At 35.3% G+C, this 72,089-nt stretch overlaps 1 long non-coding RNA gene across 1 annotated transcript, besides 2 other annotated features; it reads right to left on the bottom strand.

Annotated features, from left to right (window-relative positions):
* Nucleotides 1–47,153: 47,153 nt before the first annotated feature.
* On the bottom strand, nt 47,154–47,786 carry LOC124908050 (uncharacterized). The gene is made up of 2 exons (XR_007088650.1): nt 47,615–47,786; nt 47,154–47,273 (listed from the first exon to the last, which is right to left on the bottom strand). It is a non-coding gene; the product is annotated as an uncharacterized LOC124908050 (long non-coding RNA).
* Nucleotides 59,040–60,239: an enhancer, noted in NCBI's record as "P300/CBP strongly-dependent group 1 enhancer chr2:83330702-83331901 (GRCh37/hg19 assembly coordinates)". NCBI's record gives its function as "activates an origin of replication core promoter dependent on BRD2, BRD4, P300/CBP, MED14 and CDK7 cofactors, with strong dependence on P300/CBP, by STARR-seq in HCT116 cells {active_cell/tissue: HCT116}" and the evidence as "EXISTENCE:reporter gene assay evidence [ECO:0000049][PMID:35650434]".
* Nucleotides 67,855–68,055: a silencer, noted in NCBI's record as "peak3771 fragment used in MPRA reporter construct". NCBI's record gives its function as "represses an SCP1 promoter by STARR-seq MPRAs in K562 erythroleukemia cells {active_cell/tissue: K562}" and the evidence as "EXISTENCE:reporter gene assay evidence [ECO:0000049][PMID:32103011]".

Here is a 72,089-nt window from a genome sequence, read left to right as displayed (position 1 = left end):
ATCTAAAACTATACTAAAAAATAAAGTCTAGGCCGGGCGCGGTGGTTCATGCCTGTAATCCCAGCACTTTGAGAGGCCGAGGCGGGCAGATCACGAGGTCAGGAGATCAAGACCATCCTGGCTAACATGGTGAAACCCCGTCTCTACAAAAAATTAGCCGGATGTGGTGGCAGGTGCCTGTAGTCCCAGGTACTCAGGAGGCTGAGGCAGGAGAATGGCATGAGCCCCGGAAGCGGAGCTGGCAGTGAGCCGAGATCACGCCACTGCACTCCAGCCTGGGCGACAGAGCGAGACTCCGTCTCAGAAACAAAACAAAACCAGAAGTCTAACGGTTATGTTTTAAAAAGAGAAAAAAGAAAAATAAATCCACTTTCATGTATGTAGGGATTAGAGGCTGGGGAATATTTCTAGTAGCAATAGTTTTAAAGACTAACAATAGGTATAGTTTGACTGTTTATTGCTAATGTTATTGTAGCAGTTGTAAATTGACCCTTATCATAAATGGCCTGGCACATTGTAAAGTAAATCTCACGGCTTTTATGTATGCCAGAAATGGGTTCTCAACATGTAAATGAGTTCCCTTACTTGGTAGTACAAATCCCATAAGATTCTATTGACACAATAAATCAAGCAGTGCATTATTAGGAAATACTGGAATTACAGTGGTTGTTTGTTTTCATTTTAATATTTCCTAAAGAAGGGATGTAAAATCAGGGAAATAAATTTAGCCTCTGCCAAGAAGGGACAGTCCTTTATCCTGTTAATCATAAAGGAGACTGATGCTGTTGATTGAAAGATAAATGCTTTCTCCCTAGAAAATAAAAGTTACAAGTCCCATGAATGACACTTTAGAAATAGTTTGGGTATATGAATGGGTGGGTAGATTGAAAGGAAATGTCAGTGTCAGTTTGGAGGAAAATTTTTTACTATCTCAACTTTGTTTCTTTCTTTTCCTGATCTTGACTTTATCCCATGCAACAAAATTCTGCGTGTGTGGTTTGTTTGTTTGTTTTCAAATCACCCTCTCATCTTTGAAAAAATAACAGTAAACAACAAACAAACAACTAATTAATTAATAAGTTGTGATAGTTACACTGCATGTTTGACTATGGATCATCAAGTCACCATGCGACCTGAACTGCCTATCATGAACTGGGTGCTTTCTGAAATGAGTCATGCACAGAAGCATTCCATCATCAAATGGAAGTGGTACATATGTGATCAGACTCAGGCAGGTCCTGAAGTCACAAGTAAGTTACATGAGGAGGTGGCTCAAATTTCCATGGTCTCCACTCCTTCCACCCTGCCTTCTCTCACTCAGCCTGCACCGATAGCTTCATGGGGAGTTCCCTATGATCAATTGACAGAGGAAGAGAAGACTAGCGCCTGGTTCACAGATGGTTCTGCATGATATGCAGGCACCACCCGAAAGTGGACAGCTGCAGAACTACAGCCCCTTTATAGGACATCCCTGAAGGACAGCGGTGAAGGGAAATCTTCCCAGTGGGCAGAACTTCAAGTGATGCACCTGGTTGGGCACTTTGCATGGAAGGAGAAATGGCCAGATGTGTGATTATATACTGATTCATGGGCTGTAGCCAATGGTTTGGCTGGATGGTCAGGGACTTGAAAATAGCATGATTGGAAAAAAATTGGTGACAAATTTGTGAAAGAGATTCATCCAGATGTGGATGAATATCTGTGAAGACATTTGTATTCCATGTGAGTGTTCACCAACAGGTGACCTCAGCAGAGGAAGATTTTAATAATCAAGTGGATAGAATGACCTGTTCTGTGGACACCACTCAGCTTCTTTTCCTAGCCACCCCTGTCATCACCAATGGGCCCATGAACAAAGTGGCCATGGTGGCAGGGATTCAGGTTATACCTGGGCTCAGCAACATGGACTTCTGATCACCAAGGCTGACCTGGCTATGACCACTGCTGAGTGCCTAATTAGCCAGCAGCAGAGACCAAGACTGAGCCTTCAATATAGCTCCATTCCTTGGGGCAATCAGCCAGCCACCTGGTGGCAAATTGATTATATTAGACCTCTTCCATCATGGAAAGGGCAGAGGTTTGTCCTCACTGGAATAGACACTTATTCCAGATATGGGTTTGTGTATCCTGCATGCAATGCTTCTGCCAAGACTACCATCCGTGGACTCACGGAATGCCCACCATCATGCTATTCCACACAGCATTGCCTCTGACTGAGGCATCACTTTACAGCTAAAAAAGCATAGCCCTGGGCTCATGTTCATGGACTTCACTGGTCTTACCATGTTCCCCATCATTCTGAAGCAGCTGGATTGATAGAACGGTGGAATGGCCTTTTGACATCACAATTACAATGCCAACTAGGTGACAATACATTGCAGGGCTGGGGAAAAGTCTCCAGAAGGCCACATATGCTCTGAATCAGCATCCAATATATGGTACTGTTTCTCTCATAGCCAGGATTCACAGGACCGGTCCAGGAATCAAGGGGTGAAAGTGAAAGTGGCACCACTCACCATCACCCCTAGTGATACAACAGCAAAATTTTTGCTCCATGTTCCTGCAGCATTACATTCTGCTGGTGTAGATGTCTTAGTTCCAGAGGGAGGAATGCTGCCACCAGGAGGTACAACAACGATTCCATTAAACTGGAAGTTAAGATTGCCACCTGGACACTTTGGGCTCCTCATACCTTTAAGTCAACAGGCTAAGAAGAGAGTTACAGTGTTGGCTGGGGTGATTGACCTGGACTGTCAAGATGAAATCAGTCTACTACTCTACAACAGAGGTAAGGAAGAGTATGCATGGAATACAGGAGATCCATTAGGGCCCTGTAATTAAGGTCAATGGAAAACTACAACTGCCCAATCCATGCAGGACTACAAATGGCCCAGACCCTTCAGGAATGAAGGTTTGGGTTGCTCCACCAGGAAAAAAAAAAAAATAACCTGCTGAGGTGCTTGCTAAAGGTAAAGGGAATACAGAATGGGTAGTAGAAGAAGGTAGTCATCAATACCAGCTATGACACACGACCAGTTGCAGAAATGAGGACTGTAATTGTAATGAGTATTTGATCCTTCTTTTGTTACAAAACATGTTTGTGCATGTATAAACTTGTACTAAGAAAATATCTTCATTTTCTTTCCTTTTATGATGACATAAGTTTTATTGACTTCGTATCAGCATTTAAGTATTGTTAGCTTTACGTAATAGCATTTGGGTTGGGTGTTGGGTGTTTCCAGTTGTACAAAGGATAGTTGTGTTATGTTAGGCATAATTAAGACCTCATTGTTGTCTTTTTTTTTTTTTTTTTGAGATGGAGTCTCGCTCTGTCACCCAGGCTGGAGTGCAGTGGCGCCATCTCAGCTTACTGCAACCTCTGTCTCCTGGGTTCAAGCAATTCTGCCTCAGCCTCCCGAGTAGCAGGGATTACAGGCACTCACCACCATGCCCAGCTAATTTTTGCATGTTTAGTAGAGACGGGGTTTCACCATGTTGGCCAGGCTAGTCTTGAACTCCTGACCTCAGGTGATCCGCCCACCTCAGCCTCCCAAAGTGCTGGGATTACAGGCATGAGCCACCACACCCAGCCTCATTGTCTTTATTTGAAGATTATGTATGATCTCAGGAGATGTATATAGTTCAAGTTAACAACCCGTATACTTGTGATGGTTAATACTGAGTGTCAACTTGATTGGATTGAAGAATGCAAAGTATTGATCCTGGGTGTGTCTGTGACGGTACGGCCAAAAGAGATTAACATTTGAGTCAGTGGGCTGGGAAAGGCAGACCCACCCTTAATGTGGGTAGGCACACAACTTTCCTTAATCTAATCGGCTGCCAGCATGGCCAGGATATAAAGCAGGCAGAAAAACGTGAAAAGACTAGAGTGGCTTAGCCTCCCAGTCTACATCTTTCTCTCATGCTGGATGCTTCCTGCCCTCGAACACTGGACTTCAAGTTCTTCAGCTTTGGGACCTGGACTTGCTTCCTTGCTCCTCAGCTTGCAGACGACTTATTGTGGGACCTTGTGATTGTGTGATTTTGTACTGCTTAATAAACTGCCCCCCCCCCCACACATATATGTATATAATTAGTTCTGTTCCTTTAGAGAACCCTGACTAATACACAAGCAAATACACCTCTCCCAGGTTTTTTTCTATTACTTTGCTTATTTAAACAGAGACATTTTTTAGAAGTGAAACTCTGCCTATATAGTGAATACATATCATATACATACATACTGCCTATATAGTGAATACTTATCATATTTCTGGTTTTGCCACATAGTTGGAAATCTACGGTGCCCTTCAAGTTTCTGAAACTATACACCCTACATAGATAAAGAAATTAGAGCCTGTAATGATTCACCCTGACAAAGAAATGAGTATCTCAGGGTTATCCCCAGGAAAATAACCATAACTCTTTCAAAGAAGAGAAAACACAAATGGACCTAGCTCTCAACCTTTTACCAGTACAAGATTCATCAATTAAACAGCAAGAATAGAAATTATTTAAAAGAAAAAAATAAGTCATATATTTTCCAATTTCCTTCTCACCAGCCTTTACACCTTCTCAAACCATTATTAACAGAATGCATACTTTGTAGAGGAAGAATTTATCCTATTTTCTGATACCAAACCAAGAAACAAATATAATTGCTTAATCACTCTCTTCTTTATCCCCTCAGATCAAAATGTAATAGTAGTCTCTGCATCCAGAAACTCATATATATTTTTGTAGTTACTGTTTTTCTAATAGCTTTCAATTTTATTATGATAAAGTGAGAAATCCATGCAATTACCTCCACAGATTTGAATCATATAGGCCTTATCTTCTTTTTCAACTTCCTCGTATAATACTCCTCATCTTGTGATATTTATCTAGCCACAACTTTCCTTGAAATTAGCATACTGGTTTTTACTAAGCACATCATGGTAGCCTCCAAATGAAACACTATTCACATCTACCGTTATTTTGCTTAATTTCTTTATACTCTCCCTTCAGATACTATATTAAACAGGTTTAATTTCTTTCATTGTTATTGCCTCTCATATTATGCATGTTGCTTACCATCTGTGTTCTCCAACTAAAATATAAGCTTCATTAGAGCAAGACAATTGAATGCTTTATTCATTGTTTTATCTATAAAAGTTAGAACAGTTCCTAGCATAAAGTAACAGTTAAATAGATATTTGTTGAATGGATGAATGAATGAAAATATACTTCCTAAGGTAAATTGTGCTTGATATCATTGGATTAAGTTAGATCCTTCTGTTAAGTATATATAGCATCTGAATAATACTAGTGCTGATACTCCTCATATCCTATTTTTTTAAAAAAAAATCCAATAACCTATCTCTGAAATTAAGAGTCAGATTGAATTTAAACAACAGCACAATAGATGGAAATATTGTGACATCTCTCTTCATACACAAATCTCTCCCTCTCCTTAATTTACATTCACTTAGATGCTTATTCTTGGCTGAAAAATTGTGGCATTATTTTGAGGTCTATATAGATGCCTTTTAGCAACTCTTTAAAATGTGGTGAGGTGTTCTACCACTTCTTTGCCAAATTTATTTCTCATGATTTGTGTTCCATTTTACAGAAGGAAACTCTGTTCAAGTTCATTGTTCTATATTTGCTAGTATGTATTACACTATTACATATATTGGATTATACATGTATTAAAACAATGCATACATACATATATTATACATTATACATGTATTATACATTATACATATATTAAAACAATAAAATAAATTAATATTACTTCACTGTATATTTTCTGTTTATGGTCCTGAACTCCTTTTCTTGGGCAGATGCCAAAGAGTTGTATAGGTATACTGCACATCGTGTCAGTGATTAAAAGTCCCAGAGCGCCTTTTCTATTTTTTTTGACCAAGTCTTCCTCTGTCGCCCAGGCTGGAGTGCAGTGGCGCGATCTCAGGTCACTGCAACCTCCGCCTCCTGGGCTGAAGTAATTCTCATGCCTCAGCCTACTGAGAAGCTGGGACTGTAGGCATCCGCCACCACTCCCAGCTAACATTTGTATTTTTATTAGAGACAGGGTTTCACCATGTTGACAAGGCTGATCTCAAACATCTGACCTCAGGTGATCCACCCATCTCAGCCTGTCAAAGTGCTGGGATTACAGACATGAGCCATCACACCCTACCTGCCTTTCTTTTTAGCAAAGTTGAGTCAATCTCTCTGTCCTATTGCAAGAGTCTTGAATAAAGTCTTTCCTGTCTATTAACTTGTCAAGTGCTAGTTTTCTTTTTTTCTTTTCTTTTTTTTGGACAGCTGTTTTCTTGAACCTGCTACTATATAGTCTCATATACTCAGGAAAACATTTCACATTCTTAGCCTCACTGTCCTTATCATCCAAAAAAAACAAACAAACAAACAAACAGAAAATTGAGTGCCCTGAGTAAAGTGCTAGGAGCTAGAGAAAAAAATAGTGAAGAAGATAGATTAAATTTTGTTTATTTTAGCAATTACATTTAGTAAAGGAGAACGTGAATAATAAAAGTAGCAACAAAAAATAATTTAGAATGTGCTAAAATATCTAAAGTCAATAAATAGGATATTGCCATAATGAATAGTTTTTGAAAATTTTATTTTTGATAGGTAAAACATGAAATTATAACTTCAGGTATTGACAATTTAGGTAAGTTAGAAGGAAGTGATGAGGGAAACATCATGAGCAGGCTCTAGGCAAAACAGTCAGAAACACAAACTCCCATGTGGTAGATTAAAATGGCCCAAATGATTTAACCCTATTCCCAATAGGAGAGAGGGTCTTTGTCCTCTGCTCTTGAATCTGGGTAGATTCTGTGACAACTTTGATCAACGATATATTGTAGAAGTGATGGAGTCAGTGTTTTGATCAGGCTCAGGAGATTGACAGGTTGCACTTCCTGCCTTTTGATACACGGTCTCTTGGAGCCCTGAGTTGCCAGGTAAAAACTCACACAACCTAGCAGGGGAGACTAGATGGAGAGGCTGTAATACTAGAACGAAAAGAAAGAGGGGACCACCTGAGTCCAGCCTTTTAGCCCTGTATACCAAAGAACCAAGGAACCAGACACCTGAGTAAAGCCACCTTGGACCCTCCACATTGGACTGGCCACCAGCTGAAAACTACCAAAGGGCCTGTCAAATTCAGAGCGGAATAATTCCTGAGATATAATACAGTTTTGTGGTAGTTTGTCACACAGCAATAAAAAACAGAATCTCCAAAAAACAACACTTGGCTTACTTTAGGAACTTCTTAAAAGCCAAGGCTGAATGCAGAGTACAAGAGGAGGGTGAACTAAGAAGATATTGGAGATGTAGGTAATGGCCAAATTATAGTTTTCTTAGGCTATAGCAGGAAGTTTGGATTTTATTAAGTGTAGAAGGACAGGATTGACATAAAATGTTTTGAAAAGACCTCTCAGATTGAAAGGACTGACATATTTCTGAGAGAAAAAGCTGATTTCTACCTTTGCAATAGTCCGATAAGATGATGGTAGTAGTTTTATACATATCAGCCAAGATAGAATCCATAGATTTGAAATATATTTTGAAAGTAGAATTGACAAATGTTTCATAAGATGGGTCCCTTCGTCCCTTAGCTGGTGTATTAGTCCATTTTCGTGCTGCTGATAAAGACATACCTGAGACTGGGCAATTTCCAAAAGAAAGATTTAACTGGACTTACAGTTTCTGGCTGGGGAAGCCTCACAATTATGGTGGAGGGAAAGGAGGAGCAAGTCACGTCTTACATGGATGGCAGCAAACAAAGAGAGGCTGTGAAGGGAAACTCCTCCTTATAATAACCATCAGATATCGTGAGACTTACTCACTATTATGAGAACAGCATGGGAAAGACTTGCCCCACAATTCATTTACGTCTCGCCAGGTCCCTCCCACAACACATGGGAATTCAAGACGAGATTTCGTTGGGGACATAGCCAAACCATATCAGGTGGCAAAGTGAGTTATTACTATCTACTTCTTATGTAATAGAGTAAGAACAAGAATTTTTCAGAATCCCATGACATAGGTGAAGGGATAGGTGTTAATGGAGAAATTTGCAAAGTCAGTGTCAGTTCAAGAAGACAAGGCACAATTCCCCAATTAACACATGGATGGAAGTCCTGGAGCCAGAGTTTAACCCACAGGGTGGATCTGCTTTCCAAAAACGGCATCTCACAACTCCAGCTTCTATTTCCTCTTAAAGAAGTTTAGTCTATTTAGAAAATGAACACATAAGCTCTTCGGATGCCATACAGTCCATATTGGCTGCCAGCCTTTCACAGATGTTTGGGAACACCAGCGGTCCAGCGCATGTTTACCTTGGGAACAATTGGAAACCACAGGCCTTCTATTTAGGGAAGGCACTGGAGCCCATTCCTACGTGGAGAACGACAAATCCTCATTACCATGTAGGTCACAGTCCAGGATATGCAGAGTGAGTTCCTGGGGTTGTTTTCAGTACTTCTGTTCCATGCATCAAACTAAAACTTTTTGATAAAATTGGTTATAATGTTTTGATGGTGAAAAAAGGAGGAATCAAAGATAAATTCTAGGTTTCTGCCTTGAGAACTGAAAAGGCTAGTGGTATGCTAACATGTAAAGAATTTAAGAATGAAAAATTTTTAACTAAGAAATGATCATTTGTTTTGCACATGATGCATTTAAAATAAGTAAGTATTCATATATATGAGTCTAGAGCTCAGAAGAGAGAGAAGTCATGGAGATGTACGTTTTGAAGTCATCATCATACAGATAGAATATAAAGTCATGCAAACACATATCCCATCAGTATAAAGTGAAAAAAATAAAATAAAATAAAAGGTTTGGGGTCTGAATCTCAGGGCACTCCAAATTTCAGAAATTACAGAGTTGTGGAAACCTAGCAAATGGCCCTAAGATGAAGTAGCTAGTGAGGTAAGAGGGAAACAAAAAGTTTCTTTTAGATGTCCCTAAAATCAAGTAAAAAATGTATTTTAAGAAAATAGGGCAAGAATGCATGTGTCAAATGTTGCCAATAGTTCAAATAAGGGGAGGACTGAGAATTGACCATTAGCATTGGTAAGTTGGTACTCTTGATTAGCTTTACAAAAACAACTTCAGTGGAGTGTTTGGGTCCAATGCCTCCAGAGGTGGAGTTAAGAGAGAGGGAGCTATAGGAGACACAAGTATGGCAAAATATTATTTTGTGGTATTTTACTATAAAAGGAAGAAAAGAAATGCTGTACTGACAGGCATATTGTTGTTAATGGTTCCTTCTAAAAATTGAAATGCATTTACATGTTCACTCAAGTGCATCCTAGTGTTCCTCAAAAACATTCAATTTCAGTAAGAAGCAAATTCTGGTAAAACTGTATACATCCATCTACTATCTACCTATGTATCTATCCATCTTACCTGAACTATAATAGAGATGAAAGATGTATTTATTTTTAAAGATGTTTTATAAAAATATAAGAGTTTAAACTCAAGAAATAATACACAGATTATATTCTAGTCTTCTGTGAATTATCACAAAGTGAACACACGCATGTTAACACTTCCCAGGTTGAGACATAAAACATAATCGTATCCAGAAGTTCCTGATGTGTCTTTTCCTAAGCACGCACCTTTTTCTCCTTCTTAATTAAATAGTATGCTGAATTCTAATACTATAAGTATAATTTAAATATATTTTTAAACTTTTCAACAAATACGGAAAATATAGAACACATGTAAAAGTAGACAGCATGACTTAATGAACCCCCAGCTTCAGTATACATCCCTCCCAGTTTCAATAATTATCAGCTTATGAACGATGTTGTTTCATCCATCAAGTGATTCTCAAAAATGTGGTCCTTGTACTAGCAACATCAACAACATACAAGAACCAGTCTGAAATGCAAATCTTCAGGCTCTGTCTTCGACCTCCTCAATCATAAACTCAGGGTGAAACCTATCAATTTGCATTTTAACAAGTCCTACAGTTGATTCTAATGCACAGTATTGCTTGAAAACCATTGATCTAGACTTGGACAGACGCCTTTCCCCTGCTAGGTTAATTTTTAATTTGATGCATATCTTAGACATCTTTGTACATCTTTTGCTTTCTGCCATAAATATTTCAGCATGAAACCTAATACAATTAACAATACATTGTGAATATCAATAAATATCCAGTCAGTGTTCTAATGATTTCACATATTTTAAGTGTATTTGTTTGAGAAAGAATCCATATAAAGTCTCTGCACTGAAACTGGTTGAATATGTTCATTATAGATATTTAGTTTATGGTTCCTTCCTTCCCTCATGGGCATTCATCTCTCTCTCCTTTTCTCTAACTCTGTGTTGTTATTACTATTTCTGTTTCTCTCTCCACTATCTCTATCTCTATCCTTATCACTATTTCTGTCTCTATCTCTATTATCTTTATCCCTTTCTCTGTTTCTAATTCTATATCTTTCTCTTATATTTTGAATTGGAATTTTTGAATAAAATTAGTTGTTTGTCCTGTAGAGTTTCTCAGTCTGGTCTTTGCCTACTGCCACTTCATGACTCTGTGTGTGTGTGTGTGTGTGTGTGTGTGTGTGTGTGTGTGTGTGTGTGTAACATGTTCGTCTATTCCTGTGTTTCCTGAAAATTGGTAATCAAATCTAGTGACTTTATCATAATTAGATTAAATTTTTCTGAGACCTGGAAGAATTTGAAATTTTTTCGTGTATCATCGGGATACTGTAGTTTTGAGGAAAAGAAGTAACTAAGGAAATAGGGGTTTTAGAGGTCAGAACAGAAAGATTATGGTGTACAGATTGGAATGGAAAAGCACGCAGACTAGCTGCGAAGTCATGAAATTGACAAGAATGCAGTGATTAGTCCAGATTTTGAACAGATGATAGAAGTGAAAAATGGGGTGGGGGGAACTTGGTGACTGGAGATAAAAAAAAAGGGAAGTAATTCAGTCAAAGATAAATCCAGAGTTTAATCCTGGTTGCTTGCGATTATGGTAGCATTCACAAAATATTTTTTAGATTAATGTTGGAAAATAAACATATTTTGAAGTAAGGTGTTGCATTTAATACATAAACAATACATTTATGATAGCAGTTTAGATGATCCATAGAAAGCTACAGAGACTTCAGATATACCTTGCTATATTTTCTCCTCTTCTTCTATGTTTCCATAACAGGACTTCTTGCCTCTGCAACATTGCTTCACCTTTATAACTGCTTAGACATGAAAAAGTAAACTTTATGTGCATATTTCCTATTAGTCTAGGAAGAAAAGCAATCATTTTTCTAATGCTTTTTACCTTTCATTTGCTGTTTTAATCATATTGACCTCTGATTAGAAATGTGTAAATATTTCCATAACGTACATGAGATAAAAATTACAATTCCTGTGATAGTTAATTATTTTAATAGACTCAAAAGATTGCTTTTGTGCCATATCCTACCTTGGGACTCTGTTCTCAAGAGGGAATTCCCTATTTTATCCGTAGGGGTTCACCTTCCCTGCTCTATTTTCCCTCTATTCACGTAATCCCATCAGTCTGTGACTGGAAGTAAATTCAGACACATTTTATTGCTCATCAGAGATTCAGTTTGTTTTTCTGTACTACGTGAAAATAAATGTTTACCTTGTGGGATTAATTCAAGGAATAAACAAGATAATATGTGCTAAGAATCTAACATATACTTTGGGACACAATGGATAAAAAGAAGGATGCAATCTATTCATATAACAAAACTACACTTGTACTCCATAAATTTCTATAAATAAAAACATTTAAAAAGAAGATTAAATAAGATTTGTGGTCTGTCTCCAGGTAAACAGTGTAACTTACACAATTATCAATGTAATGTACACAGTTTTCTTGGTGCTGTCAGCATAGAATAAATAATTCAAGGGCAGATTCCTTCCTCTTCCTCCAACTCTATCCAAGAAGTTTTATAATTTGCCTATTTTAAAAAGAATGCTACATAGGAAGTTTCTTTGTTTTTTTTTAGTTTTTTTTAGTCATATTCCCTGAAAGTGTCTCCTGCTCAAATATTGATTCCTTTCCCTCCACATTAAGATTGCACTTAAAAAAATTTTTTAAGCCAACTCTCAGAGAATAACAAAATATTAAAAAAAACAAATTAAAAAAACATTAAGACCAAATGAATGAAGGTATACATGAGTATGTTACTCATCTGAAGGGTAGCTAATTAAAACATGCAAACTAAAATATGGTAATTAAAGGAAACATCGTTGAAAATAATTTTTAAAATGAGCATCTCTATAGATGCTTATTTCAAATTTATAACTAACATACTGAAAATTCTAATAATCTCTTATTGAATTTCAGCAGCAAGCACATAAAAATGGCAGTTCAAATTAGTTTTATACATATATTTCAAGAACCTGATTCTCCGGAAAAAATTAGCACGTGAACATTGTAGGCTATATGAAAACATATTTCTGTTTTGGTTTTTCCTATTGGAAAGAATGAGTCTCTTCCCTCTCTTCCTCCATCCCTCCCTTCGTTGTTACATCCATTTCTTCCTACCCATTTGTCCTGCAGGTGGTTAAAGAAAAAAGTAAAAAATTCAATTGCCAAGATCTTAGTGATTCAACTCTCATCTTTGCAAAACTACTGTTTGTCACAGTTCATAGTGAGGATATGATGTTTGATATTTTAGTAAAATTAAACATAAAAGTGTATGTATCAGTTGAGATTGTTTCCATATCAGAACTAGTTTTCCTTGTTTTGCACATTCACAGTCTGAAAAATAAAGTCTTTCATTGTGTGCATTGACATAGATGCTTTGCAATTGTTCACTAGAAAAAAAAAGTATTTCTGGCTGTGGCATTCTTAGGTACAAAAGCAGCGTTTAAAAGCCGAGCACACATTATGAAGCAAACATGCCCACCACTGGGATAAATATACCTAGAAAGAAAGATGAAGAAAGTAAATTTAATGTGTACCTTGCAAACAATGTTGATATATTTTAAGTAATGACTAAATATGGGTATATCGGAAATGGTTATGTAGTTGATTAACAGCTAAAACTAAATTCTTCCTTTGAGAGAAATGTTGATACATTCATCTTATTATTTTGAATATTTCCTTATAGAAGAAGGGGCCTGCAAAAATATTTTGAGCAACAATTTTTATTTCTTTCAAAATAGCAAAGAACAACTTAAAATGATCACAGATTTTTAGTCTATCACAACTTGGGCATGCAGCAGACCTACACATCTTCAGTCATTGATCAGGGTTCTTTTTTTTTCTCAATGAAAATTCTTAAATTTTAGATAAGGCAATAATTTAATAGGAGTAATTGAATCTGTTATGATGGGTTATTCAAACTGGAATATGATAATGGAGAAGATTTAGTGGCAGAGGAGAATGTTTGGGCGGTGGCCTTGAAGGTATCTTTCGAATCATACCATGTTGTTGACTTTCTACTACGTCTATGAAAAACCTTAAAAATATATCAAGGAAAAATCCAAAGTGTTAAAGAGTCAAATGCTTATTTATTTTGAGTATGTTTACACATTCCTTGTTAACTGGACATAATTTGAAGCAAGCATTCTGCCTGCAGTCAGAGCTCTTTACTAAATCATAACTTTATGAATTCACAAGAATGTTAACATTTTGGTGGTTACTATTTGTTATTGAGGAGAAAAACCTAATCAATATTTTTTCAAAAATGTCAGGAACTTAGGATACACACTAGTGTCTTAGGCTATATTCCTAGAAGCTGAACCTGAGACAAGATTTGTGTGCGTGAGATTTTTTGAGCTACTGTATTTTTAGGAGTACCAAGTAAGGGCATGAGGGAAGCAGGAGAAGAGGAAAGAACTGCGAGAGAGCGATCTGAGGTGAAGTCTAACTTCAACCTGATCCCACTGTGAGCTCCAGAACATGAATTGCACCACAGAATCTTTCCTATTTAGAGTCAATGGGGTCGGTCTGCATATATCATTGCAATTTTGGTCACTTATTGACATGAAAAGCTTAGGGTGCAGGACCTCTAGACCTCAGCACATCCACTACATCCGGTGACTTCAATCAGATCAAGTGCATTACTTTAAAGAAAATTGACTTTAATCAGCTCAAGTGCATCACTTTAAAGAAAATTGTGTGTGTGAACTATTAGCCAAAATAATGGCCCGGGAATAGGCACACCAAACAAATGTAAAAAAAAAAAAAAAATTGCAGAAGATCTGGGCCAGACATGATAGCAAATAATTATTCTTCACCCAAAAAAAAAAAAAAAAAAAAAAAGGGAAGATGGCTGTCATTAATTCATTCTCTCTCTTTTTTTCTTTTTCCTTTTGGTATGAAGTCTGTTTTTTTTTGTTTTTTTTTTTTGTTTGTTTTTTTTCTCTTTGAAACCATCCTCATTTTGGTCTTAATGTGTATACTTATATATGTGCTTGGTGGATATATTTTTATGTTTGCTAGCAAGTACATTCAGTGTTTTCATCTACATGAGAGCTGAGCAAAACACAGCAGGGCTGTGTTGATATTGATTGTTGCAAAATTATAGAGCATTTAGTAAGCAGATGTTTTGTTTGCATTTATCAAAGGAAGAAACAAATGGATTCCAATGAAGTTGACTCTCTTTTTTGTCAACACCAAAACCCATTTATTAATTCCAACTTTTCTAGAAACACTGACTCATAAATATACAGTTCTATTCAGTAAACTACTTAATCTGGTCTAGGCTAAAGCTGCCTAGGCACTAGGTAAATTCTCTCAGTCACTCTTTTATGACTACTTCTCAGATTTTCTTTCATCTTTAATATAACATGTTATCTTTTCCTTCTTTATAAATTTAAAAAATATCCTTGTTCCTTTACTAGTTGTAAGGAGGGGAAAGATAAAAGTGACATTCTCTTCTGTTCTTAGCTACAAATCAGGAGTAGAAAGTTGCCTAAAAATTAGAAGTGAGGCCAGGTGCGGTGGCTCACGCCTGTAATCCCAGCACTTTGGGAGGCCGAGGTGGGTGGATCACTTGAGGCCAGGAGTTCAAGCCCAGCCTGGTCAACATGGTGAAACCTCGTCTCTACTAAAAGTAGAAAAATTAGCTGGGTGTAGTGGCTCATGCCTGTAATCCCAGCTACTCAAGAGGCAGAGGCAGGAGAATTGCCTGAACCTAGGAGGCAGAGGTTGCAGTGAGCTAAGATCACACCACTGCACTCCAGCCTGGGTGACAAAGCGAGACTCTATCTCAAAAAACAAGCAAGCAAGCAAGCAAACAATAACTATATATATATATATAGTTATATATATAGTTATATATATATAGTTATATATATAGTTATATATATATAGTTATATATATAGTTATATATATATAGTTATATATATAGTTATATATATAGTTATATATATAGTTATATATATATAGTTATATATATAGTTATATATATATAGTTATATATATAGTTATATATATAGTTATATATATAGTTATATATATATAGTTATATATATAGTTATATATATATAGTTATATATATAGTTATATATATATAGTTATATATATAGTTATATATATATAGTTATATATAGTTATATATATATAGTTATATATATAGTTATATATATATAGTTATATATATAGTTATATATATATAGTTATATATATAGTTATATATATATAGTTATATATAGTTATATATATATAGTTATATATATAGTTATATATATATAGTTATATATATAGTATATATAGTTATATATATAGTTATATATATAGTTATATATATAGTTATATATATAGTTATATATAGTTATATATAGTTATATATATAGTTATATATAGTTATATATATAGTTATATATATAGTTATATATAGTTATATATATAGTTATATATAGTTATATATATAGTTATATATATAGTTGTATATATAGTTGTATATATATAGTTATATATATAGTTGTGTATATATATAGTTGTGTATATATATAATTGTGTGTGTGTATATATATATATATATAAAAATTAGGAGTGGAAACTTGCTTATTTATTCCAGAAACTATTGACCTTTGCCAGTGTTATCACAGTTTCTGACATGGTACAGTCTGGCTGCTAATTTCTATAGCCCAAGTAGGCCCACAGCAAGCGCAGGAATCCCCAGAATCCCAATCTTATTGATGCAGGGGCAGGAAAACCCCAAAGTGGGGCTTAGCCCATGAGGGCTCTTGTCTTCACCAAGGAAAGAATTCAAGGGGGAGCCAGTGGTAGTGTAGAACAAAACAGCTTTATTGAAAAAGCTCCATGACTGCTCCTACAGAGCAGCGCTACTCCATTGGCAGTGTGCTGAAATTAGCAGCTCAGGGCAGTGTTGCAGTCATATTTATACTTACTTTTAATTACATGTAGATTAAGGGGAAGTTTATGCAGAAACTTCTAGGGAAAGGAGAGTAGCTTTTGGGTTATTGGGTCATTACCATGGAAGCCATGACTCCTGGGTGTTGCTATGGCAATGGTAAACTGCAATGGCACACTAGCAGGCATGTCTTATGGAGGGCTGCTTTCACCTGGTCCTTGTTTTAGCTAGTCCTCAATTTGTTCTGGCGTCCAAGCCCTGTCTCCAGAGTCAAGTCCCACCTCCTGCTTCACTATGTGACTCCAGGAGAAATTGATGGGAAGTTTTTGCCCTCTTACACCTATCTATGATACTATATGATAGGTTTATTGCTCTTTCTTTAAGCCTAGCAGCACTGCCAGTATCTGTAGCTTTTAATGCTTGACAATGTCTATATAATAAATATTTCCTGTTTAAAGGATCACTTCTCAAACGCCACAGATAATCCTCTTTAGGCCCATTAATCCAGTGGGCATTTATGTGGGTTCTCAGTTATTGAACTGGTCTAGACCAGTGGCTCTTGACAGAGGGCCAGTTTTACTCCTGAGAGGACATTTGACAATGTCTGGAGATAGTTCTGACTATCATAACTGAGGAGGGGGCGCTACTGGCATCTAGTGGGTAGACGCTTGGCATGCTGGCAAACTTCCTAAAATTCACATGACAGCCACCTGTAGGAAAGAATTATCTGGTCTCAAATAACAACAGTAAAAAAGATCAGAAATTCTGGTCCAGAAAAAAACTGCATGGCCATCAGTTAATATTGACATAAAATTGGTTTATGTCTGGGTAGAATTTTGTACTTTGGAGTTTCTTTACAACTTTAAAATATACATCTTTCTTGCTTTCTCATGCCCTGCTTCAGTCAGATCAATTCACCCCAAAGAAAATGTACCTAAAAAAAAAAATTGATGTTCAAAATTCCCACATTTCTTGTAACCTCCATTTTGTTTTCAGAATATTTATGCTCTACTCCCAGTTGCATAGGCTCCACCATCTTGTATTAGTGTAGTTGAACTCATTAGCATAGTTTATCTATTGCCCCATCCTTGCTATCTATGTCTATGTTGGTATCTGCAACAATATCCCTATCTACATATTTTCACTTTAATCATTTCTGGCTGCTTTTTATGTTCTTATGTTGGCTTTAGGCTTCTAGAACTCAATCCAGTCTTTGAAATTGAGTCAGTGTCTGGTTAACTCTCCCTGAATTTCTACCCTGCAATAGGTAGTATTTGTAGCGCTATGCTCGATATAAATGACTGAACTTATTAAAGCATTGTTAGCCCAGTAGTTTCAGTTAGTTCCTTGATTCATTGAGCAATAACTGTTTTAGATGAATGCATGATATTCAGAGTGCATATTTTTTAAAAGTGAAAATAATTACATTAACCCCTTGGAAGTTAGATATCATCCCTAAATACATGCTCTAATTAATTTTCTTTAAAATTTTAAACTTGGACCCATCAGTAGAAATTAATATACTCACAGATGACACATTTGTAGGCTATACGACTAGAGGACATGGATTTCTTTTTTTTGTTTTTTGAAAAATTAAGTAATTTTGTGTTCAGTAACTGCAAAGTGAACTGAAAATTGGCTCTCAAGGTGGAACTGTGGAGCTGTCTAAATGAATGTCGTCCGTAAATAGAGGTGCTTTTGGTGACTTATTTGCATAAGTATCTGTCCCTTTTGTGCTTAGAGGGAAAAAAAAGAGAAAACACTGTTTTTGCCAGGTGTTTTGTTGACTCTATTTTCCACTGATTTTTCCTCTTGGTTTCAAACCTCCTGAAAGATAGAAAGGACAGAGAGCTCTGACGTACACAGCTGACAGAAGCCCTAGCTAAACTACTCGGGGCAATAATGACGTAGCTCATTTTTGCCCCCGTCCATTCCATGATTTCTTCCTGGAAACAATACCAATGAAAAAAATAGGCAAATCATTACAAATGTATACTCACTCAATTTATTTCCTGTGCTGTTTTAGCCAGTGTCAGCGAGAGAAGCAAGAGATCAGCAGCACTTAGAAGCTCTAATGTATTCACAGGACCCAGTTGGTCCTTTATATATGTAATGATTACATGTTCTTTCTATCATTCTTTGCTTATTAATTTCTTTTAGTTAATACAAAGCAGAAATGAAAACACAGTCATTTAGGTTTGCAGATAAAGGAACAATTACCTTGGATTTAGGAGATGAGGAAAGACACTGTCAGGATAATTTACATGGAAGGAAAAAACCAGGGAAAAAGAAAAGAAAAGTTGAATCTCTGAAGGGAATGTGATTTGTTATACATACGAGGTTTGAATTTTGAGAGTAGTGAGAAATACAAAGTAGAATAAGCCAGTTCCAAAAAAAAAAAAATCTGGAACAGTATGTTAATCATCTGTTTTTTATTTGACAGGTAACATAAATAAGAGACAACTAAGCTAGATGTAAAGGTTGGCCAATCAAATTCTCTCTCATGTTCACCACCCTCTTCTTAGAGAAACAGCGAAGCCCACAGCCTCTATTCAGGGAGCAGTGCTGGCTGATTATATTCTTGTAAGGATGACCAAGCTCCTTCCACTTGACTTCAATCACCTGACTACAGCTAACTTAACGAGAAGAAAACTCCTTAAGTTAGGTGGTTGAGTATAAAATCTCAATTAAAACCGAGACAATGGCAATTCCTTAAATTAGCCATATGTTCTGTATTCAGAAATTTAAACGGGTGATACAAAGCAAAAGAAAGTGAGTGCTAGCAGTGGACATGGAAGATGACATAGAAGATAGTCTGAAGAAGCAAGGGCAGGAAGTAGCTAAGCCACACTGAAGGCAAGGCAATAGCAATAGAAATGAACAGAGTCTGATTTGCATAGGGCTCTTCAGTCATCATCAGAAATTAAAAAGACAAGATACAGATGAGTGCATATTTTATGCTAACTTTGTGCATTAAATGGGGAAATATATATGTGTTTTTATTTTTATTTTTTGTATTTTCACAGACACTAAAAGGATACACAAATAACAAATAAACGTATATACCTCTAGGGATAAGGGGATGGAATGAAGTGAAACAATCAATATGAATGGGAACAGGGATTAGAGACAAAGTTATTCTCTCTCTAAGATTTTTGTTTTTTAATCTAAGATTTTATTTCTGGTTATCCTTACCTTTGCAAGATAGATTGTAAGCCCTGGCAATTCATCTCATGCCTTTGCTCTCTGAAATTCATTCTTGCCTTCTGGGAAATCATTGACTGAGTCCTTATGAAATAAGTGATTCAGCTTTCTCCCATTCTGATTATTTCAGTTTCTGTGATAAATTAACCCAAGACAGTCAGACTTGGAATCATGGATGGTTTCAGCTATTCCTTCATGTTTTAAGGCCCTGGCTAGAACTGTTTGCCTGAAATAGTGTCTTTTGAAAAAAACAAACAAACAAACAAACAAACAAAAAAAGAAAACAAAGTAAGTTAGCCTTATGGCCTCAGCGGAAATGATTGTATTAGATATTCTTGGCAAATGATGAGGAATAGATTCCTAGATGCATGCTTCCTGCTGATTCAGCCCATGTGAGCAGTCAACTAGTAGACTCAGCCATGCACCTTATACTCAAGGGTTCTAGGAAGCAGATGATGAATACAATCACTGTCCCAAGTAAAAAACATAACTGTGTAACTTAAAGCAAAAAATAATGAAGAAAATCTGATTGTAGAATATTTTAGAATGTGTCATGGAATATTGTTTGTTGTTTTTACTTTCTAAAATATACTTTTTAATGAGTAGATTTAGATTTACACAGAAGTTGCAAAGGGTACAGAAGGTCTCAATGTACGTCACCCCCAGTTGCCTTATTTACATATTACACTAATAGGAAACAGTTGTCACAATTAATAAACTAATTTTTTCCTTTTCCTCTTTCTTTCCTTCCTTCCTTTCTTTCTTTCTTTTCTTTCTCTCTCTCTCTCTCTCCCTCTCTCTCTCTCTCTCTCCTTTCTTTCTTTTCTTTAAGACAGGGTTCTCACTATGTTACCTAGGCTGTCCTCAAACTCCTGGCCTCAAATAATCCTTCTGCCTCAGCCTCCCAAACTGTAGCTGGGACTGTAGGCATATGCCACCTCGCTTGACTAAACCAATGTTGGTATATTATTAACTAAGATAAGGTCTTCACTTAGTTTGAATTACTTTAGTTTTTCCATAATATTCCTTTTCTGTTTCAGGATCCCATCCATGATGCCACATTATATTTAGCTATATCACATCTCTGTATGCTCCTCTATGCTAAAACAATTTCTCAGACTTTTATTTTTTATGATGACCTTGGCAGTTTTGAGCAATACTGATCCAGTTTTGGAATGTCTCTTAATATGGATTTGCTAATGTTTTTCTGCTACTCAGACTTAAGCTATAGTTTCTTAGGAGGAAGACTGCAAAGAGAAAGGACCATTTTCATCACATCATGTCTAGGGTACATATGATTAATGTGACTCATCACTGTTGATATTGACTTTGAGCACCTGTTCTGAGGAAGGGCTTATTGGGTCATTCCACACTCAAATTGCTCCATTTCCCTTCTTTCCATACTGTAGTCTTTGGAAGGAAATTGCAATGTTCACATTACATTCAAGGCGTGAAAGCTATATTCCACTACCTTTTAAGGAGAATATCTACATAAATTATTTTTTTTTGTATGGGAAATTTGCCTATTCTCTTCCATTTATTTATTTACTCATTTAGAAGCATAGCTATTTATTTTATAACTTGGATTATAATCTAGTACTACACTAATTTTCTTAATACATTATTTTGTTGCTTTAATGGTTTCCAGCTTTGCCATTGGGAGTTCTTTTATTTGGCTCCTCTGTCACCTTGATGCATCCCCATTATCGTCTTTGTTGAACATTTCCTTACTTTTAGGAACTGCAAATGACTCTAGGCTTACCTCATGTATTCACTGCCCAAGGACAAGAATCAGCCATTTCTCTAAGGAGACCTTGTTCCTTTTATTAGTCAATAAAATTTGAAATCTAGTTTTGGGTGCTGGTTGTGTTCATTGTTATTGGAATATCTTTGCTCTTTCACTGGACAGAGCCTGGGGAAATATATCTATGTATACTAATCTGTTTATACAACACAAAGACCTCTATAATTGTTTCTATATTTACCCATCTATATCTCCAACTCTAAGTTTACATCTTATGGTTAATTCCAACTTTCTCTCTCATTTGCTTTTAACCTCCTGCTCCAATGAGTGAGAATCTAAGTAAGTCCCACCATATGCCATCCATTCACTTTTTTGCCCAAACCCACTAAAAATGTAGAGTAGTTTCCAAATAATTAACCCATACCCAGAAGAAAAAAAAAATTGTTTACCAATTAGAGTTCAGTGTTAATGGATAGTTTCTTTTTCCTTTAGTCTTATACTTCTATTCATTTTCAAAGTTATTGAGGTCAGGCCTTCTTGTCTATAACACGTTCAGTGAGGTTGTCATAGATTTGTCATACAGTCATATTATTTTGTTCTAATCTGCATTCTATGCTGGGATCCCAGACTCACTAATTTTTTAAAATAATTGTATACAGTATGTCTCATTTGTGCTATAGAGTTCTATGGCCTTTGGCAAATAAATAATGTCATATATCCACCACTACAGCAACATACAGAATAATTTTATTGCCTTAACAATATTTCTATGCATTAGCTATTCAACACTCCTCTCTTCCTCCACCTCAAGCAAATACAAATCTACTTTCTTCTTCCTCTGTCTCCTTCTTCTCCCTCTTCTTCCTCTTCTCCATAATGTCATATAAATGGAATCACACAGTTTATAGCATTTTCAGTCTAGCTTGCTTCACTTAGTAATATGCATTTCAAACCCATACATGTTGTTCTGTGGATTAATAGTTCACTCATTGTTATCACTGGATAGTATTCTATTGCATATTCATACCACAGTTTATCCACAGTTCTGGGTGATTGTGAATAAAGTTGTTGTAAACATTTTTTGTGTGCAAGTTTTGGTGTGGATAAGTTTTCAAATAGATTAGGTGGATACCTTTCAATTGTGATTGATAGATTATATAATTAAGACTACGTTTAGTTTTAAAAGGTATTGCTAGACTGTCCTCCAAAATGGCTATACATTTTGCCTTCTTACCAGCAATAAATGAGATGTTGTTTAGCATGTGCCAGAAATTGGTATTGTCAATTTTTTGTTATTAGCTATTCTAATAGGTGTTTAGTGATAGTTCATTGTTACGGAATTTGCATTTCTTTTATGGAAAATAATGTTGAATTTTTAATATTCTTATTTCCATTAGTATATCTTATTTGGTGAAATATTTGTTCAGATACCTTAAACTTTTTAAAATTTAGTTATTTATTTTCTTATTGTTGAGCAGTAAGAGTGCTTTTTCAGGATTGCCTTTTAATTTTTTCTCACAGTTTTCATATCTCTGCTGACATTACACATCTAGTTTTGCATGTTGTCTAGTTTTGCATGTTGTCTATTTTTGCCAATATCAATCTTTTCTTTTCTTTTCTTTTTTGAGATGGAGTCTCGCTCTGTCTCCAGACTGGAGTGCAGTGGCATAATCTCAGCTCACTGAAACCTCTGCCTCCTGGGTTCAAGCTATTCTCCTGCCTCTGCCTCCTGAGTAGCTGGGACTACAGGCGCGTGCCACCACACCCAACTAATTTTTGTATTTTTAGTAGAGATGGGGTTTCACCATGTTGGCCAGGATTGTCTCCATCTCTTGACCTCATGATCTGCCCACCTTAGCCACCCAAAGGGATTACAGGCATGAGCCACCATCCCCAACCAGCAATCTTAGTCATAGGTTTTTAAAATCCCATGGCTTCATCATATTTAAATCTGTTTCTGATGAGTGCTTTGTCTCTTCAGACTTTGTTCTGGATTTTCTTCATAATTTGTAATTTTGTTGTTGTTGTTGAAAGCTGAACATGTTCTATCCGCAATATAACTCAGTTAAACAGGCCTTGACTCTGAGAATTTGCATTAGTTGGCTAGGAGTTGGGCAGTTGCATTAGTTGGCTAGGAGTTGGGCAGTGTTTAATGTTTGCTCTATCTGTATGTACCAGAGATGTCAAATTATTCTAGTGTCTTTTTTTTTCTTTGCATCAATTCTCTTGACTTAGGGCTTCCCTAAGTACTTCTCCTCTGAGTGAATCTGTATCTTGTGGCACCTTTAGCTATAATCCACTCTTAATTTTCTGGGTCCCTTTTGGTGCAGTGGTAGGGTATGAGGGAAGGGTCCATTCCATAATCTTCTGATTATGTCTTAGTGTTCTAGTGGGGTTACATCTATCTCAGGAGTTTAGCCTCCACAAGTGTTCTGTCCCTCTTCTAGCTACACATCTCCTCCTTCACGAACTCCCCTCTGCTTACTTTCCTAGCTGCAGCAACCTCAGTATATTTGTTTAATGCGTTGCCGTTGCTTCTTTACCTTAGGTATAAGAGGAAGGCCGGGGACATCTTGAATGAGATAGAAATCCCTACCTCAGTAGGGTATAAGGTTTTAGTATTAGCCTTTGGCTAACCCTTTCTCCATAGGACCCAGATAGGGTTCCTGAAAGAAAATCCCAGGGAAGTGTGACCCCATCTCACAACTCATCCCAGCTACATATTTTCAGCTGCCATTTTAAAAAAAAATGTTCACTATTATTTGTTCTCAACCATCCATAATTCATCAAAATTATTAGTGAAGGCATGGTGTCTCATGTCTGTAATCCCAATACTTTTGGAAACCAAGGCGGAGTATCACTTGAGGCCAGGAGTTTGAGACAAGCCTGGATAATACAGTGAGACACCATCTCTACAAAAAATTTTAAAAATTAGCCAGGCAGGGTGACACGTGCCTGTAGTGCCCACTATTTAGGAGGCTGAGGCAGGAGGATCACTTGAGCTTAGGAGCTCGAGGTTACAGGAAGCTATGATGGTGCCACTGCACTCCAGCCTGGGTGACAGAGGAGACCCTGTCTCTCTCTATGTCTCTCTCTCTCTCTCTCTCTCTGTACATATATATATATATACACACACAGACACACACACGTATAAATATATTACTTCATGCATCTCTCTCTCTCTTTCTCTCTCTCTCTCTCTCTCTCTCTATATATATATATATATATATATATATATGAAGTAAATGCACGTAGCACTTATGACTTTCAGTGTCTTATAATTCTGGTAAATAGACTTGGCTCCATCTCTCTTGATGCTCTTGGCCCTCCACTTCTCAAAGTAGTGGTTTTCTAGTGGCAGTAATTCTCTATGGGTCCGAACAAAAATCTTGATTTTCAGTTTGTCTAGCTTCTTGTTTTTTTAAGGATAGGAACAACAACCTCCAAGCTCTTTAAATGTTACAGATAAAGCAGAAACCTAGTTTTTTTATTTTAACATTTTAATAAAATATAAAATACATAAACACATAAATACACACACCCCCAAATAAAGTCACAGCTCATTGAATTTACATAAAGTAAATAGATAACTTCACCCAGGTCAAGAAATAGACTGCTGTCGGAATCCCAGAAGCCCTTCTCCTTCTCCTGCTCCTTTTGTCTACCAGCAATTTAAGTATGATGACGTTAGGCATGGCTTTTTGTTTGTTTGTTTTGGTTTTTATATTTCTCCTGATTAGGGTTTGTTGGAATTTTTTAATTTGTTAATGTATGTCATTCAATGAATTTAGAGAATTTCACCTTTTTATTAGTAGTTATTTTTTTTTCTTTTGAGTCTCTCTCTACTGTCCTTGTGGGTCTCCCATTACACATACCTTATACCATTTGATATTGCTTCACACATCACTTAGGCTCTATTTATTTTTTAACCTTTTTTTCCCCTGTAATTTTCAGCTTTAGAATTTGCATTTGGTTTATTTATACAGTTTTTCCCTCCCTGCTGAGATTTCTTGGTTGGCAAATATATATATATTATATATATAATATATATTTTATATATATTATGTATTATATATGTTATATATATTATATATATTTTTATCTATTATATATAAATATATTTATATATGTTTATATATTATATATAATATATGTTTATATATTATATATTAAATATATTATATATAATATATAATATATATAATATATATAATATATTTTATATATAATATATAAATATTTATATATAATATATAAATATTTATATATAATATATAAATATTTATATATAATATATATTTATATATAATATATAAATATTTTATATATAATATATATTTATATATAATATATTTATATATAAATATATATTATATATAATATAATATATATTTATTATATATAATATAATATATATTTATTATATATAATATGTATTATATACATAATATATATCATATATAATAAATATTTATTATATATAATATGTATTATATACATAATATATATCATATATAATATATGATATATATTATATATATTATGTATTATATACATAATGTATATTTTATATATATGTATATAAAAGTCTTTGAACAGGAATGTATTTGTTGCTTTAAAATCTGTATGTACTAATTCAAACATCTTCCTCACCTAAAAGCTGCTTCTTATGGTTTTATTTTTCTCTTATAGAATGACTACATTTTCTTATACCTTTGTAGGTCTAATAGTTTTGAATTGTACCATGGACATTATGAATTATGTGTTAGTGATTTTGGATTCTGTTATGACTCTGAAAAGTATTACTTTTTTGCTTTAATGGGCACTTAACTCAGCTGCAGCGAAACTCCAAACTCTGTCTCTCCTGCTCTGGGGAGCATCTGAAATCTTTATTCAGATTTTTCATTATTGGATTCTGCCCCACACATGTGGAGTTTGGAGATCAGCCAGTGATTTGTATAGTTTATATGCAGAATTTGGAGCTTCCCTTCTTTGGGTCTGTCCTTTCTGAGATTTCTTAAGTTTTCAGCATCTGTGCTGTCCTCTAAAACTGTCCATTGATTCTTTGGTCAGTAATAATACCTGTTTGTATCTAAGTTTGAGTCAGTTTAGCATTGGCTGTCCTCAGATGAAAAACCAAGAAAAATTACAAATTCACCTGTGTTATTCCCTTTCCTGTGAGCTACTCTCCTGGCGATGTCTGCTCTTCATTGTTTTTTAGTGTTTTCATATTTCTTTTTTCATATCTATGTATTTCTCCAGAGTTTATAACTTTTATCTGATGGCAGTTTTGTTTAATGTTGATATTATAGAAAGTGGAAACCCCCTTTAGTCATTTTAATTTGCATTTCAAGCAAAACTAATGAGTTCATCAACTTTTATTTTGTGTTTTGGCTATTCATATATGGTTTTATTTTGTGTGCATATAAAAGACATATTGAAATTTCTTGTCATTTTCTATTATGCTGTCTGCCATTCATTTAAGTTATTTAAATATTCAATATATGAGTATTTTGCATTTTTTAGATGTGGTGAGTATCTTTCCTACATTGCTTTGCGTTTCATTTCGAACATTCTTGTATCTCCTGTCCTGATATTATTAACTTTCATTTAATATTGAAGAAGTTGATGTGATTCGTCTTTTTCATTAAATGTTATCTTATTTTTGCAAGTAATACATATTTTATTGCAATCAAAATAGATAATGAAGATAGTAGAATTGTCATTGTTTGCAACCTCAAAATCCAGATTTAAACACTTTTGCTGTAAATATTGCAGTTTTTTCTATGCATATAAAAGAATATTTTTGTAAAAGTGGTCACATTAATAATATTTTATGAACTGCTTCCTTAAACCTAGTATATAGTGAAAAAACTTCATGTGTCTATTAATGTGTATCTAAACTAGAATTATTAATGATAAAGTATTTAGCAAATCATCATTTGTTGACCACTTTGGTTAGTTCCAACATTTTTCTCATATAAACTACGCTACAGTGAGTATCCTTGTGCATAAATATGCACATCTACTATTAACCATCTTAGATAAATTCTCTGAGTGGTATCTTGTATCCAAATGATACACTTCTTTTGTGACTTTTCAAATACTTTTACATTGAAGTTAAATATAGTATTTTATGGCTTTAATATACATTGACAATGAAATCTACTGAAAGTAAATTTAGTAACAATTTATTTTCCTACCAATATATTACAGTCCATAGCTAAGGTTTTTACTTCCAAGAGGAACCATTTGTCTCTCCTGGGATAAGTTCTCTCAGAAAATTCTTGAGGAAGTATAACTGCTTATCCTTAGTCCATGCTATACTGATAAAATCCTCCTGGGGAAACCCTCTATGTCTTCACTACAAGAAAAGCATTAGCTCTTCCTGCTTATCCGGGGCTCCTCATTCTAAATATGTGGATGGGTGGACAGGCTTCTGAATACCTTATTCTCAGAAGACAACTTTTTTCTAGGTAAGCATCAGCATGAACCTCCACAGATATGACAGATTTCATTTGCTATTTTAGACTAAGGAACCTATTTGTCCATATACCTATAATAAAACGGTGCTAAGAAACAATGGAAACTCCAAAGTCAAACTTTCCAGGTAATATACTTTTTAGTCAGGTTACTTTGATTTTTGTAACTTCAATTTTCTTCTTGGAAAAAAAATGAGCAGTTTTTCTGCTGCTTTTCTCTCATGGCAGTTGGAAATAATCTCCTAAAATTTTTACCATTGCTTCTGATGATAATATTTGTCTACTAGGTGTCAGCGATTTAATAGGATATTTAATATTGTAAGCAAACAAATGCCTCTTTTCAAATGTATCTAAAATGCTACTGGAGACAACTTAGGTAATTTGTGCACTTGAAACATATTATTGTTGGTTCTCTGTGTATTTTGGAAAGCAATTTTCCATGAAATTGTTATTACCTTTTAAATGTAATATCATTTTGTACAATGCTCATTTAAGGGAATTACCCCTTCTGTATAAATATCATTCAGGCTAACTACCCAAAATGTGCCAACATATTAACCTCTCTAAGTGCATGGCTTAGGAAACAAAAGGGTACTTTTCTGCATTGTAAGTAGGATCTGATTATCATTTAGATTACAATACATTTCTAGCTGATTTGTTTAGATAATGCTGTACTTTGAGTACAATAAGTTAACAAAATATAGATCTTGGGCCAGGTGCGGTGGCTTACGCCTGTAATCGAGCCCTTTTGGAGGCTGAGGTGGGCAGATCACTTGAGGTCAGGAATTCAAGATCAGCCTGAACCAACATGGTGAAACCCCATCCCTACTAAAAACAAATACAAAAGTTAGCCGAGTGTGGTGGTGCATGCCTGTAGTACCAGCTACTCAGGAGGCTGAGGTAGGAGAATCATTTGAACCCGGGAGGTGGAGGTTGTAGTGAACAGAGGTTGTAGTGAGCTGAGATTGTGCTACTGCACTCCAGCCTGGCTAACAGAGTGAGACTTATTCTCAAAATACATACATAAAAACATAATTAATTAATTAATTATAGATATTGTTTTATATACTGGGGACCCTGAATTATATCCAATGATTAAACTATTTTGCCAAGGGTCATCTGCAGAATTATGAGTCTAATATATTTTCAAAAGGTATCAGATGTTTTTCAAGATTAGTATTTGCCTAATAGGAAATAATGTATTCTTTCAGTTTTTTTTTTCCTAGCACTTGAATTCTTAACACTTCTCTTAGATTTCTAGGCATTACATGGTGCATTCCCATTTAAGTTATTCATCCCATGATTTTAGATAAGCTAGTTCTGTTAGTAGTAAACAGATCTGACTTTCATTTTTTCCTAACCAGGAAGGTTTCCTTACCACATTTTGCCTATTTCTACTCACCTATAAGAAAATGTGACAAAGCATTCACAGTTTTTTGAGGAACAGAAGTCCAGAGAAACTGCCACCTCCAAATCTAGAGATCATCTCAAATGTCTCTATGCTATAAGGCTTTGCCTACTGCAACTATATGTATGTTTCTTTCAACATTTTGCACAATATATTGATACTCCCTTTATTTCTCCTAAGTTGATGCCCTCTTTCATTACACAGAATAATCTACCTAAATCTTGGCCAATCATCTTATGCTCCCTAAATAATTTGTCTAGTAACAAAGTCACTTTGTGTTGTTGAGATATCCTAAATGTTTAGATATATGGTTCAGGCCACTTGCTATAGAATTTTAGTTTTCTACATGAAGAAAAAATGTTAAATATTTATCCCTTTCTTCCACTTTAAAAAATTGTCATGGTTAAAATATTTCCCTCTAGTTAGTTTTAAGTGTAAGCTAAGTTTTATGTAAGTTGGAGGTGCCAAGAGTGGAGTGGGCATTCTGAATGTGATTGAGAATATGAGTTGAATTTGTTTTATATGATGTTACCATTTCATAAATTAAATTTGAAATATTGGAGGGAAGAGTATGAGGACGATAAAAGAAAAACCAAATAGTTATAAAAATGAGAGTTCAATAAAATATTATAGAAAGAACTTCATTGTATAAGATGAACAAGAATGGCAGGGGTGCATACCATGGTGGTGCTAAATGAATTGACAAGTCAAAGTGGAATTCTGTTATCAAAATCTGATATGTCATGTTGGTCATGACTTTGAGCTTTGAGAACAGAATCGTTTGGGAGCAGATTAATGGTTCAGTAGTCTCCAACTCATTTTCTTTACCATCACCACAGCTGCCATCATCACCATGGTCACTCTGCTTAGAATTTTTGAGCATGTATTTGCCAGAGACGGCAATCAGTCCCTCACACCCTCATATGTGTTCAAATACAAATGAGACGTCACATACTTTTTCAAGTTTACACAGAGCTGAGATTTAAACTTGTGTATCTAAGTCCCTAACCCATGATTTTTGTTTATTGATCCTATTCCACCTATGATTAGTAGTTAAATGAATATCCATGCTTGTTACATGGATATTCATGTATTCTCTTAGCTTTCCCACCTTGCCTTCATATTTGCTTCCTCTTGGTGAATACTGAGTTCCTGTTCTAAAAGAAAATCACAATCTATGTAGGCTGATTTTTTAATGGATTTTTAATGACTACCCACATCTGAGAGAAGGAAGCTGCTATCGAATGACTGTTCATTTGGAAAATCATGGATTCTTTAAGCATATTTGCTGCCTTTGTGGTGATTCCAAGCTCTTTCCTAAACCCAGCTCTTACTTCCATGGAAGGAATTCTAAAACTTGGTGTTTTCTAAGGGTGTATGTTACCCTAATAATAAAACAGTACTTACAGTGGAATTATAGGTGATGTTCACTGTAAAATAGTAGGACTTTCATGAATTAAATGAACCAGAGTTAGAGGTAAAATTTTCTTGGGCTTATAGCTGCTAGATATGAATAATTATCAAATAAGTAAGCAAAACACTTAGAGAGAAGTTGTAATATTAAAATAAATTAAAAATATTCTTATGAGAAAAACATTTGTATTAGTTGGAAGTTGAATACCATTATTTAATCAGATTTTGCAGTTATATCTAGAGGTGTCCCACCCCAATATAATTCATTATGTCATTGGATATCTTTTTCCTAGATTATTCTCCAAATTCAATTTCTCCGTCAGTGCAATGCATTCTATTGCTTTGGTGCATAGAGGGAAGATCTTGCTGGTCTTGGCAAAGCAAAGGCTAAATCATTTGTTACTTTATTGTATTGTCCTGCGATGTTTTGTTTTCTGAAAGTTTCAAAAAAAAAATTGAATATATAAAAATGGGTGAAGAATCATATTGTAATCATTGTCTCAAAAAATCTGATGTATAACAACAGGTGAGTAACAATATTGTAATCGTTGTTTTAAAATACATATTATTATTAACCCTTTTAGTAAACACGCAAAGAAGTAAACATGCACTAGTACTCTCATTATAGATGTAGAGGCTTATATTTGAGCATTACAGTAGCTAACTTGTCTACTGGTAGGTAATTCATAAGACTAGTAAATGATTATATTTTTACCTATATTAATTTTGTACAGAATTTTTATGGCACTTAAACATCTTGAACTTTTATCCTTAGTATTAAAAACAAAAAATGTGATAGCTCAGCTAGATTGCCAATATTGATATTTGCCTGGTTCCTGCAGGCACTCACCTGATACTACCAAGAAGAGAAAAAAGACAACAGCTCAAGGAAGTAGAAGAAAATTCTTTCTGTGAGTTCTTTCTAAAGATCTTATCAGTTTCTTACGTATTTAAATATTGCATAACAATTTTAGAGTAGAATATATATAACAGTAGAGGATAAAAAATTGTAACAGTAAAGGATTAATTACAAACATAAGAAATGTACCTATGATAAAAAGAATTAATTTGAACAATCTATAATATACACATATAATTATATATATTAATTATAAAATATCACAGTTACAAAGCATTTTATTATGATTTAAAACATTTTTTATTGACCTCAAGGTATATTTGATCTGATGGCCTTAAAATTGACACTGACAGTAGATAATAATTTAAGCTGTTTCTTCTTTCTTTTTTGGAAAGCAATTTGTTACAGAAGCAGCAGCGAATATTGATTTCTCTTTCAAATTATACATTCTATTATCTTCTGCAAAAACAATAATTATTTTATATAAGTGTTTTATATACCTTGTCTTATGCATTTCATCCAACAGATCTAGAGTAATGTGTCAATAGTCCCATTTAATAAATAAGAAAGTGGGGAATTAGGTTAAACTATTGGTAAAGGTCATGAGGCAATGAGAAGCAAAGTCAAGATTCTAAACAAACTCTTCTTGATTCTGAAGTCTATGTGAATTTCCATGTCAGAAAAAAGTAGGCACTTTTCTTTGAATATCTGTCTTAGGCACTACATATATTATTTGTACCACAAACAAATAAAATATAAATGCCTACACCTTACAGACTTACTTAAGTCAGTCAATATATGCAGATCCTTTATATTCACAGCACACCTAGAGAAAAAAACACTGCCAGAAAAAAAGAAAATACCTTGCCTGTTTTGGGATGTGTCTTCTTAAAAGTGTTCTTTTTTCCCCCATTGTTTGTTTTAGCTCTGACATTGAGTTGTTAATTAATGTTGTTTATATCATATTACCTGATTATTTGGTTATATCATTCAGTCTAGCTCAAAATTTCAGTTGGCTCAATAAACACCTGTGCGCTAGGCGTATGAAATACATTGTACCCTCAACCTCCACTTGTCTACTTCCTTCTCGTCATTTAGAACCTAGCTCAATCAACTACTCCCATCTTCCCCCTCTTTACAAGAAGACGTAATTTTTCAGCTGTGCATCCCTTGAGTCCTTACTTTGTTTTCATTCTTCCCTTTTATCGCAATCATGACTATGTGAAGTAGCCCTGTTTGTTTGCTTGTTTAGGTAGGCATGTTTATATTATCTGTCTCCCTACATTGGTGTATCAATTCCATGAAGATAGAACATTTATCTAGCTTCTTCACCTCTTTAGCCTCAGTATCTAGAAAAGTGTATAATAAATTACTTTAAAGGGCAAATACACACACACACACGCACACACACACACACCATGAAGTTTTGCCATACCTTAAAAAATAACTAAAAGAATTTTTGTAATGTGTAAAGATTATAGCATACTAATCCATACATAAAATACCTCTATCTTTCTAAAATTTCTATGGTATAAGGATTAAAAATAACACTTCAGATTTTGGTAGAATCAATCAATATCTATGGTTTAGGCTTAAACATATGAGAAACAGACACCAAAATATAACATGGGTAAAGATAAAAGCTAAATTGCTCAGTGTGAGAAAATGACTTTATTTAGTTTCATTGTTTTAGAGTGATGTCATAATTAACCACTACTACAGCTGTACGTGAGTTCTAGAAATGCTGCTCTTATCCTCAGGCAAGACAATGACCTATCCATCCTAATAATATTTTAATAATCATAAAACCCCAAAATATGCTGGCACTTGTACTAAGATGATATTTATTATTATTGTTTTATTACCCTGAATCTGAATAGTGACTCTTCCAACATCTTGAACTATCAATTAAACCCAGTTTTGTCCACTGAAATATAAACATTAATTCATTTATCAGAAGGAAACTGGAGAGAAGAATTGTAGAGTACAAGAGACATACAGAATTTTTTGTATACGGTATTGGACTCGACTAATGACCTGCATATAGACTAACAGTATAGGATGAATGTTTTACTGAATTTTCCTACTGATATAGTAAATATTTATCAGATAAATTTTACCCAAATATTATATTATCCTATGTGATCTGGCCAATTCCATGTCCCATCCAAGAGCCTTTCCCATCCATGCACAAGTCAAGGATCAGTCTTAGCCATCAAGTCTATTGAGAAACACTACCCCTCAGACAAGTTCATGTCCAATATCCTCCTTGAAGAATGAAGCCTAAATTTTAAAGATAGGGTGAAATTTGTGGCGAGAAAAAAGAGATAAATCTCAGGACAGGAAAGGAAACAAAAGGAAAACAGCCAGAATGTTCTGAAATGTCAGATGGAGAAAAAGGGAAATGTAAAACTGTGCTGCATTTAAAAACGGAACAACAACAACCAAAAACTCCTACATACTAGCTATATGTCTTAAAAATATGAAACCCACAAAGTCTTGTAGGAAAATTTCAGTATTGCTAAGGGATGCATGATGAAATCTGTAAGTGTACCTTCTTCCTACCTAAAACTCTGGATCCAGACCACAAGGGTATCTCATCAAATTTCTCTCTCTCTTTCTCTCCTCTCTCTCTCGCTCTCTCTCTGTCTCCTCTCTCTCTCATATATGCTATTTTCCAACCACTTGGAGGAAAGTATATGTACATGTAGTCAGTATTTGGAAACACTAATCATTTGTATTTAAAAATAATGTTCAGGCTGGGCACAGTGGCTCCACACCTGTGATCCCAGCGCTTTGGGAGGCTGAGATGGGCGGATCACGAGTTCAGGAGTTCGAGACCAGCCTGGCCAACGTGATGAAACCTTGTCTCTGCTAAAAATACAAATATTACTCCAGCATAATGGCGCATGCCTGTAGTTCCAGCTACTCGGGAGGCTGAGACAGAAGAATTGCTTGAACCCGGGAGGCGGAGGTTGCAGTGAGCTGAGATTGTGCCACTGCACTCCAGCCTGGGTGAGAGAGCGAGACTCCGTCTCAAATAATAATAATAATATGCAATGAGAATTTTTGCCCATATCTTTGCACACATGTTATTATAATCATGGAATGTATTTGTTGAGAGTAAAATTGCCAATTCACATGGCAAACACTATAAAATTTATTCCAAAGACATGTCAATTTTTATTTTCACAAATATGGCAGGAGTGTTTTCCACCCATATGCCCACAAACACTGAGTTTTATCAAACTTCAAAATTTCTTTTTTCTTAAACAGTTTGGAAAAAAAATTGTACCAATTATTTAAATGTTATTCCCTCAATAGTTAGTGAGATGAAGTGTTCTGTTATTAGTTTACAAATACTTTTTTCTACAAATATCTTTGCACTTAATATTTAACTTGGTTGAGGGCTTTTCTTTTTGTAATTGTTCATGAACACATTTAGTCACAAGATGAGCTATTTCCCATCACAAAAAGAAAAGTATAATAAAAAAGAGAAGAAAATTGGAGGTATAAAAAAGACATAAAATTAACTTACAGTTGTAAAAAACATAATATCAGAAATAAAATTTCCATATTATTCTGGAAAAGATTAATTCTAGAAACTGCAGAAGAAAATACTGGTAAACTTGAACACAGAAATAGAAACTATCCAAAAGTGAATGTAATAAGAACGGATTGAGAAAAAAAAATAAATAGAGCACTAATGAGCTATATAACAATATCAGGCAACCTAATACAAGTGTAAATTTAGTCCTTACTTAGAAAATAAGGGAGAAAAAACCAAAGATTTTTGAAAAAATAATAGCTAGAATATTTCTAAATTTGATGAAAGTATAATGTTATATATCTAGAAAACTCAATAAACACAAAGCAGAAAAAAATAGCACACACATCTAGGGCTATTACAATCAAATTGCTGGAATCACCAATAAGGAAAAAAAGTCATAAAAGCAGTCAAAAATAAATAAAACCCAGAGGGAAAAGGACAATGCTATTAGACATCTTATCAGAAACAAAGCAAAACAAAAGAATGTTGGTTGTTTCTTTAAAATACTGTAATTAAAGACAAAAGCAAACAGCAAAGTAAACAAACAAGCCAAAAAAAAAAAAAAAAAACAGAAACCAAAAACAAAAAACCTGACAATCCAGAATGCTATAGCTAGTAAAAAATGTCTGTATAAAAATGTCTATTTTCTCTTTTCTTTTTCTTTTTGTTTTAAGTTCCAGGGTACCTGTGCAGGATGTGCAGTTTCATTAAATATGTAAAGGAGTGCCATGATGGTTTACTGCACCTATCAACCCATCACCTAGGTATTAAGTCCAGCATGCCTATTTTCATTTACCTATTTTTTGACATTTTCAGACATAGAAAAGGTAACTATAAACATAAAAATATTTCTAAATATTGTATCATCAAATCCAACAACATTTAAAATGTATAATATGTTATGACCAAGTTTGATTTAACCAGGAATTCAAATTAGTTCTCTCCTAAAATTGATTGAAATCTACTGTAATTCCACTTAAAATACCATAACACATTTTTGGTTTTGGCAAAATATTGGTAAACGAATGTTTAAAATTAAATATAAATGTCAATGACCTAGAATAGGCCAAAAAAAAAAAAATTAAAAATCAAAGCTTGATGATGCATACCAGCTGGTCTCATGAGATTATAAAGCTAGTATTCAAGACAGTACATTTTTCATATGAGAATGAGATATGGACCAATGGAACAGCATAGCAGGCCCACAAATTCACAAATACATAATTGATCAAATGATTCTACAAAGGAACCAAAACAATTCTGTAGGGAAAGGAATATATTTTCAACAAATAATGAAAAAAATTGACTATCTATATGAAAGAAAGAACAAAATAATATTTGACCACTATCTTATATACAAAAATTTACTTAAAATGGAGAAAAGATCTAAATACAATAGCAAAATCTATGAAAGTTCTATTACAAAGCATGGGAGAAAATATCCATGACTTATTTTTTTTTCTAAAAGATACAAAGAGAACAAACTGTAAAATGAAAAAAGATAATTTATACATCTTTAAAATTAAAAAAAAACATTTGTTCCTCAAGAAATATCATTAAAATAATAAAATGATAAGCATGCACTTGGAGAATATAGTTCAAAATGTAAACCTGTAAATTCAGAATGAAACTGGACCACCCATTAAAAGATGTTCGAAGATTTAAACAGAAACTTCTCAAAAGAAATATGGGCCAGGTGCAGTGGCTCATGCCTGTCATCCCAGCACTTTGGGAGGCCGAGGCCGGTGGATCATGAGGTCAGGAATTCGAGACCAGCCTGGCCAACATGGTGAAACCCTGTCTCTACTAAAAATACAAAAATTAGCTGGGTGTGGTGGCAGGCATCTGTAATCCCAGTTACTTGGGGGTGCTGAGGCAGGACAATTGCTTGAATCCCGGAGGCGGAGCTTGCAGTGAGCAGAGACTGCACCGTTGCACTCCAGCCTGGGTGACAAAAAACAAGAAAGAAATATTATATCAAAAACACATGAAGTGATTCTCAATATTATGTCATTACAGAACTGAAAATTAATACCATAAATATTCACTATTGTCGAGTAATATATTTCACCAAAATTTAGCATAAAAATAAACATTTATTATGTCACAGTTTATGAGGGTCAGGAATCTAAGAGCAATTTACCTGGGTCATTTTGGGTTGCAATCAAACTGTCAGCCAGTTACAGTCATTTCATGAGCTTCCCACTCACTCATGCAGTTGTTAGCAGTCCTAGTTTCTTGGTTGGTTGTTGGTGTGAGACTTCAAGTGTTTGCCACTCAGGCCTCTCCAAATAGATACTCACAAATTGCAGCTTCCTTCCTCCAAGATTAAGTAATCTAAGACAGAGTGTAATGAGGAAGTCCCAATGGCTAGGACCTAGTTTTGGAGAAAACATACACACACTCACACACTCTCTCTCTCTCTCTCTCTCTCTCTCTCTCTCTCTCTCTTCTCTCTCTCTCTCTCCCTCTCTCTCTCTGTCTCTCCCACTGCTTTATTCTATTTGTTAGATGCAAATCACTAAGTACAGTCTACACTTAAAGGGTAGAGAATAAATCTCCACCTCTTTAATGGAGAAGTTTCAAAAAATTTGTGGATATATTTTTAAAACCACTACAATGAATTACCTCTACATGTGAACAAGAATGGCTAAAACTAAATAAAAATGTAGCAATACCAAATGTTGGCAAATATATGAGGTAATTGAGACATTCAAATATTTCTGATGGGAATAAAAATAGCATAGCCAACTTGGAAAACAATTTGATGATTTCTTAGAATATAAGGTATATCTTTACCCTGTGATCCAATAATTCCACTAATTCCACTTCTGGGTATTTACTCAAAAGAAATAAAAGTTAATGGCTACAAAAAGACTTGCAGATTTATTTATCATTACCAAGAAGAGATAATAACTAAATGCTAATGAACTGCTCAGTAGATAAACAAGGTGTGGTAGATTGACATGATGTAATGATATTTACCAATAAAATTAGTGAATCATTGATGTATGTTACAACCTGGAGAATCTCGGACACATTCTGTGAAGTTAAAAAAAAATTCAGTTACAAAATACTACATACAGTTTGATGCTAATTGTATAAAATTTTATGAAAGACAAAATTATAGTGATGGAATGTACATCAGTGGTTGCCAGGGTCCAGAGTGTGGTAAAGATAAAGAAACATAACATTTTGGGATGAGGCAAATGTTATATACCATGGCATGCTATTGTATTTACATGGCTGTATATATTTCTCAAATTTAATCTAATTATACACCTAAAATTTTGTTGTATATAATTACACAATTCTCTAATTAAGAAAGCCAAAACAAAAATAAACGAGGAAAAGAAGAAAAGAGTAAGAAAATATGAAAGAAATAAAAGAACATGAAAGGAAGAACATAAGAACAAAGAATGCACTCTTTAAAGTCAGGCCTGTGGAATACTTATCAATACATCCTCCTCAAAAAACTTAGTGGATTTTTGTTCTGTTTGTTTCTACACAATTTTATGTGTTTGCAAGCACGGTTTTAAAACCCAATTTTATACCCTACCTACAATTTTCAAACTATCCATCTTTTCCTAATTTTAATTGTGCTTGCCTTAGAACAACCTAGATCAATCAAATAGGCTTGGGTGAGAAGGCAATCAATGTCTTTGACTATTTAGAATAACTTTCCTTTTTATTGTTGTTGTTGACAATCACAAAGGACCTTCAAAGAGTTTGTGAGGAGCAGATTTATTTTCTGGCATTAGGAATCTAAAAGAAGCTGGCTTTTTCAAACCAGCAAGGCAACAGATATCTGAACAATATTCGTTCACTCAATCATCTATCTTTACCATGTATTTTGCTATAGTATAACAGGAGTCACCTGTTACTCAGCTGCAACAAATGTGCCTTCTCTACCCTACTATCCCTAAGTGAATGTCGCATATTTTAAATTAATTATAGTAACACTTAATTTTGGTACCAATTCTTATAATACATACATAAGAGTCTATGTTATTGCAAAAAGAGAGCTCCAAATACAATGGATTCCACAAAGTTTATTTCAATCCATACAAGAGTTTCAGTTGAGGATTCCACAATGGCAGCTTTGCAAGGACAAATTCCTTCCATATTTTTTTTGTTGTGGTTGTTGTTGTTGAAAGTAAGCCGTGGGCCGGACACGGTGGCTCACGCCTGAAATCTAAGCACTTTGGGAGGTTGAGGCAGGCGGATCACGAGGTCAGCAGATCGAGACCATCCTGGCTAACGCGGTAAAACCCCGTCTCTATTAAAATTACCAAAAAATTAGCCGGGCATAGTGGCGGGCGCCTGTAGTCCCAGCTACTCCGGAGGCTGAGACAGGAGAATGGCGTGAACCCGGGAGACGGAGTTTGCAGTGAGCCCGGATAGCGCCTTGGCAACAAAGAAAGACCCCGTCTCAAAAAAAAAAAAAAAGAAAGTAAGCCATGTATGCATCTATCCTCCAGCAAATAAGGAGGGAAAGGAAAGTTGGAAGATCGTTTACTTGTAGGCTTAGGACTCAACCACGAAATTTGTTCACCATGCTTGCACTAATGTCCCTATGCTGAGAAATTAGTCACATGAACACCCCTCAGTAAAGGCAGGCTGAGAAATACAATCTATTATGTTAACAAATTGTAATGTTTCTCTGAGGCTATTTTGCATTTATTTAAACTTCTTTGTCACTGGTATTTTGAAAGAGGATGCACAAAGGAAAAAATGAAAATTTTAATTCTAGCAGCCAGAGAAAATAACAGCTTTTATCATTTTACATGTGTGTTATTTTTAAATATTAGAACTATAGTTTCTGATAATTTTTAGACCATAATTTTTCCTCAGAATACCAGAAATGGCCCATATGATTTTGTAATTTTAGTATTATGATATTTATAGCTCTTTATAGCATTTTGTGTATATACTATCATTTTAACCATTTCCCACTGTTGAATATTTTAATATGTTCACTTTTTTCAATTATAAACTTGATGAGTAACCATGTGTTTATACTTTTTTTTTGTTTATCTTTTGCTATTTTCTAGGTAAAATACCTACATATGAAATTTTTGGCAGGAAAGTAGATGTGTATTTCAAAGGTTCTTAATATTTGCCTATCAGTCTCCAGAATAACCTGTAGTATTTGAAATTACCCAAGAACATACCATTACATATATAAAACTACTCATATTTGAGCTGATTTATTTGTTTCTAATTACAGTAAACATTCATTTCTTCAGGAACTGTAACAAGTACAGAAGAGATAAGCAAAATGCGCTACCTATCCTCAAAGTTGAATGTAGCAAACTTACTGGTGAACAATTAATGACCATGTCTTGTAATGAGTCCTAAAACACATGACTATGCAAAGAATAACTATGACACAAAGAGAGCAAGTATCTCACATTTTCGACATTACCTGATTCATCTTCTAGACCTGATAAATTGCAATAATAATTTCCATAAATTTTTTGAAATGTCCAATAAACCTATATTTTCTGCACTGGCTAATATAAAAAGAAATAATATTCTATCTGTAGCTTATTTTGCAATGATCTGGGATCTTGTCCTAATTATTTTCCCTGGACTGACCTCTCACTATATCTCCATCTTTGTATGTGCCACACTTCAGATATGTCAGGGACATCTTTGTTCCAAGGAGATGCAAAGTACTACTTGATGGTCATCTAGATAAAGGATGTGAATGAAAGATGGGGAACAAGAGTATAACTTTGGAGAGGTATGACTTACCTCATATTTCATATTTTATTATTATTATAATTGTCTTTTGTGTACATCCAGTTTAAATACCACAGTTTCACAAGTCAGAATTGATTACTCCTTCCTTTGCTCTAAGAAATAATATGTCTATTTAACATGTATTTAATTTTGCTATCACCAAACCTCAGGTGTACAGTCAATGGAAATTTCATTCTAAATCTCCCCACAGGCCTAAATGATATAGTCCCTCAGTAAATATTAGGTGAGTCTAGAGCAGAATGAAAGTTTGTGGCAGATAATTAACATTTGTCTTCTTAAATAGATCTCGTGGCCTTTCTGAGAATTGTTATCCTTGGAAAATGTTGAAGATTGTCTCCTGTGAAAACTTATTAAATCACTAGCATAAATGTAGCAAGACTTTTGGAAGTTTGACACATTATATTTTTGTGACAAATATCTCAGCGTTCTGAAATAAGATCTTTCCTAACAACCAAATTATTATGTTGAAATTGGTTGAATAAGCTAGAGTTTGTAGTCTGCTGTTTATTATTTTCCCCATTTATTTATTTACTCAAGTTTGCTACTAAAACAAGGAATGTCTCTCCCTCTAGATTGATGGATAGATAGATAAAGATAGATGATGATAGGCAGATAGATAGATAGATAGATAGATACATACATACATACATACATACACAGATACACATACATATATACTCACACACACGTATATATGTGTTTGCAATGGCATAACACTATAAATATTGTATTGTGTGTATAAATGTGTGTGTGTATATATATATATGTTTATCACTATCTTCCAGAAAATTGTATTTTTATTCTTAAGAGTATTATAAAGATCAGTGAAATGGCATCTACAAGAAACTGTTAAATTTCTTACCCAAAGAGTGTCACAATAATATAAAATAGTGTATCATCACTAAAATCCTTTGTGTTGTTCTTTTGTAAACATACCTATCTCCCTCCCATCTCAGTTTCAAACCTGGCAATCACTAATGTGTTAATCATTTCTAAAATTTTATCATTTCAATGTAAATGTAATCATACAATATGCAATCTTAAGAGAGAAGCTTCTTCACTCAGAATATTTCCCTTGTGATCCAGCGAAGTTGTAACGTATATCATTAGTTCATTCTTTTTATTGGTAAGTAGTAGTCTATGTTATTACAGTTTGTTTAAACATTCACCTGTTGAACAATATCTAGGTTGTTTTTATTGGGGGGCTATTATGAATAAAGAGAGTATAAACATTTGTTCATATGCTTTTGGGTAAACACAAGTTTTTATTTCATTGCTATAAAAACTAGAAAGTAAAATTACTGGGTCATTTTATAAAGACATATTTAATTTTATGAGAAATTTCTGGCCAGGCATGGTAGCTCACGCTTGTAATCCCAGCACTTTGGGAGGCCAAGGAGGGCAGATCACTTGAGGTCAGAATTTCTAGACTACACTGGCCAACATGGTGAAACCCTGTTTCTACTAAAAAAAAAAAAAAAAAAAAAAAAAAAAAATTAGCAGGGCATGATGGTGCACACCTGTAGTCCCAGCTACGTGGGAGACTGAGGTGAGAAAAGTGTTTGAACCCGGGAGGCAGAGGTTGTAGTGAGCCAAGATTGTGCCACTGCACTCCAGCCTGGGTGACAGACTGAGACTCTGTCTCAAAAAAAAAAAAAAGTAAAAAGAAAAAAAGGAATTTTTCTAATTTCTTTCTAGAGTGGCTCTACCATTTTATATTTCTACTAACAGTGCATGAGAGTTCCAATTTCTCGACATCCTTTCCAAACACTTGGTATTGTCACTATTTTTAATTTTAGCCATTCTGATAAGTGTGCAGTGACATCTTCTCATTGTGATTTTAACTTGCATTTCCTTTATGGCTAACAATGCTGAAAATATTTTAATGTACTCATTTGTTGTCTGTTTACTTTTCATCTTTGTTATGCTTTTCATCTTTTTCTATCATTTTCTAATTGGATTGATGGAACTTTTGAGTACCTGGACTATGGTCGTGGATATAAGAACCTACTCAAGGGATAAAATAATATAGAACTAAACACACACACATATTTATGAGTAGAAGTAACATAGGATATTTGAATAAGATCAGTTGATGTTTTAATGCCAGTATCCTGGTTGTGATGTTATTCTATACTTTTGAAAAATGTTAATACTTGGAGAAGCTGATGAATTGTATATAAATCTCTTTCTATTATTTCTAACAACTGCATAAGAATCTACAAGCATTTTAATAACATTTCAAGGAAAAACAGTGTATGATTATGTTATGCCATTAAGACTTTAATATTGTCTCTAGAATGAGACTTGAGAAATGTAGTCAATGATTTCATTTACACCAACTATGCTTCGCATAAAACAAAATAAAATAAAAGTATCGGGCACTCAATGTTCTTCCATACAAATAAGTCTAAAATAACCTTGCAAATGAGAATTGCTTGTTTTGAAAGTATTTGCTTTTCCATTTGTCTTCTATACTCCCATGCATACAGGGAAGTAAGGCCAATGATGTCAAAACTCTGCCCGACTCTATGGAATATGTTACTAATTTTGTTCTGCACAATTAGTAGAAATCCATTGACTAACTTAAAAGTTTTAATCGAAGATATTAAACTTGACTCTTCTATGTAAGAAAAAGGGTTATATTAGTACCATAGAAAGCCTACATCTGTTTGTTTTGATTTGGCATTCATATGCTTATGCTTGTATCACAACTTTTATGAAATATGAAAATAACACTAGGAAAAGCAATTTAAAGCAAGAGGACATTGGCAAATATCTACCATTGCAGAGATTAAAGGTGGAAAACTTCATACTATTATGTGGGAAGCAGAGATCATCAGTGACTTTTTTGAGATAGTTTCTATAAAATGTTAGAAATTGGACAGAGTGCAAGCTGTTGGGGAGTGGTAGAGCGGTGACGGAACAGCAGAGCATGTTGAATATATTTTGCTGAGGCAGACAAGGAATTGTGATGGAATCTTGAAAAGAAACGGGGGGACTTCTGGCCGCAATAAGAATATAGTTTGTGCATTTACGTATTCCCTTCCCTTCAAAAATGGAAGTGCTAAGTAAGAGTAAATAAAAATAAAATAAAATGAAGTAATTTAACCACAAGCAGGAAAAAGATGTCCATGGGCTAGAATATGAATAGAAACACACTGTAGCAGGCAGGGGCTGAAGCTGTGTGCCTGCTGGGATCAAGGACTGAATGTGTGAGGAGAGAGTCTGGAGTTAGGGTTCTTGGATAACGGGGCCCAAAAGTACCTTAGGCGCTATTGAAGATCAAAGTCTAGCTCATCTTGTGAAACCAGAAGCCTGGACTCCCTGCCGGTTCGCGGGGGCTGAGAAATCTTAGGCCAGCTACCTAAGGTTTGCATACAATTCCTTGCCATGGTTGGCTGAAGGAAGTAAGCACAACCAGGAAAGAAACACGGGCCAAGCTGGCACTAAATTAGCCCCAATATCAGTTGGTGCCCCAGAAAGGCAACTGTAAATCCAAAATATGAATGGGCAAGCATCAAAAGATTCTGTTTGTTAATCCTTTTGACGATGAACCTGAGAATGAAAATTTCAGGTTCAAAGTAAATGACTGAAAGTATCACTCAGATTGATAGTCAACATTTACCAAAATGAGTATACCAATATGTATACTCTCAGCAAAAATGCAAATCAGTAATATGATATAAATAGATTTTATTTCCTCAGATACATAAGTATAATATCAACATCCATTGCAATAACATGAATAGAAGACAGATAAATTATAAATGCAAATAATAAGGTATTAGTTACCTATGTATGATATATATATATCATGCATATATATATATGGATGATACATATATGCAATATATATATGAATGAAAGAGAACACAGAAGTAAGAAAAATAACAAGTTAGGCACATTGAAATTCATACATAGAGCCATAGAATAAGAGACTTGATAGTTTGTAGATCAGTATTAGTAAATAGAAAGACAATGCTGAAAACTTTGCACTGAATTAACACAAAAAATTAAATCATAAAATGTATAAAACTTAAGAGAAATGGAGACCAAATTACGCAGTCCAAGATTAAGAATATTTCTATTAATTTTTTCTTTTTCTTTTTCTTTTTTTTTTTTTTTTGAGATGGAGTTTCACTCTTGTTGCCCAGGCCGGAGTGCAATGGCACGATGTCGGCTCACTGCAGCCTCTGCCTCCCAGGTTCAAGCGAGCTTCCTGCCTCAGCCTCCTGAGTAGCTGGGATTACAGGCTTGCCCCATCATGCCCAGCTAATTTTGTATTTTTAGTAGAGATGGGGTTTTTTCATGTTGGTCAGGCTGGTCTCGAACTCTGGACCTCAGGTGATCTGCCCGCCTCAGCCTCCCAAAGTAACAGGATTACAGGTGTGAGCCACCAGGCCTGGCCAATTAAAAATACTTCTAAGAGAAAACAATAGGGTTAATATTAATAAGAAATTCTGAATTTTTTAAGAATTGCAAAATATATTCTTGCCAACAGCCAAATATGTATGGTGGTTATATAAAAGCAAACATAAACAAGTAAAATCTCTTTCCTCAGCATGGCGTTAACGATCAGAGGAACAGAAGAAAAAGAACAGATCTCATTCTGGTAGAAAGGAGGTGGATAGAATGTGTTTGTGTTTGAAATATTGAGTTTAGCGTGCTATGGGCACCCAGGTTCTTACATCCAATTTTCAATTTCAAACTAGGTAAACTTGGGTATGGGATGCCCATTGGGTGATACTGTAGAATTACTCTTGTTAAGTGTGAGCACATCACATTTAGCCATATATGGAAAGTTTATTGTTTAGGACACATCATGAAGCTTGTAGTGGTGGATGTTATGATGTGTTTAATTTACTTTGTGTGTGTGTGTGTGTGTGTGTGTGTGTGTGTTTAATTTACTTTTAACATTCTTCAACATTAAAAAAAAATAACGCTAGACAATAGGAGATAACCAATAGGTGAGAATGGAAATTAAAACTTGAGATTTATTGGTAATTCAGTGAGGATGATCTAAGTGAGAATGGTTTCTTTCTTTTCTGAAAGTTTTTCTATGTTTTTTTTTTTTCAACAAGGCAAGGGTTTTGGAATTTTTTGGGGGTGATCATGTTGTAAGGATCATGAAGGGAATTTGAGATTATGAGGATGTTCCCACAAGCCCCATAAACTGTCCCCATTTGTTGTCCCCAAGTAAAAGTGTCTAGTACTTATTGTGACAAATTATCCTGGTTTCCTAAGACTGTCTTATTCTTAGCGCTGAAAATTCTATCACCTGAAAAAGCCCTCAGGTAGTCAGTACATTTTAGGAGGCAGAAATGGTCTGGGAGACCTTGGCTTTTCATACAATGAGTTTATGAATGAGAATATACCTATGATTTTGTGTTCTGTAAATGAGCTCCAGGGAGATGGTTGTTTCTATGGCTCATTCGTCTCTCACTGTTAGTTCTCTGCTCTTTAAAAAAATCTGGTTTGCCTATTCACTTATATAAATTATGGCATAAGTCTTTCCACATGCATCTGCTTCATAATATACATTAAACACTTGAAAAAGAAGCCAGGAATAACTGGGCATGAATAATTAAGGCATAAAGTTTATATTTCTTGATATTATCTCATACACACTAAAATAAAAAACTCTGTGATTTTGATTTTGGTGGTTTTTTATTTTAGTGAAATCATGGTAATTTGATATTTTTATAGTATGTATTAAATAATAAATCTTATGCAAATTAAAATTATGAGTCAAATTTTGTAGGACACTGATTCATTTTATTGAGAGAGAAAGTGCTTAAGAAATGTATTTTATACAAGCTGTATCCATAAAAAACGATTACAGTATTCTTTCTTTTTTATTAAGCTAGATCTAACAGTATTTCCATGTGGCAAGACATTGTTAACATTTAATTAACTCACTATAATACTCACAAGCAATTCAATTAAAATAGTGTATATAAAAACATTTTATAAGTATAAGAATATTATGCATATATTATTTATGTTTTTCCGCCTCTAAAAGTATACCATAAACCTTGTTTTTTTTTGTACCAAAACAAGCCTCAATTTCCAAATAAGTAAAGATTTACTGCAGAAGTATTTATTAATTCTATTTGTGACTTGTCTCAGTTACAACTATTTCATCTAGACAATTCAGTCTTTTCAGTTGCACTGTATTTAAGTACAAACTTGAATACAGAATACATTATCTTCAATAATATAAACTAATCCATTTTGGCATGAAAGACACTAGGTTTATTATTGATTTTTCTTTAGCACTAAAAGGAAATTATGGCTGTGAACATCTTCTCTTTTAATAAGATTATAGCACTGAATATAATCAAATATAACTCCCCTTCTCTCTTCCATTGCTCACATCAAAATGGTAAATATTGCAATATTTATTAGTGAGTTCCTAACGTAGCAGAGTTGTAGACATAGAGATGCTTGCTCTTCCTTCTTACCTCCTCTGTTATTTGCCTTTTGCTCATCTGTTTCTGTATCTGGAATACAGAAAGTTCCATAGAGTACTAGTAAAACTTTATATCAAAAATAATCTTCATCAAAATTATTTTCAGCAACTAAATGAACACACCAATTTACATTGACTTTAGGTACTCCCCTGTTTAGATTTAATAAAGACAAAATACCTGATCCTTAAATAGCAAAAGACTATATACTCAGGGTGTTATGTGTTATCAAATTTACCAAGTCATAGGATGGAGTGGGCATAGTTGTAATTTATTTTATCATAGTAACTAATCATTCAAAATTGGCTTTGAGCAGGTACAAAAGGAAGACATAATTTACATGATGAAGAAGTCCAGATTCCCCTGTCACCTACCTCAGCTGACCTGGCATGTTTCCCTTAACCCCTGCTTGTAGTTTATATGCAGTTCCTTCATGAAGGAGGAAAGCGTAGAAACCTAATTTAGAGCTATCAATACGGTATGTTGGTACTAGCTGGCAAAGATATTCTACTGAATTAAAATTCATCTCAAGGGTGGCACAAGACACAGTGATGAAATAAAACCCACTTTTTTGGTGGGGGAGGATATCTAAGGTATTGATATACCCTGAACCTCGGGCAGTGGAGAATGGCTGCATTGTTTGGTCAGAGGCCTAGAAGGAACAAGCTTACAAGATTCAGAACAAGGTTACCAGGGGAATAGGTGCCCAGATGCATATATACAATCTAGAACAAACACTGCAGACATTTTTTGTCTCATACTAATGGCCAACAGATAGTATCTACTACAAACAAGTCTCTCAAAAACTGGATGTATAGGATGACTCATCTTGTGACTGTCAATCTAACTGTTTCTTAGATTATTCTGGTACTTGTACCATGTACCTAAGGACAGAATAAACATTAGGAAAAAAATGAAATACATTCTTAAGTCCCAAAACAGGGACTGTCCACTAAAGATATGCTAGCTACCACCAGTGCTGAATATCCAACCTGCCAACAACAGAAACCAATGCCAAAGCTTTAATATGGCTTTATTCTTCAGATATTTAGGCCATCCAAACATTGGCTGTTCAATCACATTCAACAACTTTCCACTTTGGCAGAGACAGAAACTCACCATATTGGAATCAATACTTGAATTGGCTCTTCATGTTTGTGTACTGTCACCAGCACCACTAACTGAAGACTAACAGAATGACTAATGTATTGACATGGTATGCCACATAATATTGCTCAGTCTTTTATAGAAAAGGAACGGTGACAATGAGTTAATAAATAGGAATTCCACTGTACATACCACATACTCAACCATCAAAAATCAGCCAACTTGATTGAACAGGACTGATATTGGAATGGAGTGCTGAAGGCTTAATTGAGGCATCAAATAGACAAAACCTCATGAGATTGGGCACTGTCTCCCAGCCACTTATGCACTGAATCAATTATTTATTTCATATACAGTGTCCTCAATAAAATACACTGACCCAGCAACTAAGGAGTAAAAGTAGGATCAACAGCTCCCATCATCACTCCCAGTTATTTTATGCACTTTGAAATTTGAACTTTTCATTTCCAAATCTTAAGATCTTTCAGGTAATTGTTAACTGCTTCCTGGGGCTAGGTGAAGCTAGGGTCTTGGCAGGGCTTGTAGTCAAGTATCCACTGTACTAAAATCTGGGCTTACCATGTTGTCATTTTCAGCCTCTCATATTGGGGGACTAGCAAGCAAAGGAAAGAGTTACTCTACTGATAATCCACCCTGATTTTTTTGAGGGTAGTGGTGGGGGTATGTTTAACCCAGAAGTTTCATCAGGTTTTCTCTTGGTGCTTCAACACCCAGCATTATATGAAAATAGTCAGTTTCAACAATAATATCCACAAGAACATGAAAACACTGCAGCTAAGTGTAAAAACCACCGTGGTTTCAGTAAGGGTTATTCTTCCAAGTAAGCAACCCAACTCAGCTAAGTGATGGCCAACTATGAGGGAAATCTTACATAGATGGGGGAGAAATAGATGTGATATAAAAATTGATACTGTATTTTGCTTAGCCTTTTTATTTAACTTTTTCTAGGACATATAACCTAGTGGTACCCTTGAAGAACTGGATACCTACTTTTCTTGAGGGAAGCTTTTTTTTTCTACGTGGATCAACTTACAAGAATGGTTCAAGAGATGGCCCTTACTAAACAAAGTTATATACTATCCCAAATATGTTCCAATTTACCTATTTTCTTGCCTTTAGACTTGCATACTGATTTGCTCCATAATGGCCCTAGAGATGGTTCAACCCATACTTTTGCAGCAACTGTTGCCAACACTTCAGAATAATGATTTCACATGTACAAGGTGACTGATAAGTAGAGACAGCTATACCAGCACATTAACAAGTCTGGATACACAGAGCCTCTGGCACGCCCCAAATGTTTACGTGAGTCACCAAGTAACACATCTTTGACATACGAACTATTATGACCTGTGGACATGCTTTTACCAATGGGGAATGGAAACTGGAATAGAGCTGGCAGAGAGATTATCTTCTCTTCTTACCTTAATAAATTTCCCTGAGACATGGTAGTTGTATTTAGGTTTCTGAAAATGTCCTGCCATCAGCTGTGCTTAGTGAGAACTAATGCTCCTTCTTGTATTTGCTTTTTCTATTTCTCTGTGTCACTTAACCTTTATCCTTCGCTTTTGCTTCCCTTGGATACAAATATCTGTAATATGATATCATTATATCTTTGGCCTCAGACTCTCTTATCCAGTCAACTTAAGCAAAGGCTACTGAACTATTTAGTTATTTTGTGTTGGTAAACAACTCATATTTTATTTGCACATATGACTGTTTCAACCCATTAGTTTGAATGACAACTGCACAACACAAAAACTAATACATGTGCTGGGAACTTAATAAGTGGTAAAATTTTATTTGAAAGATTAGGTCTCATTATGGAAAAATTACGATTTGGTGAATATTTTCTGTTGCTGTTTCTAGACTTCTTGTCCCCCGAGCTGCTGTCACTTAATACCTAAAATTTTCTATCAGAAGAGACAGAATCCCTCATTTTTAATGCCGTCAGCATCCTATGTAGCATTAACTTAATTTTATTCTTTAATGGTGGTAATGATTTAATTGGATAAAGCTGTACCCATATAAATTCCTAGGTGTTAAAGAAAGAAGAAAAATATTTGGTAATTTTGTGTCTTTACATTGCTTCTTCTCAAACAATACATTGTACATCCTATTAACTGCATAGAACTGGGACCAGAATCCCAGAATTATTCTGAGTATATGGAACTTTGATTGGAATTTTATATGCTGGGGTAAAATAATAGGCCTCTTCTTGAAATGAGAAACATAGAGATACCAATTTCCTTTACTTGACAGACTGTGATTTTCTCTTCTGATGCAGTACTCTATTGTAAAGTCATCATTTCTGAAGTTCAATCCGTAGAGAAATTAAGCTACTCACTTCAGAGTGATATCGTGTTACTTGTCAGCCTCTAGGTCCTTCAAAATGTCTCTCAATTCTTCCAACCAATCATCCCCTGGCAGCATCCATGAGTAGGGTTCATTTCTTTCATAAGAGGTTATTCAACTAACAAAATTCATAGGATAACTCTCCTGAATTCTTCTGTGGTTTAAACTTACATTTCCCCTTCCCTAGTAACAGGCTGTACCATGAGAGTGAAAAAAAAATCCTATTTTAAAATAAAATACCACGAGGTGTGTTTCATAGGAGCAAAAGGGCACCTACATTTTATCAGACAGAGGCATAATCCCTGCTGGGCATATCAATATAAAACCTATTTTTGTTTATTACTATTTGAGGATCCACTTATTATTAATAAAATTAATATTTCTTTTGAATGGCATGTTTATCCTTCTGAAACCTTAACTGTCTTCATAAGAAAAGATTTATTGGTCTTCAATTTACACATTGAAAGATGCCACAAGAGTAAATAGGATCACTTTTGTACCAGGCTTTAAAGACCAGTCTGGTGTTATTTAGAAGCACTGCAGGCAGAATAGCTACTTCTGAGAGCTGTTGCCTGACTTACACTGTCTTCACATTTTATTCTAATCCTAGCAAGTGGAGTTGCAACTTTATTTGCTCCATGACAATCTGGGGATGCTGAAAGGGACATGGATACAACACAGAACTCGAATAGTATGTCTCACCACTGTCACTTCCCAACCTTTTAGTTAGTCCCAAAACTTAGTTCACAGGTTCCCTATATATCCCAGCTATTGCCATAAATTTGAGAGACTTTATTATTCAAATGAGAATTCTCTGGACCTCATAAACAATGTTTATTTTCATATGACTTTATGTATACACAAATATGATTGCCTTTCAACATTTGTGCTCACAAACACCTGTTCTACCTATGAAATGAAACTGCAATATTTATCCACTGATATTACAAACTTTCAATTTTTCATGCCTTATAGTTTTTTCATAAATTCTAATCTTTTTATTTCATTCCATCTTTAGTCCTTTGTTTTTCTCGTAGATGGCCAGTATCATTTTTCTTTTTCTAGATTATCTGCAAGTTAGATGTTGTTTTTTAGTGAGACATGATGAATTATGCATACAATTGCATAATTCGCAATAATGAAAATGTACTGTTTGTTTAAAGTTTTGAAACAAATGTTACAAAGTTTGGAAGCAAAGTCTTAAAATCTTTGCTTCATAATTGTCAATAGAACTTGATCAGGATAGTGAATTATTTCACTGAAACCATAACATAATCATAAAAATCAAAGAAGTGAAGAGTGTAAAATTTTAAAGCTTCCTGCTCTCAGTTTTGAGATATTTTAATTTTTGTTTAACTCATATGCAACTTTTCATTCTTTATAGAGTATGCCAAGAGTTCAGAAAGAATAAGATCCACTGCCCAGATCTGTCCTGGCATCGCCACTGTCATGCCACAGCTGCTCTTTCTTGCTAATGCTGTACAATTTTACATAGTTAAGCCAGTACAAATGGCCTGTCCTCAATATGTAAATCCTCAATGCAGAACTCATCATTTGTTCATGTTCTGATACATGCCCACTCCTGTTTCATAATTCACCACTTTGTTCAAATTCCAAATCTTCAAGTTCCAAACCATGTTAATTACAAAATGCAAATGTCATTACAATTTACTTTTGTCCCCATGAGTTCAGATATAGTCTCTCAATGTGAGGATAATTCTTTAAATTTCTGCCTTTTCAGGGAGAAAGGAGTTCGAATAATTTATATGTATCTGGCTCCCTTCTTATTTCATGCTTTAATAATATAAAACACAAATGTTAAAACTGATTTAAATTCTAGGGGAGAAAGGCAGACTGGAGTAGCTTTGGTCACAAATCCATGTTTTGGCCAGAGAAGGCAAGGTACTTTGATTGAGAGTTCAACCTAAGTCACAAGTAATCTCCCAAATAAAAAGTAAAGTGTTTTTTTTTTCCAGAAGAAAGTAAAAGAGGCTTAGATTCATAATTAGATTCATAGTTAGAAAGCCTTTCCCTACAAAGAAAGTTTGAAGAGGAATTCACTCAGGTTTTCATCTAGTTCTTATATACTTTCATTTTTCACACTTCTTACATTATTTTACCAAATTAATACATCAGGTAAGAGGTAGATTTGATATATTAACTGGAATATGTCTGTAACTAAAGTTTGTATGCTACTTATTAACATTTTTTGACGTTGTTGATTTTGTTTAGAGCATACTGCTTTAGCTATTTTTATTTTCTCTTCTATATCTTATTCTGCAGGTTATTTTCTAAAGAACAGAAATTCTCTGAAATTGCATTTCATGAATTTCAGGATTATATGAGACAGGTGCTTGATGCACTTTGTTTCAATTAGCTATCATGGAGAACATGCCTTTGCCACTTACTAATTGCATAAATTCTCTATCCCAGTTTCCTCCTCTAAACATGAGGATAATAAAATGTCCACCTCACAAGAGTGTGGTGAAGATTAAATGAGGTAACACAGGTAAAACACTTAGAAAAGCTTCCATTACAAGATAAATTCTCAGTAAGGGTTACTGCTACTGCTACTCCTAGTACCACCATGACCATCATCATCATCAACATCATCATCACATCTTACACTTTGTCTTTTCTCTGCTATGAGAATGTGAAACCTATTTAGTGATATTCTTCCCTTATCGTCTCCATTCTGATTATCCTTTTTTCTAAACAGTCAATCATTTTATTTTTCATTTATGATTAACTTTTTATGTTATTCCAAGGAGGATCTGAATCGTCCATGTTTAAAGACATAGCTACAGCAGAACCATGGTAAGCTAAAGAAAATAAGCCATGTAATTGTTGGGAGCAAGCCCCCCAAAATCTGGCCATTAACTGGCCCCAAGACTGGCCATAAACAAAATCTCTGCAGCACTGTGACATGTTCATAATGGCCCTAACGCCCAAGGTGGTAGGTTGTGGCTTTACAGGAAGGAGGACAAGGAACACCTGGCCAGCCCTGGGTGGAAAACCACTTAAAGGCATTCTTAAGCCACAAACAATAGCATGAGCGATGTATGCCTTAAGGACATGTTCCTGCTGCAGGTAACTAGCCCAACCTATTCCTTTAATTCGGCCCATCCCTTCGTTTCCCATAAGGGATACTTTTAGTTAATTTAATATCTATAGAAACAATGCCAATGACTGGTTTGCTGTTAATAAATATGTGGGTAAATCTCTGTTTGGGGCTCTAAGCTCTGAAGGCTGTGAGACCCCCGATTTCCCACTTTACACCTCTATATTTCTGTGTGTGTGTCTTTAATTCCTCTAGAGCTGCTGGGTTAGGGTCTCCCCGACCGAGCTGGTCTCAGCATGTAATGAGGGAAAAAGATGAAGGGGATAATTCTGATGGTGGCTAACATTTTGTGGGCACCTATTACATGCAAGGCACAGGGCCAAATGTTTTACTTTAAAAATGTCAAAGAATTCTGCCCCAGGATGTCTCATACCTAGAGGCTCCCCATATCTGATTTAAATGATGAAATTTGAGAGTTTTGAGCTGATGATATTTAGACGAGATTTTGGACTTGGAGTTGATGTAAATGGTTGAGTCATTTTAGGGTTGGGCAGAATGTGATGAGCACATTTTGCATGGAGGATAGATGTAAATCTTTGGGGATCAGAGGGTAGATTGTGGGTGTGATTAAAGATATTGAGATGGAAGAATTTTCCTGGATTATTTGGATGAGCCCTATATGTAACCTTGAGTGCCTTATAAGAAGGAGACAGAGGGAGATTTGACACAGAAGAAGAAAAGGCAATATAACTACTAAGGTAGAGATTGAAGCGATGTAGCCACACATCAAGAAATGCTGGTAGCTACCAGAAGCTGAAAGTAGCAAGCAATGAATTCTCCTTTACAGCTTTTGGAGAAAGAGTGGCCCTGTCCCCACCAGACTGATTTTTTTCCCATTGAAACTGATTTCAGACTTCTACTTTTTTCCCATTAATAAAAAGAAAAGTCGAGCATCAAAATAAAAAAAAATGCTCTTATTTGACCCATGTCATACATGTATCTGCAACTAAGGCTATCTCACTTCACAGAAAGGTTTTTGGAATTCATTCTATTCTAAATACCCTTCTATATCGCATGCCCCAATGCTAGACAAAATTGATTCTGCCCTCACCACTCCAATGATACTGCTGTCACCAAAATCACTGGGTAAGAAGATAATGCTTTTGTCAAAAGCATTAGAAACACAAGCTTTCAAGTTACAAATACAATTTTTCAACTAAAAATGAAACTTTTGGAAAGTAATTTTACTTCCCAGAACCTTTATTTTTTCTTTAAGAAAATGGTGGTAATAGTAACACCTATTATGACATTCATGGTCTTTGAACCACATTTTATTAATCTTATAGTCCACCAAAGAGGCTGGAGCTCCAATCAGAATTTTTTGCTATTCAGTTTATGCGAATGATCTCAATACTTAAAAAAATTTTTTTGAACTAGTAAAATTTTAGAAAACATTCTGGCTACCACCTTATTTTTTCCAACTTTTAATTTTGAGGTGTAAGGATATTTTAAAGAATACATATTCCATAAGATAGTATTGATGCCCCATTTTTAAAAGGAACTTTTAATTGCAAAACAGGCAGATAGAATAAAGGAAAGTTCTTAATATTGAATAAATTTCCCTTTCATAATATCTTATTACTGATAAATTTAACCTTATGCATAAAATACACTAATTGATAAAAATCTGTAGGAGTGGCACTGGTTTGTAGGTGACCTGTGTTTTTCTATCTCAGTGTCTGCACTAATGTTTCTCCCTTTACCTGGTTTAGTTTGTTGGTCTTGGCCAGTTTCAATTCTGCTTTTACCTTAAGGATCATATAAAAGTTTGTTTGCGAAGCTTTGCCTGATTCTCACATTCAAGCCTTCTTTCTTGCTCCCAGACAGAATAAAAAATAAAATCTAGTTCTAAAAACAACTTTTTAAAATTTTACTTTTAAGTTCAGCAGTACATGTGTGGGTTTGTTATTAAATATGTAGATAAACTTTTGTCATGGGGATTTGTTGTACAGATTATTTCATCACCCAGGTGTTAAGCCTAGTACCCATTAATTATTTTCCTGAATCCTTTCCCTCCCCCCATCCTCCACCTTCCAATAGGCCACAGAAATCAAAACAAACAAAAATATTTTGATGAAATAATCTTTACATTTGCAATTGAAGCCAGAGATCCCAAGAAAGGAAATGATTTATAAAAGGTCATGAATTGTGAGAATATTAAAGTTTGGTCTAATGTCTGGTTTTTCTCGTGTGCCCAATTCCTTGCCTATGATTACATACACTCCTGCCAGGGGCTGAGAGTACATCAGCTGGAGCTAAAGGGGAACAGATAGCTGAGGTTGGTCAGTAGCATAGATCTAAACCATGGACAAACCCAGAGCACCAGGATGAGCAGCATGAAATTGCTGAATTAGGCATTAGGGTGCTTGGAATCTTGCATCAGAGAAGGGACGGAGATCATTGTACAAATTCAGACTTATTAGAAAATGTGTCTCCCAAAAAAGCATGTATTAGGAACTTAATCCCAAATGTAACAGTGTTAGGAGGTAAGTCTTAATGGGAGGTGTTTAGGTCATGAGGGCTCCACCCTCAGGAATGGATTTCTGCCAAGCATAAAAGTACTGGAGGTTGCCAGTTTAAGCTCTTGCTCTCATGCAGCAAGAAGGTCCTCACAAGATGTGACCTCTCAACCTTGGACTTCCCAGCCTCCAGAGCCATAAGCCAAATATTTTATTTTTTTGTTTCATAAGTTACCTGATATCTGCTATTCTGGTACAGCAGCACAAAAATGGACTAAGAGAGTGTCTTAGAGGTTGTATGGTGTTTTTCTTTGGCCAGTAAAGCCTTAAGAATAATCTTCATTTGAGATTTCAAAATCAGGTCTTCCAATATAGAATAGTCTCTTATAGCACATAAAATCCTCTCACACAGAATAGTTGCCTTGTTGGTGTTTGACTGGAGTCTCATTTTTGATGATACAGCAATAAATAAAATAAATAAGGTCCTCACTCATCCTCACAAAGTTTATAGTCTAGTGGATCAAGATTATAGCTTGTGAGCTGGAATTGTATTTAAGAGAGAAATATTGGTGACTTGTACTTAAAATATATATATTTGGAGGAAAAGGTCAGGGGAAGTGTGTTTCCAGAGGTATGTGCATGCATCTCTGCTCCTGTGACACTTAGGCACTGCCAAGAACTGGGACTCTAGACATATCAGAGCTTCTTTGCTGGTGAGACCTGAGACATCAAGATGAGGTTTGAGATTCTTGCAGGAAGTTCTTAGGATCCTTTACACATTACAGAGGGTCTGAACTTGGTTACAAGCTGCTGCTCAAAGTGGATGAGTGTCTTTTCCTTGGCTTTCCATGGTTCAAATACTTCTGTCTTACCAATTTCATGAACACACATTTTCTTGATAATATATTGTCTTTATGATCTTTTCAAGTCAAGAATACCCAAGCATTTTGTCATTAAAATATAATTTACCATAGCTCCCAAAGCAAGTTAACAAGTTGTTGAAATGAATCAGAGAACAATGGCTCTTTCTCATTTTAATATATCATTTGTTTATTATACTAACTTACATAATTTGTGTTGTTTTTACTTACATCTTGTTTTACAATTAGGAGACCATGAATGTAGGAAGACCTCTTCTCTGGTTTTGCATCTTTGATTAAATGATTGGATATATTAGGAAAAACATACTAGTTCTCAGTTATTTTAAGTTTCTTATCTGAAAAATGCTGTTAGATTAAATGAACCAAAAGCTAATTTATGTATTAAGGTTATAAGATCAAATGTACGAAAGAAAAATAGCCATGACCATTTTCTAGCAAAAAATTATAGAATTTGTACTATTTCAATTAAAACTTTCAAGGGCTTTATGAAGTGGGTATCATTATTTCCCTTTATAGGATAAGGAATTTGAGGCTATGAGAGGCTATGTATCTTAAACAAGGTCAACAGTTTCCAAGTAGTGTGGATCATCAGTTGGATCCCTTACTGTCTAAGTTAGATCCTAATCACTTTACTACCACACAATCCATAAATATAAGGGTTTACTTAATATATTGATCGACTGTTTTTAACACGAGATGAATAGGTCCCATTAGCCATGGCATATTATCACAAATTTCTCTCAGTTTTTCTGGGACTTAAAGTGGATGCTACCAACATAAATAAATATTTGGAAAAAAAATGGGTGACAGTAAAAAGTGTTGAAGTGATGTCACCTGTTATGACACTCCATGTTCTATACACCTGGCATTTAAACATCTCTCTTTAAAGGAATGAAAAACAGTGTAAAAGAGGAGATTGGTCAGCACATTAGAGATCACGGGAAGACTATTCAGGAGAAAGTCAGTGTTGGTGGAGAGCATTCTCAGCTGCCAGTGGAATGATTACTTATAGTGCAACCTTTCTGAGGTTGTCACTCTGTCATTAAAATCCAAATGTTTAAATCTCTCAAATATACTTTGACACTAATACCATGGATTGTTTCTGAAGAGAGAGAATGATGCTTATTTTTAACCTACAGATATAAAAAATATTTTTTCTTTTATTAATTATGAACATGATTCAATTGCTAGCACCTTCCATTTGTAGCAAATGAGAGTCTTAATTGTGGTGATTTATCTGGTTCAGAAAGCAAATAAGTTGAATATCTATAATACCCAGTGGTATAGAATGGAGGAGGCCTGTTCCACTATTGAATATAGGATATGTATGTGTCTGAGCTGGAGAAAGAAATGACTAGGTTGTAAAGAAGGGTTGAGGTCTCTGATTAGAAGGTTGAGTGAGAGCACCTCCAAGACAGAGATTTTTTCTCCAAATCTGAGACCCTTTAAACTAAGATCTTGCGTTAAACTAAGCAAGGACATAAAAAGGCACAACAGTATTCCGAGAAAAGAGAGAACACAGACTTACAGCGCAGAGGCCTTTTAGGGAAGCAGAGGGGAAGACAGAGTGATTGTGGCTCAGTGTTTTTACTGTTAATCTTTTCTTGAGTTGTAATTTTAAGGGCATTTTAATATATGGAACAGATAATGATATAGCTGTTGTGCGTCAGTTCTGTAACTCTGTTCCTCACTTCCCTTGATATCTGCTGATGGTTCTATGTGGAACTATTTAGACTCTGTAGACCACAATGTAAATATATCTAGGTTAGAAAAATAAGATAACTTTGAATGTTGATTGATGACCTTCTGTGGACAGCTAAGTGGTAGGTTAAGAAAATCCTAGCACACCCTTAAGTATTCACGGTTAAATATCTCTGTAGCCAATAAGGCTGTCATTGATAGAAAAGTACTTCCCAGTATATCTCAAGATGAAATGATAGATTAAAATTCTCTGGTTTCTATAGCTCTCAGCCGCAGAGCTCCTTGATGTACAGAAAGCCAGAGTCAACTACTGAGTTTGAGTTGTGAGAGGCCACCCTACAGATATGGTCATTACCTTCTGCATAAGTGAAATCAAGCTGCAGTTCCTTGGAAATTAAGCAATATTTTTGCACACATCCCCTTCTTTTTTTTAAAAAAAAGACCCAAATATTATCAATGCATTTACCTTTGTTTTTTTCAGTAGGGGAAGTCCATGCCATAGTGACCTTCACTTTGAACAAAGCTGCTCCCTGTTCGCATCAGTTCTATGCTGGTACAGTCTTGTGTGTGGCTACTCTAAAAAGGTCACTCTGTGGGATAGGGTAAACATCAAAGAAAGAAAATCTGCCCCTAAATGTAACCCCCTATGTTGTATCATATTGCATAACAATGTGATATCTGAAAATAATTCCTTCAGTTTATTACATTTATAACACATTGTTCTGCTCTTTCCTTGAGGCAGCAGGAAATTTATATCAGAGTATTTTCTTCCTGCCTTTCCTGAGGAGGAGGGGGCTCTTGCTCTTGTGGTGAAGGTATGAGGACAAATTCTTGAAGAGACTTTGTACTGAAGACTTTAAATTCTTCAAATTTCACCTATAACAAACTTGGGAGAACAAAACAAAGGTGTCAATACAAACTGCATATCAAAAGAAAACACTCTTTCTTCAAAAGTGCTAGTCATTTGAAGAAGAAAAATGAAACTTTGCAACATTAGGACAGCAAATAAAAGCCAAATTCCTTAAAAGTTAATGATGTAGGGTGCAGATAATGAGAAACAGAAATGGAATTCATAGAGACATATTATCTTTTTGACGCATGGCAAAACAATGCATAATCAACATTACTCAACAGTTCCAAGAGTTATTTTTAAACCAAGTGCCTTTAAAACTCAAACCCATTAAACATTCATGATCCCCAAGCCATGTGTTTCCTACAGTTAGAAACATTTATGTCATGTGGGTAAACTGCTTGCTAATAGAAACATTTGCTATTTTGCATTGTAATAAAGACAGTACCATTTTGCATAATATCATTCACCCTTTCATTCTGTAAGCACTAAGTGAGGGCTAGTGACTTGGTGAGCAAGAAAAGCACAGGGCCAATCTAAGAGACTTGTGTCTACCTTGATAAAAAGAAGAAAAAAAAAAAGGCCAGGCACAGTGGCTCATATCTGTAATCCCAGCACTTTGGGAGGCCATGATGGGCAGATCACTTGAGGTCAGGAGTTCGAGACCAGCCTGGCCAACATGGTGAAACCGCATCTCTACTAAAAATACAAAAAATTAGCTGGGTATGGTGGTGCACACCTGTAATCCCAGCTACTTGGGAGGCTGAGGCACAAGAATGACTTGAATCTGGGAGGCTGAGGCTGCAGTGAGCCGAGATCATGCCACTGCATTCCAGCCCAGCCTGGGCAATAGAGTGGGACTCTGTCTCAAAAAAAAAAAAAGAAAAGAAAGAAAAGAAAAGGAAAACACTCCATGCTATGTGAGATTGGAAACTATTCAAGATTGAGGAAAATGCAGCAATTCCTAACTAAATTTTATAGAAAAAGAAATAATACTTTAGAGGTGAAAGGTGTTGTTCATTTTCTCATAGTTGGTAAGCAGCAAAGTCCAATCCATGTGTTGAGTTGGCTCGTGCTCTTTCTACTGCATCTTATTTTATTTGCCACCTGAGAGCAGAGAGTAGAATTCGAAGTTTGATGTTACACTCCTGACAAAATTTATGTGTATTTAACATCCTTCCCCTTTTGTGTAAGCCACCTCAACACATAAAGTTAACATGGAAAATATTGGCAATATTGTTTTTCACGTAAAAATAAGCACTCAACACAGTTTCAACATCTCCAGGGTGTGAGCAGGACAATTTTTTAAATTAAATAAATCTATAAGTAAAAATATGGGCTGGGTGTGGTGGCTCACACCTGTAATCCCAGCACTTTGGGAGGCCAAGGAGGGTGGTTCACCTGAGGTCAGGAGTTCAAGACCATCTTGGCCAACATGAAGAAACCCCATCTCTACTAAAAATACAAAAAATAGCTGCGCGTGGTGGCACATGCCTGTAATCCCAGCCAGTCAGGAGGCTGAGGCAGGAGAATCACTTGAACCCGGGAGGCAGAGGTTGTAGTGAGCTGAGATCACACCATTGCACTCCAGCCAGGGCAACAAGAGTGAAACTCCATTTCAGAAAAAAAAAAAAAAAAAAAAAAAAAATATATATATATATATATATATATATATATATAACCTTAATTCATATTTAATTTATTTTGCTAATGTGTACATAAGAAATTAGCAGTTTTATGGAAAAAATGAATGCTATATATTTAAAAAAGAAAGAGAAGAAACAAATGAATAAGTAAATTAATTAATTGCACCTCAGTGGGGTTATTTTTGCTTTAATCTTTAATGTGAAGATTAAATGAAATATATATGTAAAAATACATTTTAAATTATAAAATGAAAGATAATATTTCTGTAACCGGGGGTCCTTGCTCCCAGAGCTCCCAAGATGGTGGTTGGCTACTTCCAAAATGGCAGCAGGTCACTTCCAAGATGGTGGCAAGCCTCCTGTTCTCTGACCTGGGGTTCTTGGCCTCACGGATTCCAACGAATGGAATCTTGGGCCATGCAGTGAGTGTTATAGCTCTATTAGAAGTCGTGGGTCACAGAAGAGAACCCTGGAACCCAGTGACTAGGGTTCAGCTCGATTAGGACGAACCCAGGCATTTAGCCATGCAGAAACAATGGCAAGCCTTTAGCCCCATCAGGAGTGGCAACGGGCGCCTCACTGGATCAAGAGCACAGCAGACACCCTGCTGGATCCGGAGGGATGGGAGTCAGCAGCAGGTCTGCGATGGTGGCAAACAGCAGTGGTGGACAGTGACCGAAAGCTCAGTTCCAGCCGTAACAAACATGGACCAGAAGGTGCAGTTGCAAGATTTAATAGAGTGAAATAGAGTGAAAACAGAGCCCCCATACAAAGGGAGGGGACCCAAAGGGGGTTGCCGTTGCCTGCTCGAATGCCTGGGTTTATATCCCGATCCTTATCCCTCCAGCTCTGCTCTCAGGCAATAGATGATTGGCTATTTCTTTACCTCCTGTTTTTGCTTAATTACCATTTTAGTGAGCTCTCTGATTGGTTGGGTGTGAACTAAGTTGCAAGCTCCCTGTTTAAAGGTGGATGCGGTCACCTTCTCAGCTAGGCTTAGGGATTCTTAGTCGGCCTAGGAAATCCAGCTAGTCCTGTCTCTCATTTCTATCAATTTCCAGCAACATTATATAGAAGCATAAATAGACTACTGTAATAACCTAAATAGGTCTCCCTTACCCAACCTCTCTTCTTACCCCTTCAGTCTGTCCTGTAATTGACAGAGTAACATTTCAGCAATGCCTTCTTATTCATTAACCCTATCTAACACTCTTCCTGCAGTATTAAGTTAAAACTCCTCTTCTTTGCACATAAAACTATTCCTTATCTGGCAGCTTATCTTGTCATTCTCCTCTTTCTTCTCTCCTTGGCTCTCAACCCACAACACTCAGTTCTCCTAACATATGCCTAAGCATGTTGTTTTGCCCCTTTACACATTTTCATATAAGATGTCCCTTGAATTGCTAAGTCATACTGTGGGCCTGTGGAATACATTTTTCAACCTAATTAAATATATATAAAAATATATATTTATATATAAAAATATATTTATATATATAAATATATATATTTATAATATTTATATATTTAAATTCACATATATATAAATTCATAAATAAATATATGAATGTATATTTAATTATATATAAATATATGAATATATAATTATATATAAATATATATATTTAATTTTTAAAATTTTAAATTTTTAAATTTAATTTTAATTTAAATTTTACCTTAAGTTCTGGGATACGTGTGCTGATCGTGCAGGTTTGTTACATAGGTATACATGTGCCATGGTGGTTTGCTGCACCTATCAAACCGTCATCTAGGTTTTAAGCCCCACATGCATTAGGTATTCGTCCTATTGCTCTCCCTCCCCTTTCACCCCACCCCCAACAGGCCCTGGTGTGTGATGTTCCCCTCCCTGTGTCCATGTGTTCTCATTGTTCAACTCCCAGTTATGAGTGCGAACATGCGATGTTTGGTTTTCTGTTCCTGTGTTAGTTTGCTGAGGATGATAGTTTCCGGCTTCATCCATGTCCCTGCAAAGGACATGAACTCATTCTTTTTTATGGCTGCATAGTATTTCATGATGTATATGTGTCACATTTTCATTATCCAGTCTATCATTGATGGGCATTTGTTTATTGCAGCACTATTTACAATAGCAACCTAATTACATGTTTTAACTCATTTTTCAGGTAACATTTTAGTTTTCCCTGAATATTACAACTAGAAATGTCATCCCTTTCTCAACGTTGCAATAATTGGTGATTGTATCATTTATTTCTTTGTTTTGTAAAACAAAACTTATGAGAAGCCACCATTTTGGACTGAGCTCCTGCACGAGGCCTCAACAGATCACACAAAACCAAAATGGAGTCACTCATGCTAAATGCTACATAAACAAACTTATACTTTAATGAAACAGGTAGATCCTCAACAGACCAGTTGTTCCTGAAAACAGGAGATTACACTCTCCCTGAGTCACATTAACAAGGAAGTCCCCTCTGCTTTAATCCTTTCAAAAAAGTAACCTGATGTTAACCAGTCAGCTTTTTTTTCTATTGGTCTGTTTCCTTGCTCCCACCTTACAAAGCCCACTGTTCTGCCATTGCCCGGTGGGAGTGCTCACTGTATGTTGTAGAATGGAAATTACTTTGATTTATGGATCACAAACACATGCCAATGACACCTATAACTAAACTTGCTTTAATATTTTGTTTGACAGTATTTATCATACTGATGGCAGATAATATACCCATATTTGTGATCCTAGCATTTAACACCAAGAGAAGTTCTTGGAACGTTTTATCATTATCATAGATATTTGTTTTGATTTTAGTTTGAATTTTCGTTTATTTCTTCTTCTTGCCTCAGTTACTTGCAATGGTCTCTAGTATACTGTCCAATGCAAGTAGTGAGAATAGCCATCCTTGTTTGTTTATAATCTTAGGTAGAACAAATAGAGGCATCTTCCATTGATTGTAATGTTAGCTATAGATTTTTTGTAGACATCTTTTAATCAGGTTGAAGAAATTTCCTTGTATTCCTAGTTTCCTGAGAGCTCTTATTGAAGACATGTTGAATTTTGTCGATTATTTTTCTACATCTATTGAAAAACATTGTTTTTTCTTTTCTTTTATTATTATGGTGATTACACTGATAGATATTTTATATTAAATTAATCTTGTATTCCAAGAATAAAACACACTTGGAATAAAGCATTATCTATCCTATATATTGTTGTAGTTGTATGCTAACATATTGCTAAGAATTTTTGCATCTATATTTAAGAGGAATTATTGTTTTATAGTTCTTTCTTATATTGTCTTTGTTTTTATCATAGTAATATTGTTCTCACAAAGTAAAGTAGAATACATTTCTTCCTCAATTTTCCAAAGATGTTTAGTTAGAATAGGTGTGATTTTTTACTTAAATGCTGAACAAAATTTACCTGGGAAGTGACCCAGTACTTGGAATTTTGTTACGGGTTGTTTTATAATTAAGTCAAATTCTTTAATTGATAGAGGGCTGTTCAAGTTTCTAATTCTTATTTGGTTAATTTTAGCAATTTGTGCCTATCAAGGAAATTTTTGTATTTTCCCAAGATTGCCATATTTATTGTAAAGTAGTTGTTCCTAATGTTCATTATTATTTAATGACAGTAGTCTCTGAAACATGCCATCTTTCTTGTTTTTGTCTTTTTTTTCTTTCTTTGTAAGACTACCAATTTTATTGATATTTTTATACAATCCATTAGGAACTAGCTTTTGTTTTTATTTCCTCTATTGTTTTCCCTTTCTGTTGTCTTTGAGTTTCTCTTTTTTCTTCTCTTCTCCATTTTATTAATTCTGTTTGATTTTTATTTTCTTCCCTTTCCTTGATTTAGGTTTAATTTTCTAATTTTCAAAATTTTAAGGGAAATTTGAGATTTATGTTATTTTCTAATATAAACATCTAAGTTATAAAGCTCTCTAAGCAGTACTTAATGATGAAACCATTCTGTATTGGTTCCATGTTGACAAATCTATGCATTAGTCAAAATAAATTGTACTGTACACCACAAAGAGTACCTTTTACTGTATGTAAATTAACAGATAATTCAAGTTGTTAGGGAATAAAGATTGTTGCAAAAATGGATCAATGTGTATTATAAATAAAATGGCGTAGCCACTGTGAAAGGCATGGGGAAGAAGGAAGGCAGATGACCTAGGTAACTTTGGAAAACCGGTTTTGACTAGACACTATAGTGATAATATACATTCTAGTAAGTAAACTTGTTTTTCATAGAAGTATGAGTTAGAATGTCTGCAACTATGTTACATGTATACTTATATTACTGTTGAATAAATGAGTGAATCCATTATACATAAGAAAACCACCTGGTTTTTCATGTTGGAGAAAGATGTTACAAATATGAAAATGGAGAATGCTGAATATATCTGGTGATGCCAAATTGGTGCATGAGTTATCATCATGAACTCATGGATTTTTTTTTTTTAGTGTGGATTAAAATGTTTAATACTGTATCCTAGGGCCGGGCGCGGTGGCTCACGTCTGTAATCCCAGCACTTTGGGAGGCCGAGGCGGTCGGATCACGAGGTCAGGAGATTGAGACCATCCTGGCTAACACGGTGAAACTCCATCTCTACTAAAAAATACAAAAAATTAGCTGGGCATGGTGGCGGGCGCCTGTAGTCCCAGCTATTCAGGAGGCTGAGGCAGGAGAATGGCGTGAACCCGGGAGGCGGAGCTTGCAGTGAGCCGAGATCGCGCCACGGCACTCCAGCCTGGGTGACAGAGCGAGACTCCGTCTCAAAAAAAAAAAAAAAAAAAAAAAAATACCGTATCTTGGGTAGGAAAATTACAAGATAATCTTGAGGAATCGTGGTACTGGAAAGTAAGAAAAATACCAAAAAACAAAACAAACAAACAAAAACAAAAAAGGGAAATGAGGAGGATGAAGACATGCGGACATATCAAAAGCCAATTTGAAAGAACTCTCAATGGCTACACACAACTGGAACAATTTAAGCAGAGAAAGTAAACTCTAATACTATTGTAATATAGCCCAAAACATAGATACCCATTACTGCTGAGCGATATAAACAAATGACGAAGTAAATAAACAAGATAATAGGGAAATTTTATTTTCCTTTTGGAAGAATTGCAATGAACAAATGTAGAAGGAGTGAAAGAAATAAAAAATCACCACAGTAATAATTACTGCAGGAAAACCCACTGATGGATTTTAACTATATTCTTGATGTTGTCCGCACGCATTTCGTGTTTGTGATTCACTGAGTATTTTGGATCTGTTGGTAGACAGCTTTCAGAGCATTTGAAGAAGTTTTTGGCCATTATTTCTTCAAACATTTCTCTTGTTCCCCATTTTCCCCTCATCTTTGTTGAAAACATCAGTTGTATGTATGCTAGAGAATTTGACGTTCCACAACTCTGTGATAAATTTTAATTATTTTATAAAAATTATCATTAATTTTTCTTTGTGTCTCTTTTACATAGTTTCTTTTTCTATGTCTTCAAATGTATTATCTTTTCTGCAACACATGATCTGCTTTCATTCTCCTCTAGTGTATATGTGACCTCATATATTGTAATTTTCATTTCCAGAAGTTGTTGAGGTCTTTTTATATCTTCCATGTCTCTTCTTAACCTCTTGCACATGTATAATACAGTTATAATTGTTTAAATATCTTTGCCAGATAAATGCAACAGTGTGGCAGTTCACAATTTTGATTGATTGATTTTTCTCTTCATTCTGGGTTATATTTCTATCTTTCTTTGCATCCCCAATCATCATTCATTGGATACTAAACATTGTGTTTTTTTGTTTTGTTTTGTTTTGTTTTTTGTTTTGTTTTTTTGGATGAAGTATCGCTTTTGTCCCGCAGGTTGGAGTGTGACGGTATGATCTCGGCTCACTGCAACCTCCTCCTAGCAGGTTCAAGTGATTCTCCTGCCTCAGCCTCCCGAGTAGCTGGGATTACAGGCGCCTGCCACCACGCCTGGTTAATTTTTGTATTTTTAGTAGAGACAGGGTTTCACGATGTTGGCCAGACTGGTCTTGAATGCCTGACCTCTGGTGATGTGCCCGCCTAGGCCTCCCAAAGTGCTGGGATTACAGGCATGAACCACTGTCCTTGGCCAACATTGCGTTCTTAATCTAATTAAATGATGAATATTTTTGTATTCCCACAGATATTCCTGATCTTTGTTTCCAAATGTAGTTAAGGTTCTTGGAAATACTTTGTCCTCTAAAGGCTTGCTTTTAATATTAGATAGGGTCAGAAGCTTCTTTAGTCTTGGGCTATCTATTCTCTATTTCCATGGCAAAACTCTTCTAAGTACCCTACTCCATGAATTATGCCCCTCGAATCATATATTTTTCCAATTTGGATAGTGGGAACTGGCACTATTCTCGAAGAGCAAATATTCTTCACATTCTAGTTTCCTCCAATTCATGCATTGCTCATTACTCTGCTGAATATTTAAGGTGTATCTGCTGATGATTTTCCTAGGTTTTTTTCTTTGCATTTCCCTTCTCCCAGGTAATCTGTCTTGCCAGCTGTAGCCGCTTTGGTCTCCCCAGACTCCCATATCTGTCTCTGTAAGTCAAGATGTTGGCTATTCCTGACCTATATTTCCCCTTTTGCACTGTGGACTGAAAGCTCCCTGTTGCAATTATAAGGCTCGTCTAATTTATTTTCTATTTCTCAGGGGTCACTGTCTTTTCTTGCCTGAAGTCCAGTGTCTTGAAAAATGTTGTTTCAGCTTTTTTGTTTTAATTTTTTTTTTTTAAGGGACAAGGTCTTCCTCTGTCACTCAGGCTGGTCTCAAACTTCTGGTCTCAAACTACGGGCCTCAAGTGATCCTCCAACTTCAGCTTCCTGAGTAGCTAGGATTACTGGCAACAGCCAGCACACTTGGCCATGTTTCATCTTTTGAACTTTGTGTTTTTTCACGGTTGTTTCAGGTAGCCAGCTAAATATTATCACTTTATTCCATCTTTGTTGGAAGCAGAAGTCTTATTTTAAAACAAAAATTTTAAACTTTACAATGCATTGACCAAAACCATTTTCAATATTATTATTTATTCCAAAGAGTGTGTTGTAGAAAACATAATAAGCTGTAATGCCTAATGGGAAATAAATAAGAATGCTAGCAGTACCTTTTTAAAATACACACACTTCGGCTGAAATATTTAGTTAACCTGTGTTTGTAAATAGCAAGGTGTAAAGGGTATTGAATTCTCTTTGTCCTTAATCAGTTACTTTAATTCAGTATCAAAGTAGCTTTTTTTCCTGAGGCAATATGAATTGTTTTCATGATATATTTTTTTATTCTGCTGTCTATTTAGCTCAATGGTGGCATAGTGTAAAGGAAAAGGAAAAGTCAGCAAGGTTTATTTCAGAATTTTCTTGAGAGTTGAGTTTGACACAAATAGCAAAAGCATTCTTCTTATCTTCCTCTAGATCCCAACCAAAAGAGGTTTCTGTAGCCCTCATCATGTGAGCCAAAATCCTATGATTAAACCAAAAGTTTTTCTAAAAGTCCTACCAGTAGCCATAAAAGAGCTCTCTTTTCCTATGAGTTCCTCTTTAATTTATTTATTTATTTATTTTTTTTTTTTTAATTTCTTTTTTTTTTTATTATACTTTAAGTTTTAGGGTACATGTGCACATTGTGCAGGTTAGTTACATATGTATACATGTGCCGTGCTGGTGCGCTGCACCCACTAACTCGTCATCTAGCATTAGGTATATCTGCCAATGCTATCCCTCCCCCCTCCCCCCACCCCACAACAGTCCCCAGAGTGTGATATTCCCCTTCCTGTGTCCATGTGATCTCATTGTTCAATTCCCACCTATGAGTGAGAATATGCGGTGTTTGGTTTTTTGTTCTTGCGATAGTTTACTGAGAATGATGATTTCCAATTTCATCCATGTCCCTACAAAGGACGTGAACTCATCATTTTTTATGGCTGCATAGTATTCCATGGTGTATATGTGCCACATTTTCTTAATCCAGTCTATCATTGTTGGACATTTGGGGTGGTTCCAAGTCTTTGCTATTGTGAATAATGCCGCAATAAACATACGTGTGCATGTGTCTTTATAGCAGCATGATTTATAGTCATTTGGGTATATACCCAGTAATGGGATGGCTGGGTCAAATGGTATTTCTAGTTCTAGATCCCTGAGGAATCGCCACACTGACTTCCACAATGGTTGAACTAGTTTACAGTCCCACCAACAGTGTAAAATGTTCCTGTTTCTCCACATCCTCTCCAGCACCTGTTGTTTCCTGACTTTTTAATGATTGCCATTCTAACTGGTGTGAGATGGTATCTCATAGTGGTTTTGATTTGCATTTCTCTGATGGCCAGTGATGATGAGCATTTTTTCATGTGTTTTTTGGCTGCATAAATGTCTTCTTTTGAGAAGTGTCTGTTCATGTCCTTCGCCCACTTTTTGATGGGGTTGTTTGTTTTTTTCTTGTAAATTTGTTTGAGTTCATTGTAGATTCTGGATATTAGCCCTTTGTCAGATGAGTAGGTTGCGAAAATTTTCTCCCATTTTGTAGGTTGCCTGTTCACTCTGATGGTAGTTTCTTTTGCTGTGCAGAAGCTCTTTATTTTAATTAGATCCCATTTGTCAATTTTTTCTTTTGTTGCCATTGCTTTTGGTGTTTTGGACATGAAGTCCTTGCCCATGCCTATGTCCTGAATGGTAATGCCTAGGTTTTCTTCTAGGGTTTTTATGGTTTTAGGTCTAACGTTTAAATCTTTAATCCATCTTGAATTGATTTTTGTATAAGGTGTAAGGAAGGGATCCAGTTTCAGCTTTCTACATATGGCTAGCCAGTTTTCCCAGCACCATTTATTAAATAGGGAATCCTTTCCCCATTGCTTGTTTTTCTCAGGTCTGTCAAAGATCAGATAGTTGTAGATATGCGGCGTTATTTCTGAGGGCTCTGTTCTGTTCCATTGATCTATATCTCTGTTTTGGTACCAGTACCATGCTGTTTTGGTTACTGTAGCCTTGTAGTATAGTTTGAAGTCAGGTAGTGTGATGCCTCCAGCTTTGTTCTTTTGGCTTAGGATTGACTTGGCGATGCGGGCTCTTTTTTGGTTCCATATGAACTTTAAAGTAGTTTTTTCCAATTCTGTGAAGAAAGTCATTGGTAGCTTGATGGGGATGGCATTGAATCTAGAAATTACCTTGGGCAGTATGGCCATTTTCACAATATTGATTCTTCCTACCCATGAGCATGGAATGTTCTTCCATTTGTTTGTATCCTCTTTTATTTCTTTGAGCAGTGGTTTGTAGTTCTCCTTGAAGAGGTCCTTCACATCCCTTGTAAGTTGGATTCCTAGGTATTTTATTCTCTTTGAAGCAATTGTGAATGGGAGTTCACTCATGATTTGGCTCTCTGTTTGTGTGTTGTTGGTGCATAAGAATGCTTGTGATTTTTGCACATTGATTTTGTATCCTGAGACTTTGCTGAAGTTGCTTATCAGCTTAAGGAGATTTTGGGCTGAGACAATGGGGTTTTCTAGATATACAATCATGTCGTCTGCAAACAGGGACAATTTGACTTCCTCTTTTCCTAATTGAATACCCTTTATTTCCTTCTCCTGCCTGATTGCCCTGGCCAGAACTTCCAACACTATGTTGAATAGGAGTGGTGAGAGAGGGCATCCCTGTCTTGTGCCAGTTTTCAAAGGGAATGCTTCCAGTTTTTGCCCATTCAGTATGATATTGGCTGTGGGTTTGTCATAGATAGCTCTTATCATTTTGAAATACGTCCCATCAATACCTAATTTATTGAGAGTTTTTAGCATGAAGGGTTGTTGAATTTTGTCAAAGGCCTTTTCTGCATCTATTGAGATAATCATGTGGTTTTTGTCTTTGGCTCTGTTTATATGCTGGATTACATTTATTGATTTGCGTATATTGAACCAGCCTTGCATCCGAGGGATGAAGCCCACTTGATCATGGTGGATAAGCTTTTTGATGTGCTGCTGGATTCGGTTTGCCAGTATTTTATTGAGGAGTTTTGCATCAATGTTCATCAAGGATATTGGTCTAAAATTCTCTTTTTTGGTTGTGTCTCTGCCCGGCTTTGGTATCAGAATGATGCTGGCCTCATTAAAATGAGTTAGGGAGGATTCCCTCTTTTTCTATTGATTGGAATAGTTTCAGAAGGAATGGTACCAGTTCCTCCTGGTACCTCTGGTAGAATTCGGCTGTGAATCCATCTGGTCCTGGACTCTTTTTGGTTGGTAAACTATTGATTATTGCCACAATTTCAGCTCCTGTTATTGGTCTATTCAGAGATGCAACTTCTTCCTGGTTTAGTCTTGGGAGAGTGTATGTGTCGAGGAATTTATCCATTTCTTCTAGATTTTCCAGTTTATTTGCGTAGAGGTGTTTGTAGTATTCTCTGATGGTAGTTTGTATTTCTGTGGGATCGGTGGTGATATCCCCTTTATCATTTTTTATTGTGTCTATTTGATTCTTCTCTCTTTTTTTCTTTATTAGTCTTGCTAGCGGTCTATCAATTTTGTTGATCCTTTCAAAAAACCAGCTCCTGGATTCATTGATTTTTTGAATGGTTTTTTTGTTTCTCTATTTCCTTCAGTTCTGCTCTGATTTTAGTGATTTCTTGCCTTCTGCTAGCTTTTGAATGTGTTTGCTCTTGCTTTTCTAGTTCTTTTAATTGTGATGTTAGGGTGTCA

Source organism: Homo sapiens, chromosome 2, assembly GCF_000001405.40.
Source record: "Homo sapiens chromosome 2, GRCh38.p14 Primary Assembly".
Classification (NCBI taxonomy): domain Eukaryota; kingdom Metazoa; phylum Chordata; class Mammalia; order Primates; family Hominidae; genus Homo; species Homo sapiens.
The sequence above is the reverse complement of the archived record's forward strand: the minus strand, read 5'-3'. Positions and strand labels throughout refer to the sequence as shown.